The 72,089-nt window shown below is 37.4% G+C and overlaps 1 protein-coding gene and 1 non-coding gene across 6 annotated transcripts; one reads left to right on the forward strand and one right to left on the reverse strand.

Moving 5' to 3' along the window:
• Positions 1 to 3,253: 3,253 nt before the first annotated feature.
• LOC149012320 (signal recognition particle RNA) lies at positions 3,254 to 3,555 on the reverse strand. The gene has a single exon (XR_016174255.1).
• A 14,100-nt stretch (positions 3,556 to 17,655) lies between these two features.
• SEF (HIT-type Zinc finger family protein) lies at positions 17,656 to 32,395 on the forward strand. 5 transcript variants are annotated; one of them, XM_089159714.1, is made up of 6 exons: positions 17,656 to 17,886; positions 29,827 to 29,904; positions 30,032 to 30,138; positions 30,950 to 31,052; positions 31,499 to 31,608; positions 31,864 to 32,394. In XM_089159714.1, the coding sequence occupies exons 3-6, from the start codon at positions 30,034 to 30,036 to the stop codon at positions 32,065 to 32,067; spliced, it is 522 nt and encodes a 173-aa protein (XP_089015840.1). In that variant the 5' UTR covers positions 17,656 to 17,886; positions 29,827 to 29,904; positions 30,032 to 30,033; the 3' UTR covers positions 32,068 to 32,394. The 5 variants fall into 5 exon arrangements, with proteins under 5 accessions (XP_089015840.1, XP_089015844.1, XP_089015843.1 ...); XM_089159718.1 differs by having other exon boundaries at positions 31,754 to 31,991; XM_089159715.1 differs by lacking the exon at positions 17,656 to 17,886 and adding an exon at positions 25,002 to 27,026.
• The last annotated feature ends 39,694 nt before the right edge of the window (positions 32,396 to 72,089 follow it).

The following is a 72,089-nucleotide window of genomic DNA, read 5'->3' on the forward strand; positions in this document are numbered from 1 at the left end:
TGGGTTAGACTAAACTAGAAAAAAATAATTTACGTTATAAATAATATTTATTTATGGATGTCCATTACCCCCAAAGAGATTGTACTTCCAATTGAAGATCTCAACTACCTCAGGATGCAATATTGGTGAAGATCACAACCATCTCATTACACAATGTTGGCAGTCAATATTTTCATTCTATGCACCTTCTATCTTAGGTGGCAATCTGTCTTTCCATATCAAGATTATCTTATTGTGTGTGAGAATCATATATTGTATTTCTTTGTAGATTCTAATATTACCATATTAGAAGAGATGCTAGTTCCATTATAAATATGTAATGACTAACACAATAAAAGTGCTAAACTGATCTTGTCTTTCTTCTTTGTATTCTATATTTTCTCTTTATTTTATAACATGTTATCAGCACGATTCCGCTCAAAGTAATTGTGAATGACTCCGCTCAAAGTATTGCGTTTTGAGAAGAAAGACGAGAAGTTATAGATCATTATGCTTTCTATTCCAAAGTGAAAAGATGATAAACCTCCTCGCACATTTTTTTAAACAATGGAGTTTACCTTGTCCATCTTATAATGTAAGTGCATCGTGATAAAAATGTATATATTTTATTAAATATAATAATCAATTAAAATATTAGGTTACCTTAACAGTTGAGGTTTGTCATTAACCAATAATGATTTTATTTATTGTATATAGTGGTTGTTAGGCTTGCACCACAAATATTATTAAATGCACATGAAGTTGTAAGATTTGAAACTGTAAATAAGTACAGTTCTACAAATGCACATGAAGTTGCAAGATTTAAAAATGTAAATGATACAGTTTTGCAGATGCACATGAAGTTGCAAGATTTGAAATTGTAAATAAATAGATTTCTGCAGATGCATATGAAGTTGCAATATTTGAAATTGTAAATAAATATAGTTTTGTAGTTTTTTAAATTAATTCTCTATTGAAATTCTATAGAGAAAATATTATTGACGAATATTTGCCAACAAATTTTCAAGCTTCAAATCTGTTGTTACAATAGCAATATTGTAAAAGAAGTTTTAAGAAATTCTCTGAATGATATCATGTCTATTTGTGGCTGAGTAAAATAATGGACTATTAATAAAAAGTCATGAAGCTCGTCTTATTAGTTATGTTCCATTCCCTGAAGTGAATACAGCAATTCATGATATGCCTAAAAGAAGGCAAAATTATAATTATGGTCATGACTGTAGAAGACAACAAGGCAAAAACCAAAATAATTATCGTTATTATGATGAAAATAAATAAAATAATAATAAGGATTCTCAATATAACTTTTCAAGGAGTGAAGACAATATTTGTTATCGATGTGGTATAAAAGCCATTAGACTGTATCTGCCGTACTCTACAATATTTAATTAAATTTTGTCAAGCCTTAATTAAAGAAATAAAAATAATGTGGAGATAAATTGGATTTTCCAAAATCATGATACTTGAACAATTTTTGCCTATAAAAGGGATGATTTTGATGGCCTCACAGGTACTACACATCTAAATGTTGTAAACTCCTTTGAAGATAATAGTTGAAGATTTGATTATGTGAGTCGAGTTCAAATAAAATAAAATTAATAATATATTAGTTTGTAATTTTTTTCTCTTCAAATCTCATCTCATATGTTAGTTTATCTTAAATTTAATTTTTTTTTCTAATTTTTTTTATTGATTTCTATATATCTTTTGATGTATTTTGTTTCATTTTGATGAATAATGTGAATTTTCTCTTATATGCTACAACGCATGTTATACTGGAAAAAATTCATATATGTCTATAATTATTTTATTTGATGATGCGGAAGCCAATGTTCACATAATAATCGGTATTACAACATTGATTAAAAGCTCCGGAAGAGTTAATCTATTATATCTAAGAAATAAAATTGGTTATAAATAATCCATTATTTTGTAATAAGTCTCAAAGAAACTTATTAAGTTTCAAAGCTATTTGCCAAAATGATTATCAGATTCAAACTACAAATAATGATAAAAGTGAGTATTTATACATTACTACAAAAGTCATAGATATTTCTCCCAATTTGTGCTACATGAATAATTCGCATGGTTGAAACACATGCTTGGGTAAATCAAGTGAACATTGATTCCGATAGTTTTATTATTTGGCATGACCGGTTGGACCATCCCGGATCAAGTATGATGCAAAAAATTTTTATTGAAAATTCATTTGTCATCTATTGAAGAACCAGAAGATTCTTCAATTAAGTGAATTTTCTTGTATTGTTTGTTCTCAAGGAAAACCTATTATTAGATATTCACCAGCTAAAGTTGAGATTGAACATTCTACGTTTTTTAAACGTGTACAGTGTGAAATATATGGGTCCATTCACCCATCATGTGGACTATTCAGATAATATATGATTTTAATAAATGCATCTATAAAATGGTCACATGTATGTTCATTATGAACTCACATTGGGTATTTGCCAAATTGTTTGCTCAAATAATTAGATTATGAGTACAATTTATGGATTATGAAATAAAGACAATTTGTCTTGAAAATGCTGATGAATTTACATCTTAGGCTTAATGATTATTGTATAACAACTGAGATCACAGTTGAATAGCCTGTTGTTTATATTTATATCCAAAATGTTTTGGTAAAATCATTTATTAAATGTCTCCATTGTTTATGAGAACAAATTATTATTTGTATGCATCAGGCCAAAAGTTGTTGTAAATTTATTTAAAAATTCAAAAATCTCGTTTTGATTAATCAATTGTATCTTTTCTCAAGCCTTCAGGGAAGAGATGTATTTCTTGGAGACAACCCTTAATGGTGTCTTTTATTTTCTTATATAAATGTGAAAGGGGTTGTTTATTCTATAGTAGACATTCCTTTGAAGTTATTTTTTTAAAATTTTGTCAATAACAGATTTGTGAATATAGCTTTCGGATCCATTAGTTCATCGTTACAGAGTGCACCGTATACGATAGAGGGGTTGATTGATCTTAGGGGTGAAAATGCGCTTAGAACCCGTGTGCACTATTTGGCGCATTTAAATACCTTAAAGAAAGGGTTGGATACCACCGACACGTCTCAACTCCGCCAACTTTGTTCGCGATCACTTGATGGATGTGCGCTAGTGTTTTTGACAAGAAGACTATTCATGCCATTCGAAATAAGATAAGTTTTCATTCTTATGATTATATTTCATTTTGTCTTATACGATTGCCCATGTGGTAATGTATTTTCCAATAGTTTTTTTTAAAAGGTGATTGTCTGATTGGGACCATCTCTTGGGGCACCTGGGCTGAAGGTACGTCGATTTGTTATCCTTCCACCATCAAGAGCGAGAGGTTCTCGCTGCTCTGTGAAGCCAGCCTGGCACATTACCCTCCACTTTAGGAACCATGAAGCCTAAGCCTTCGCCCAAGCTACAAAGTTCAACTCCCAACTTGGAGCGGGCAAACCGGTTGTTGCACCTATCAACCCAACCCAACAAGAGTTGAACCAACATTCAATCACCTAAACGCCCCACTTGGTTACAAGCTCACGCTACTGAGCTCGGCTACCTGTTGTAGACGATTGAGGGATCTGCGCGCACACCAGAACTATTGTTGTAATCACAATACTCCTTTAGAGTTGAAACGTACACGAAGTACTTTCTTTAAGGTATTTAGACACCCCGAATTGTGCAATACGGGTTCTAAAAGTGTCTTCACCCCAAGATCAGTCAGCCCAAACCTTTAAGGTTGCACCTCAGAAAGGGTTACTCAAGGTATAATCAGGTTATGTTCATAACAGGGAGAGAGAGAGAGAGAGAGAGAGAGAGAGAGAGAGAGAGAGAGAGAGAGAGAGAGAGAGAGAGAGAAAGAGGAGGAGGAATTCTGTGTGTCAAGAATGAGCACGAAATTGAGTTTATATAGAGCCCCAAAGGTTGTGGGTGAAAGGGTAAGGCTGTGAGGGTACCTTTCAGCTCAACTCTCTTCAGCAAGGTACCTCCAGCTGACCTCCCTACAGGAGAGTGCCACTCAAATGGATATATTAATATTAATATATATATCTATCTATATAATCATGGCAGGGTCACTATAGGGTTCAGGCAAATTAATAATACTTTGACTCTTACTATATAAAAACCATATAATCAGATCCTCTCAACCCGATGTGGGACTAAATAAAACCATGGACAAAAGACAATAAATAAAATATTTATATAAAGTTTTAAACATATTTACAACAATCCCCCACAATGGTTAAAACTTCAAACACAAAGGCTGAAGACTCAAGCAGCAGTGAACACATTAGACACAATAGGACACTTCGTTGTAGATGTCTTTCGGACTTGAATCTACACTAGATCTAATAAAGCACGCTATAGAGTACCGGTGAAGTCTGACTTCTAGAACCTATCCTCTTTAGTGTAGCTGGCTACTTCACCATTCATATCCAATTGGTCGATCTTCTTAACAACCCCTTTATAAAGAAAAATAGATATTTTTATCGGCCTTGTCTCGAATCTTGGTCTCACAGATATTTAAGGAACTTTACCTGTGTAATATTTCCAACATTACATTTAGGTGATTGAGGGATTGAGGGATACCTTTAAATTGTTGGAAATACATTAGCACATGGGCAATCGTATAAAACAAATGAAACATAATTATAGAAATGAAAACTTATCTTATTTTGAATAGTATAAATGATCTCCTTGTTGAAAGCATTGTTGTATACATCCATCTAATGATGCACGAAAAGTGGTAGAGTTGAAACATGCCGATCGTGGTCGGCACTTTCTTTAAGGTATTTAAACGCTCTGAATAGTGCACACGGGTCTAAATGCGTTTTCACCCCCAGATCAGTCAACCCCTCCATCATAGACGGTGCACCCCGTAAGTGATGGACTAAAGGATCCGTAAAGCTACATTCACCAATTGACACAATTTAAAGGAAACTAACGCTTCTCAAAAAACAGGTTTTGCGCGATGAAAAACAAAACATCTCCCACCTTTATATAGAAGAGTAAGAGACACCACCAAAGGTTGTCTCTCAAAGCACAAACCTCTTCTCTTAAGGCATGTTTGTTAGCAACAACACCTATTGGCCATTTAGGTGTCTTTAGAAAAATAAATTGTTTGAATTTTTCAAAAAAGTTATTATAAATTCTCCATATTATAATTGGCTTATGGTCAGAAGCCAAATATTTTCTCATCTTAAAAATTTTGGATGTGTGGCTTATGTTCCAATTGCTCCACCACAGGTACAAAGATGAATCCCCACATAAAGTTGGGAATATATGTTGGATATGAATCTCCTTATATAATTCAATATCTTGCCAAGGATAAGAGATTTATTTAAAGTAATACTTGTTGAGTATTATTTTGATGAATTAGTTTTTCTAACATGAGAAGGAGAGAATAAACAGTTAGAAAAAGAGATTGATTGTAATGCGATATTATTATCCCATTAAATCCTTGCACTGAGCAATGTGAACTTGAAGTTCAAAAGATAATGCATTTACAAAATATTATGAATCAACTTCCAGATTTGCTTATCTTCTAAGAATTACTAAATCTCATATTCCAACTACAAGTGCTCCAATCAGGATTGATGTCCCAGCAAGACAATTTATTAGTGCAAATGAAATTAAACCACGGTTAAAACGTGGAAGATCAATTGGTTTCAAGAATAAAATTCTAGAAAATGAAAGGAGCAAATGATCAAGATGGTCATAATATGGAGACAATTGATTATAAAGATCTTGAAGGCATAACTTTCTATAAAACCCCAGAAGAGGTTCAGGTACATGAATTTAATGAACCTCTCGATTAGTTATGTCATTGCAGGAAAAAGATGGAACCGAAAATATAAAGTTGTCGACAACAATTTTTGCATATAATGTTTTTGTTGAAATAATGCAACAAGATGAGGATCTTGAATATAAATTTGTTGATGAATATAATGAATAAATGATTGGCCAAAATGTACAGACACAATTCAAGTAGAATTGAATTCGCTTGAAAAAGTGGATCTGTAATCCGACATTTGAAGATATAAAGCCAGTGGGGTACAAATGAGTTTTCGTGCGAAAAATGAAATGAGAAAAATAATGAAATTGCGATATATAAAGCATAAATTATGGCACAAGAATTTTTGCAGAGGCCTAGCATTGATTACATGGAAACATGTTCTTTTGTGATGGATGCAATCACCTTCAGATATCTTATTAATCTGGCAATATGTCTATTGGATATTATTACAGCCTATTTATATGGCTCACTCGAGTGTGAAATATATATATATGAAAATCCCTGAATGATTCAAAATGCCTGAACGTAGGAAGTTTGTTCAATAAGGCTTCAGAGATGATCATGACATATATAGTTTAACTTCTTTAGTGGATATTTACTAAATGAAGAGTATAAAAATGATCCAATTTATTATTATGCTTTTATTAAAGGATATGGTTCTGATTTTAATAAATGTATATGAAGATGACTTAAATATCATTAGAATTCCTAAAGAATTTCCAAAACCAGTAGATTATTTGAAGAAAGTTGAAATGAAAATCTTGAAAAGACAATGTTTGGTCTTGACTTGTAAATTGAGCATTTGACAAATGAAATATTCGTTCATCAATCAACTTATACAGAGAATATTTTGAAGCGATTTTATCAAAATAAAATACATCCATTGAGTACCCCAATGGTTGTGAGATCGCTCAATATAAAGAAAGATTCATTTCGACCCCAAGAAAATAGTGGGGAATTTCTTGGTCCTGAAGTATCATATCTTAGTACAATTGGGGCATTAATGTATCTTGCTGATAATACACAATCAAATGTAGCATTTTCTATAAGTGTATTAACAAGATTTATTTCTTCTCTAATACGAAGACACTGAAATGTTACAAAATATATATTTCAGTACATTCGAGGAATTATTGACATTATGTTATTTTATGAATGTAGACATCAACTTACTTGTTATGCAGATGCATGATTTTATCTAATCTATATAAAACTAGATCTCAAACATTCTATTTATTCACAAGTGATTAATTATTTTATGACATTAAAAAACTATAGCTGTCACTTCTTCAAATCATGCAGAGATAATAGTGATTCATGAAGTAAGTTGACAATATATTTTGTTAAGATCAATGATACAACACATTCATGAAGCATGCAATCTTCTACTAAAATAAGGAATTTCAACAATATTATATGAAAATTATGCTACATGTAAAGCTCAATTGAAGGGATGATACATCAAAGAAGATAGAACGAAGCATATTTCACCGAAATTCTTCTTCACTCATGATCTTCAATGAAATGGTGAAATCTATGTTCATTGAATTCTTTCAAGTGATAACTTGACAGGTTTATTTACTGAGGCGTTGCCTACTTCAAATTTTGAGAAGCTGGTATATGATATTGGAGTGTGCGTCTTCAAAGATACTCAATGGTGTTTTCATCAGTGGGAGTAAAATACGTCCTGCACTCTTTTTCCCTTCACCATGGTTTTGTCCCACTGGGTTTTCCTGATAAGGGTTTTAATGAGGCAGCTACCAATACGTATTATTTAGATATGTATACTCTTTTTCCTTCACTAAGATTTTTTCCCACAGGGTTTTTTTTTAGTAAGGTTTTAACGAGGTACATTATCCATTGATGGACATCCAAGGGGGAGTGTTATAAATAATATTTATTTATGGATGTCCAATACCCCCAAAGAGATTGTACTTCCAATTGAAGATCTTAACTACCTCAGGATGCAATATTGGTGAAGGTCACAACCATCTCATTACACAATGTTGGCAGTTAATATTTTCATTTTATGCACCTTCTACCTTAGGTGGCAATCTATCCTTCCATATTAAGATTATCTTATTGTGTGTGAGAATCATATATTGTATTTCTTTGTAGACTCTGATATTACCATATCAAAGGAGATGCTAGTTCCATTATAAATATGTAATGACTAACTCAATAGAAGTGCTGAACTGGTCTTGTCTTTCTTCTTTGTATTCTATATTTTCTCTTTATTTTATAACAATTTCAATATATATTTTCCATATCTCATTTTTTATTTGAGGGTAAAATAGTAATCTCACTTAAACAGTTAATAGAAAAAGCATGGGATTAAGTTTTGTGAAGTTTTTTAATAAGGATCGGCAGGTTTGCATGAGGTCAAGGGTTTGAATCCCCTTGGCCAAGGAGGAAACCCCGCCCTATATATATAAAAGCTATCCCTGAGAATGTAGTCAATGCATGCTAAGCTCGCTCGGGTGAACCTCAGTTCCAAAGGAATTAAACATGAGTTAAAGGCTTATTAAACATTTGTAGAACTTTTTTCATAGCGCCCACTAGGCTTTTTCAAAAATTACAAGTTTCCCATAGTTACTTTTCTATTAAGTTTGAAATTGAAATGACTATTTTGCCCATGGGGTGAAGGAAAATATAAGTTTGTTTTTATTTTACCAAACCTCACTTAACTTTTTAAAATTTACCAAAAAACTCACTGGCCATAAAAATCTCTCTTTTTTATAGTAGGCTTATAAAATGAAAACATGAAAGTACCATTAAAAATTTGGTCAAGAATTGGATAACACAAAAACTAGGGTTGCAATTGAGCTGGGTTGGGTAGGGCTTTTAAATCCCAAGCTTAGCTCTATTTATTCAAATCTAAGCTCATTCCCACCCTGATCCTAATTTTGGGTCAAGGATGATTTTCCCTAACCCTAAGCCCTACAGAAGCAAGCCAAGTCCATTCACACCCTAATTATCCCTGATTGGGCGGAGTTGGCCCTATCCTTGACGACCATATCACTGGCTCTGATTTGCCTTGATTCGCCCTATCCCTATCCCTAGCCCTGACCCTCATTGGCCCTATCCTTGTCTATATTTCTAATTCATCGAGATCAAGTATCTGGCCTCAATTCACTTCATATAAAAGACTCTCTTTCTAAGCTTCCTTTCTAAGGTGTTAGAATAGACATAATAAATAACTTTAAAAGGTAAGCAACAACACCCAACATTATGAAAATTTTGAAAGTTGTAACACACAATTTATAATAACAAAAAACTATTGTTTATGTTTTCATGAAACACTTATTAGACAGAGATGACAAACCTAAAGAATTAGAAGGAAGAAAACTACCCACCTATTCAAAACCTTGTTAACAAGTAAATCAATGGTAATTGAGTCTTCTACAAAAAAAAAAAAAAAAGTATTTTTTAATATAAAAAAGAATATTTTAGTTACAAACATAACTATCTATCCTTGATAAGTTTTATTGAAATGCCACATTGGAGACAAATGAAAGATGCCAATATTTCTTTGAACTAAACATGACTTAGGTTGAATCTCAAGGGGTCCAAATAAAAATTAAAAATAGTATAAAAAGTGAATTCATAATCTAATATGATCAAAATGACTCAAGGTCATAATTGAGGCTTATATCATGGTTAATATGAAGATTGGGGTAAAAATAAAGGACAAGATTAGGGCCAATATTAAGGATAAAAATAGCATCAAGATTAGGACCAAAATCAAGGTTAGGATCAGGGTCAAAATTAGCCAAAATCAATGTCAGAATCGGGGCAAATTTTAGGGCCAAAATCAAGGCAAAAAATTAGGGACGGATCAGGATAGGCCGGCCCTTGGCCCTAGTTTGGGCTAGAATATTTTGGTCTTGACCCCCCCCCCCAAGGCTATAATTTTGAGCCCAAACCCTATTCAAGCTCAGGGCGAGTCAGGGCTACCAGGGCCAAACTTGCAACCCTAATATAAACCATCAATTATCTCTACAACAAACAGGCTTCCTTTCACCTTTGTGTTGCTGTTCTCTCTCGATGTTTTAGCCAACAAAAAAATTTCTTGATGTGTTCATGCACAAGTTCTCTCTTGCATTCTATGTCTCAAAAGTGCTTAGAGAAAGAAAACCAGTATTTTTATAGGAATTAACACCTAGTAAGTGTCAAAATCTTTCGTAGACTTTGTTATTTTTACTCAATCTGTGCTAGATACGTTTGGTGACCTGTCTCCGTGTAACCCCGAAAATATCCAACTTGTCCAACAATAAACTAGGTTTGGGGAATCTCAATCAGATGATACTCATTCCTAGCTGGATCAGTCGATCACCAACGGATAATGAACTTTGAGAGCAAGAATTGAAATTTATTTCCCTAATCTGCAAACCCTTCTCTTCTATTTCGCTCACAAATTGTTGGCTTTGTGAAATAGATTAGAATAAAAGATATCTAGACACAAAATGGAAATGATGTCACGACCCCAATTTTCACAAGCTTGGTGGGGCCCACATTACGGACACTCAACTAGGGCACGTGACAGTTCCTCTTATTATCAACTTGTTTATAACCATTAAAACAAAATGCTAAACTAAACATTTTCAATGACAAAAATAGACAACCTGTTTGACAGTTTGACTCATAAACATATGTGTACAGTCCAAAGTTCTATTATGTTTACATTTTGAGTTTTCAACAACATTTATTTAAGTACATACAGTCTCAAGGGAAATATGTATGTTTTTTTAAATTAAAAGTAACTGCAAGCGCACGGTATCGTGTAGCTAACAGGTCGATCTCAAGGAGATATGCCAATTTAGAATTAACTTCTTAATGATAATGTGAGAGTGCAATGATTAAAATTTGTTAATTACTTAATTAAACTAAACAACGATCAAATTGAAATGAAAATTAAAGCAAACATAATCAATGCATAATTAATAAAGGTAGAAAAAATGCAAATAATAAATAAATAAAAATAAAAGGGAAGTGATCCGAGTGTCAGCTCTGGATCTAGGGAAGGGGGTATAATTATAATGACTTTGACCGTGGACCCTTGCCGTAGCTTACAGTCCACCGATCGGGGGAAAGGATATTAGAAAAAATAAATTGCAGAAAAGAAATAATTAAAGCAATAAAAGGAAAGGGAAAACTTAACCAAAGAGAGGCATGACTGTAGGCATCTCTGTTCAAGGTCCCAGGGGAAGGGAGAACAATAATAAATGTAGAAAGTAAATAATAGAGTAATAAAAGGAAGGAAAAACCTTAACCAAAGATAGGCAGCTGGGAGGGAGAACAATAAATAAATGATGAAAGTAAATCTTAAATTAAGAATATGGAGGGGTAGATAGAAGCGGGAATGGAGGGAGGAGAGAAGATTATTGAAGAAGATTACTTACTTGCGAATTGAACAAACGATTCGAATCTCAACCAACCCTAACAACCAGATCATTCTAGATCTGCAATTGCTAGACCTAGAGAAAAACGAATCTTAAAACTTGAAACTTGAACTTGAATTGCATTACATAGAAAAATTAAATCTAAACATTCAATCTAGAAATTTAAATCTCACAAATGCAAGCAAAGAAAACTAGAGAAAGCCTAAATAAACTAAAGAGAGAAGAAAGAGTGCTTCTACTAAGCTCTAAAAAATGTCCTCCCTTGATGGAGTATGCTCTCCTTTTATAGAGTTTACATGGGATATGAATCTTGACAGAATTTGAATCAAACTCAAGGTTTCTATCAGACTCAACCAATTAGAATTTTGACATACTAATCGGACTGACTTAGAGAGATCAAATGCACAATTCTACCGTTGGATTTGAGGATCAAGAAGTCGTAAAGCTCTCCTCCAAAAATTAGCTCAATCGAACACCGCTTGATCGAATTGAACAAAGACATTCAAAAACGGGATTTTTCATTCTTCCTCATCTGAATATAATTCTTTTTTCCTCTTTTTCTTTCTTTAATCAAATCACAAATAGGAAATAAGATATTGAGGTATGCAAGGACTCTTTTCTCCATTTGGACTCTCTCAATAATATCTCTGTAGATTTGATTGATAATTTATTATCTTAGTCGTAGATCAAATTTGCCTTCTTTATCTCTTAAATATTTCAGAGTTGGCCCATAATCACATCTCTAGCCTATCATGCTCCAAATCAGGCTCATTTTTGCATTTGAGAATTTGAATGGACCTCTTGACGTATAAATTTTGCATGATTCATACCCAAAACTCCAAGTATTTGCTTAAATATTGAAAAGTCCTAAATTCTGCAAAAACAACATAAAACCCAATGTAGCTCCACTCTAAGTGTGTAAAATGCATGCTTTATGCCTTAAGATGTCACACATAAATGTGCTCATCAATGTACATCCACAGTTCAGTTAGGCAAACATCAATTGCAACAAAAGAAAGTGAATTTCCATCTTCAACTTTAAAGGCATTGTCAGGTGGTAGCAGCCTTGCCCTTTTCATGTATCTAAGGACCTATCAACATTTACAACAATGAGCTTTGTAGCCCAGTAAGCAATATAGACAACCATGTAAGTAAATCAAGCAATTCATCATGTATCAATTATCACATCAAAATCATATAACATCATGCATATCAAATTTTTTTTTTTTTTTTCATTATTAAACCAGACCTAAGCACTACTTGTAGAGAGAGCACCATCAATTTAAACCACATAAGTGGCATTAGTCTCAGTCTCAATCTTAGAGGTTCTCATTATGAGATTCTCTTTTCAGTCTTTTGATACATGGCAAGGTGTTCTCTACAGGAGGCCATCATCAATCTAGTCTATCTTTCTACTTTTCAATCTTGCTTCATGCCCTCCCATTTGGGTACACTAAGTACCAGAACTTTCAAACGCTATTAACATTTTATTTCTTTTCACTTTTCAGTATCGCTTCATTCCCTCCCATTTGGGTATATTAAGTACCAAGACTTACAAAAACTGTTTCATGCCCTCCCATTTGGGTACATTAAGTACCAGGACTTATAGAAGCCATTACATTTTATTTCTTCCTTTATTCTTATTATTTTCTCTCTTTTCTTTCCACTTTTCAGTCTTGCTTCATGCCCTTCCATTTGGGTACACTAAGTAGCAAGACTTACATGAGCCGCTTCATGCCCTCCCATTTGGGTACGTTAAGTACCAGGACTTACAGAAGCCATTAACGAGACAAGAGGAGAGATAGAGCAAGAGGAGAATAAGAGAGGAGAGAGAAAAGGGAGAACGTGGAGAAGAGGAGAGAGAAAAGAAAGAGAAAAAGAAGTACATAATCTACAAAACACTTAAGGAGGAGAAAGAAGAGGAAGAGAAGAGAGGAGATAGGTCGAAGTGGAGAGGAGGAGAGAATAAGTGGAGTGGAGTGGAGAGAGAAGAGAAAGACAAGAGAGGAGAGAGAGGAAGAACGTGGAGAGAGAGAGGGAGAGAAAAAGAGAGAGAGAGAGGAGAGAGAAAGGAGGAGAGAAAAAATAAAAGGGAAATCCCTTGTTGGCCCCAGCGATACTCGAAAATAGCCAATAATTGCTCGAAATACAGGAGAGAGGATAACTTTTTAAACTGAGGCAAGATCGAGAAATGAACATGGAACATGAACAGGTAAGTGATAACCACCAACCCATGTATGTTATAAATGGATGATTCCACTTAGTATACAGGTAGCATTCACATGTTAATATAAAATTTATTTTATTTATTCACTTATACAAATTATGGAAATGCATGATATATTGCTTTGTGAATGGAATAGAAATGCATGGGATCAAATGACAGCTTAATGACTTGATTGAATTGCTTGAATTGAAATGCTAATAATATTCTTGAGATTTTGAATTATGAAATTGCTTGCTAAAATTTGGTTTGAAATATATATAATTGTTTCAAACATAATGATAAATGATGAAGAACTTTATAAATGCAAGATTGAAATGGATTAAAAGATATCGTGCTGACGAGCACAACCCTTGTAGTCAGACTATAAAGTGGAAAGACTGGGTCTAAGTCAATGATTACAATATATGAAATGTACATGGCCTTATGCCTTGAGACTAAAGCCACTTCGGTGGTATAGACAGATGTACATTCTCTATGATTCGCTTAGGCTTATGACTAAAACTAAAAAAGGAAATGAAATTGAAAGGATTTGAAAATAAATATTTTTGATAGTATACATTTTCAATATGATTGAATAATGTATTTTAATGAAGATACTTGAATTCATAATTTTGAAGCAAGGCCTTAAGTCAGTTATCAATTATAAAAGGAAATTTGAGGAATTCTATAAATATACACTTTATATGATAAGCTTTGAAGAAATGAAGGCTCGACAGTTTGAGCAAGGGCTTAGGTCTAATATATAGAGATCTGTGGGTGTTTTTCAATTGAGGACATATATTGATGTGGTGCATTGATCTCAAATATATGACAGCATTGAGAAGGTAGATGGACAAAAGAAAGAGGAAAAGAAGATGTGGTATCAGAGCAATAGATTTTGTAGACTAGAATTATCGTTGATATAGGAAATTGAGAAGAAGACTTAGACTAGGGTCGTGACAAATGATCTGTTAACAAATTCTTAGTTCAGAGAAATGGTAGGAGTTTCATCTTGCAATCCTTTTTTTTTTTTTTTTTTTTTTTTTTTTTCGAACCTCACGAAGGGTCATCTAGGTTTTAGGAAGAAAACTTTGATGTCCCCTATTACAATTCATTTTGTGGTGAAGCCGTTAGCAAAGGGTGTGGAAGTTGCAGGATTGAGAATGTGGATCAGCAAGACCAATCGTGAAATAAGACTGATTCTAAGACTTTAGGTGGCAGCGAACAACGATGAGTGGGGACCTGACAACAAAGAATGGCCTAGTGAAGCAATTGGAAAGACGTTGGGAGAGGAAAAGAAGCCCAATGAACCCAATGAGGTGGATAAACTGAAGAAGGCTTTGATAGATTCACTCTATGGATCTGAAAGAGGCTTGACAACCTCTAGTGAGACAAGATCTGAGATCGTCGAGCTCATCATATAACTTGAAGCTCCAAATCCAACCTTGCTCCAAGGAGATTTTTTTTTATAAATTTTAAAAAGTTAAATGAAGTTTGATAAAAAAAAAAATATTTATATTTTTCTTCAACCCCATGGGTAAAATGGTCATTTTAATTCAAAGTTAATAGAAACATGATATGAAGTTTTGGAGAATTTTTGCTAAAAATTTGGCAAAATTCACTTGGTTCAACAGGCTTCAAACTTTTAATGCCACCAAAACCAAAACATGCAAAAGATTGACAAGATATTGCTGATAACTCCGCGAGAAATCACTGAATGATCAATTTCTAGTTATATATTGGCGATGTTTTCAAGAGTTTTTGGCAATTTCTCTCACGATTCTATGGCTGAATCTTCAAGATCAACGAACAATCTTACCAATTATGTCTCAATGATTCAAGCCTAAAAAGACAATGTGCCAAATGTGATTAGGGAAGAGAAATCTACATAGAATAATTTATGAAAATAATTCAAATTAGAAAGACATTTTGTAGCAGAATCCTCAAAATCAATTCACAGTCTTATCAATTATATCCCAATGTTTTAGGCCCCAAAAGGCAATGTGCCAAAGTGGTTAAAGAGGAGAATATAAATGGAAAAATTTATGGAAACAACTTAAATTATAAAGGAATTTTGTAGTAGAATTTTCAAGGTCAACGGACAATCTTTCCAATTATGTCATAGTAATTTAAATATGGGTAATTTTCATCTCCGGACCCCCCGAGGTTTGGTCCATGTCATTTTTGTCCAAATAAATTGACACTTTGCATCTGCCACCCCCGAAGTATCCAATAAGATCAATTAAGGACAAATTATAAATTTTATGACCAAAATACCCTCACATAAATTTTTACTGAAAATGAAAGGAGTGGGTATTGTGCAAATTCTTCCTGACATGATACAGTTTTATTAAAAAGAAGAGCCAGATTTCGATAAGTCCGTCCATCATTAATTTGTATTGTACAAATTCTTCCTCTTCAACGGTCACGATGAGAAAGAAACAACCTGAAAAAAAATATAATAATAATAACCCCTTTTTTTTTTTTTTCTTCCTTTTTTTTTTGTCTTCAATCTTCTTCCTCTTCTCCTCTGTGTTGGGAGGGGGGGATTTGGGAAATGGATTACTTGATGGATCTTGAGAACCAGGGAAAGAAATAGGAGTAGGGGGGGGGGGGGGGGTGGAGGGTCTCCAGGAGGTCGGGCGCCGGGGCGCCCCCCCCCGGCCCGGGGGGCCGCCAGGGGGCCCCCGGCAAAACCTAAACCAAGACCCCCGCGGGAGCGGGCGGGGGGGGGGGGGGGGGGGGGGGGGGCCCCCCCCCCCCCCCCCCCCCCCCCATTTATATTTTTTTAAAATTTTTTTTTAAATTTTTTTTTTTTTTTTTTTTTTTTTTTTAATTTTTTTTTTTTTTTTTTTTTTTTATTAAGTTTTTTGAAATAAAAAAAAAAAAAAAAAGGACAACCCACTTTCTCCCCCACTGGGTCGGGTGTTTTGTTTATTGTTGGGGGTTTTTTTTTTTTTTTAACGTGTGGGGGGGGGTGGTTTTTTTCCCCCCCCCTTTTTGGGGTGTCCTTCCCTTTTCTTCTACTAATAATCAATCTTCTTCCTCTTCTCCTCTGTCTCTTATTTTTCTTCCATTTATGTCTGTGTTTTTGTTTGACTTTCTAATGTTTTATTCCTTCCATTTATTCATTGAATCTATTATCTCTTGCTTCTCTGAATTTCTTCTACAGCTTCTTCATCATCGTTGTTCTCCAGAGGATGGAATTGAAGACGATGAGTTTACTGAGACGGAAGGCTAAAGACATTGCAAGAGCAACTATAATAACAGTGGAGCGCTACGAGAATGCTTGAAGAGGGTGGAGATGGAGAACCAAACACGGCAGAAAATGAATAGAGAGAATGGAATCATGGTTATGGCCCTCAACACCGCCTTAGAACAGGTGAAATAATAACTTTTGTTCATTTCCATCTGCAGAAGTAAAAGTGGAATCTTGTTGTGACATCTCTCTGGAGCATTACAGAGAAGAAGAAGATAAAGAGGAGGAAGAACATGGCTTGCAAGGCCTATAGTTCTGAAACATCGAGCTTTCTTTTCCTTCCCTGCAGGCATCACTGTTCGTGCAGGTCTAGTGAAATGTTTCTCATTCTTGCCCTGTCTGTAATTCTCCAAAAAAGGCTCTGAACTGTGGGTTTTCTGTATGGTTTCGGTTTGAGTTTACTTTTATTTTACTTTTGAATGTCATGATTTCATCTAAATGAAACACCTTATTCTGCATTAGTCAATCGTGCTTGTTTCAAATCGGAGGGAGTGAAGAATGTAAAAGAATCAAAGCGGCCATAGCTGAGGATTTGGAGGTTTGTTGTTTAATGGAGTAAAGACCACTCTTTTGATTTTCACGGTTAGATTTAATTGTGAAGACATGATACAAATCTAACGGTAAAATAGATGTGAGGGTACTTTGGTCATAAAAATCATAATTTGTCCTTAATTGATGTTATTGGATATCTTGATGGAGGTAGATGCAAAGTGTCCATTTATTTGGACTAAAAATGGCATGAATCAAACCACAGGGTCAGATGAAAATTACCCTTTAAGATATAAAAAAAATATGTCAAATGTAGTTAGGGTGGAGAATTTATATGGAAGAATGTGTAGAAAATAATTCAAATTTGTCAAGTTCCAATGTATTTATTAGTATCAAATTATGTCATCATTCAAATTTGGGTTTCAAATGACTTTGAAATAACCCCGAAATAGGGGCCAAATGTGCTCAACCTGTTAATAAGGGCATTTTTGTAAATAGAGAAAAACCTCTAAACGAAATGGAAATTGGAATAACGAAGGTAATTCCGCTGCTTCGGGCACTCGTCGCGGTCTCCGGTGACTCAGGCCGTCAGGCCGTCTTCTCCGACTCGGTTGCAGCGGTTAATATCTTCTCTATATTCGCCGTTTCAGATCTTCTGGTGGTGTTATTGCGAGACGCAGAGCAGTTAACTCAAGGTCATTTGAATAAATCTCAGAATCGATTGATTATCTAAGGTTAGTCATTGTTCGCAGCTTCACACTGAAGAAAACATGAAAGTTAAGGGTTCTAGTGAAACTTGTACGTTGTTTTCTTCTTCTTAGCTTACTATTTGGTTTGATACGTGAGTACCTACTCTGCCAGAGTTTGTAGTCTTGCTGATTGATGAGCATTTTCATTTTGTTGGGGGAGCCAATGATTCAGGGAAACTGGAACAAGAATCTTGAGTTTTGATTGATTTTTGAGTAGAATTTCATTAGTATATTACCTACTACATGTGCAGCAATATGTGATATCTTTCCGATGTTAGTTAGTGGAGGAAAGATGATGCCTTTCTCGATATTTTTCTAGGTCACCTGTGCAGCCAATAGAAAACACCCAAATGCTCCCAATAGTCAGCATTTAATCCTACGCAATGAGACTGTTGTCTGCACTACTCATAGATTATTGCATTTGATTCATATAATTACAGGACTTGTAAAACAAACCATACGGTCTAGCCATTGGCATTCTCCCAAGTTGACAACAGTCTTTTGGTTTACTTACTGGCTGCCAAAAGCATCTCATCCTGCACATGGGTTTACCTGAAATTAGCAAATCCGATCCAAATCCAGGGAACATGTATCCATTGTTTGACTGAGAACAACCAACATGAAGAAAAAAATGTTAGGAGCTGGCCAGGTAAATAAACTTTCCCTCATATTCAACAGAGCCAAATGGAATCCCACTAGAAAAACTTACACTGCCCTGTGAATTGAAGAGTGATTTCAGAATTTTTTTTTTAAATTGTTTGCCATGAGTAAATCGTCACATGCACATCTGGTAGGATACGCCATGTATTTCTTAGAGAGAGGTAGATGTTGTGGCTTTATGATGGAGATAAGAAAAAATTGTCTCTATGCTATTATTTTGTTTATTAGGTTGAGAATGTTTTTTGTATAGGTTCTTATTATTGCTTGTAGAGCAGCTGTATTAAACTCATTTGCATCATTGGCATATGTATTTTATGGTGCTGGATTTTTTTGAGAATTATTTTTGTCATTCTAAGTTTAATTACTGTATGTATACACACCTGTTGCCAATCCATTGCACTAAGAGATGCTGAAAAGGATGAGATGCCCAGGCTGTTATAGCCACCTATTCCCCTCCCTTTTCTTCTACTTGAGCTCCTCACTCTCCTTATTTTTTTATGTTATTTCCTTGCAACTATTCCAGGAGATCCATATGTGAATTTGTTGAACACCTTTGAAGACCTTATTTAGACTTGCAAGGCTACTACCATTGGGGTTTGGCTCCTGGTTTGTGAGACAACTTTTTTTCTAGTCCTGTATCGCTGATTCAACCTGCTTCACTACAGTTAGAGCTCCTGTTGAGCTCCAACTTTGAGGTTCCATTCCTTTATTCTGGATCTCCACTCGATCTACAAGAGGACCATATCTGAGACCTGCACATTGGAAAATCAGAATTCCTAAGACCAGCACCTTTTGCTCTTTGCTTCTTCCAAGCTATTGCTACAACTTGGATCAACCTATTGGGGCACCTGAACAGGCATTGTAGACAATGTTTGGATCCTGTAGTCCAACACTTGTATCTCCCACCTCTATCATTTCAGCAGAAATCAATTGGCTTTTTTGTCTGAATGCCTATTACCTTCTGATAAGACCCCGATCTCAACAGAAGAACAATGGTGGAATTGACACACACAGATAATAATAATACTGAACTTTAATCAAATAATCTTTAGAACAGAACACACTACAGCAGTAGAACAGCAGTAGGTGATCCTATTCTACCTGAGAGAAATTGCCCTCTCCCTTATTTCCCTAACAACTCAAAATGCATCCCTCTCCTAATCTCCCTTCTCCTACTAATAGTAATTATTTTTCTATCATATCTCTTAACCAAATCACTCCAAATCCATTCCTAAAAGGCAGGCTGTATCTCAACAGAATTACCCCAAATTTATTCTTATAAAGCAGTCTATATTTCTCAATTATTTCCTTCCATCCTTGGCTGCTGTGCAGCAGATCTTGAATCTTGCTTGCCTTGCCTGCGAGTATAGACTCATGAGATAAGAAGTCTATCAATACTCCTCTCCAACAGTCTCACCTTGTCTTCAAGGTGAAAGTCTGGAAAGTTGGATTGCAAGGCAGTAAAGTCTTCCCACGTATTCTCACAAGAGGGAAGCCCTTTCCATTGAATCAGAACTTCCAACACCCTCTGAGTAGAGAAGCGAACATTGACCAAATGTTTTGGTGTGAGGTGCAACTTGCCGTTTTCTCGCAAACATGAGGGAAGAGGCTGGGGAACCATGTGCTGTCCAACAGCGGGCTTCAACTGCGAAACATGAAACACAGGGTGGATGCGGGTCCCAGCCGGTAACTGCAACCGATAGGCAGCTGGTCCCACTTGCTCTAGAACTTGGTATGGCCCAAAGAACCGATGGCTCAGCTTTTCATTTGGGCGTTTGGCAAGTTTCTAGAAACGATAAGGCTGAAGCTTAAGGAAGATCTCATCCCCAACTTGATAGCACACTTCCCGGCGATTAGGATTTGCGGAAGCTCGCATCTGATCTTGGGCCCCCCGGAGGTTAGATTTGAGATCATCCAGTACCCGATTTCGCTCACGAAGGAATACATCAACATTATCTACCTTGGAGTGGCCATCCTCCCAACGCAAGAGAGAAGGCGGATCACGGCCATACACAATCTGGAACGGCGTCATTTTAGTGGCCGAATGAAATGTCGTGTTATACCAGTACTCAGCCCAAGGTAACCAATTAATCAAATCCTTTGGTTGGCGAGCGCAGAAACAACGTATGTAAATCTCAAGGCTGCGATTTACCACTTCCATTTGGCCATCTGTTTGTGGATGGTAGGCACTACTATACTTCAGGTAGGTGCTAGCTAATTTGAATAACTCCATCCAAAAGTGACTAAGGAAGACATGATCTCGATCAGAATCAATGGAGTGCGTGAATCCATGCAGGCGGATAACTTCCTTAGTGAATGAGACAGCCACATCCTTCGCGGAATATGGGTGCGAAAGAGTAAGGAAATGGGCGTATTTTGAGAGATGATCAACTACCACCAGCACTGTATCCCCGCCTCTAGTCTTGGGTAACCCTCCAATAAAATCCATACTAATATCCTCCAAAATGCGTTTTGGTATTGGCAATGGTTGAAGGAGACCAGCTGGCTTCATAGCAAGATATTTACTTCCCTGATAAGCATCACAACTAGCCACAAAGTCACAAACGGCAGCCTTCATTCCCACCCAGTAGACCACAGCCGCCAATCGCTTGTAGATCCGTAGAAACCCTGAATACCCACCGAATGGGGTGGAATGATACTTTGACTTGGGAATAAGTGTGGACCCCTCAGGGATGACTAACCTGTTTTTATAGAGTAATGTTCCTTGGTTTAGCTTGTAGCTAGGGTAGTCTGGGGATCCCTTCATTAAGGCATGAATAATCTTCTGGTAATGTTCTGAGGCGTAAACTTTTGCGTTTAAACTCTCACTTTCTTGCGAGGTTTACTGCTGCCATAGATAAAAGCTGCATATCACCCTCTGACCGTCGTGAGAGAGTGTTGGCGGCTTTATTCTCACTGCCCGGATGATACAATATCTCAAAATCAAATCCTAAAAGCTTCAAGACCCACTTCTGTTGATTAGTAGCCACAATACGCTGTTCCAACAAATATTTCAGACTTTTTTGATCAGTTCGTACTTTGAAATGTCTCCCCATCAAGTAGTGACACCATTTCTGGATAGCAAGCACAATTGCCATTAATTCTTTCTCATATGCAGACTTGGTTTGTGCGCGAGGTGACAACACCTGGCTCTAGTAAGCAATTGGATGGCCATCTTGCATTAAAACCGCACCTAGCCCAAAACCTGAAGCATCAATCTCCACCCAAAACTCCTTTGTGAAATCGGGCATAACCAACACAGGGATCGGTTGTCATGGCCGTCTTTAGGGCGTTAAACGCCGTTGTTGCCTTGTTATCCCACTGAAATGCGTCTTTCTTCAATAAGTTAGTGAGCAGAGCGGCAATCTTACCATAATCTTTGACAAATCTGCAGTAATACGTGGTTAACCTTAAAAACCCTCGTAGGGCTTTAAGATTTTTGGGTTGGAGCCACTTCACCATGCACTTGATCTTCCGTGGATCTGCCGCTACTCCGTCTTTAGATATGATGTGACCTAAATACTTCAGTGTAGCAACCCCAAACATGCATTTTTTTTGGTTGACGACGAGGTTGTGTTGTGTGAAGAGTGTAAAGGTGGTTCGTAAATGACCCGCATGTTCCTCCATGGTCCTGCTGCTATACACCAAAATATCGTCAAAGAACACCAAATAAATTTTCGCAAATGTGCTCGAAATATCTCATTCTTGAGTGATTGAAATGTGGCCGGAGCATTTGAGAGCCCAAATGGCATCACTAGGAACTCGTAATGCCCATTATGGGTACGAAAAGCCGTCTTTTCCTCATCACCGTCCGCCATTCTGATTTGGTGGTAGCCTGCTTTCAAATCAAGTTTGGTGAATACCGTGGCTCCTCCTAACTCATCCAATTGTTTGTCAATTGCGGGAGTAGGGAACTTGTCAGGAACCGTTAGTTTATTTAGGGCACGATAATCCACGCAGAAACGCCACCCGCCATCCTTCTTTCGGACCAACAATACCGGACTGGAGTAAGGACTCATATTAGGCCGTATCAATCCTGTAGTTAACATTTCCTAAACTAACCTTTCGACCTTGTTCTTTTGAGAGTGTGGGTAACGACAGGGTTGAATTTTAGGTGGTGTACTTCTCTCGGCTAGCCGTATCATGTGGTCTTGTTTCCTCCTTGGCGGCAATTCAGTGGGTTCCGCAAATAGTTGAGCAAAATCGATTAATAAATTGGATACAGCTGCACTCTCGTGTCCCTCTATAGCTTCACATTCGGGATGCTGAGGCTGTAGCCCATATCCATCACCGCCTGCCTGAACGGGCTGTAGCACGCTTTTCAATGTCATTTCCAATTGCAGCAAAGTCGGATCCCCATTTAGTTTCACGGGTTGTCCCTGCCACTCAAAACTCATGGTTCTCAAATGCCAATTACTTCTGACCTCCCCTAGTGTTTGCAACCATTCTAGGCCCAAGATTGTGTCAATGCTACCCAAATTGAAAGGGTAAAAATTTTGTACAAAGATCTCACCGCCCAAGTGAATCGGAACCTGTCGACAAACTCCAGTACCTTTGCTAATCGTTCCATCCCCCAAAGTGACTTGAAATTTTGTGTTATGGACCTCCAATCCCAACGGCTCCACCTACTCTTGAGTGACGAAATTGTGCGTTGCGCCACAATCAATCAAAACGATGATCTTGTAGCCATGTATCTGCCCCGTCAATTTCAGGGTATGTGGGGAATCGATTCCCACCAAAGAGGTATGCGAGAGTTCCGTCTCAAGCACAGGTTCAATTTCGACTGTAGCACTGTCGTCATCGAGCACTCCTACCGACGTTGCAACTTCTGGATTATCGTCGTCATGTAGGAGCTGCAACCTTAGTTGCTTCAGGGGGCATCGATGGCCTTTGGTGTATGGAGCGTCGCACCGGAAGCATACTCCTTTGTCCATTTTTTCTTTAATTTCTTCCTGGATAGCCACCGCGATCGTCCTGAGTTTCCTGTTGCCGCTGTAGTTGCAGATCGAAGCTGTGAGGAAGAAGACGATGGTTCGACTTTCTGGTTTGGGCAAACTGGAGTGTTGAATCCCTAGTTTATTCTGGTTCCTTGAGCTGTACCGGTTCCTTTATAATTGGTGTTGGATGGGCTGAAATTAATGTAGCGTGGGTTTGAAGTTTGGGCTGTTTGAGTGGGCTGGGCCCAAGAGGATTTCTTAAATTTCCCAACTCCATTCTTTGCCTCCACTGCTTGGGCCAGATCCATTATTTGGCTCAGATTAGTGGGTCCAAATAATCGAACCTCAGCTCTCATATCTTCGTTCAACCCAGCCAGAAATACCCCTTTCAACCGTTCCTCTTCTACAGCTCCAGCAGCCGCTGCAAGTTTCTCAAACCCCTCTCTATATGCTGCAAACGTCCCAATCTGCTTATGGTTAATCATCGCCTCTTGGGGAGTCTTTATCTGTGCCGAACTAAATCGCTGGATCACTGGCTCTTTCAAACCTCTCCATGATAACAATGGCTGCTGTAATTCTCAGAAGCGTATCCACCCCAATGCTGCCCCTTCAAAACAAAGAGTTGCAGTTCGGAGTTTCTCTCCATCGCTCAGTTTATACAGATCAAAATACCTCTCAGCCCTTGCGATCCACCCCATCGGATCTTCCCCCATGAAAATCGGCATTTCAAGTTGCCTAGGAAGGAAATCTCTCGACTTCTCTGTTTTGCCCGTTCTCTTGCCGTATTCTGGAGTCCCATCGATCTCAGACATCTCCGGCGTTAAGGTATGCACATCGGCTGATTTTCCTTTCAAAAACACAAACCTTAGTTTCTCTCTGAAGTCTTCATTAGCCTTTTCTCCTTTTTCTATTTGTTATGCTAAGACCCCTACTTGTCCTTGAATCGCTTTCATGATACTCTCCAATTCCTCTACCCTCTGCTCCATTCGGCTCTTTACCATTCTCCTGGAATCGATGGCTCTGATACCAGATTGATAAGACCCAAATCTCAATAGAAGAACAATGGTGGAATTGACACACAGAGATAATAATAATACTGAACTTTAATCAAATAATCTTTAGAACAGAACACACTACAGCAGTAGTAATTACTTTCCTATCATATCTCTTAACCAAATCACTCCAAATCCATTCCTAAAAGGCAGGCTGTATCGCAACAGAATTACCCAAATTTATTCTTATAAAGCAGTCTATATTTCTCAATTATTTCCTTCCATCCTTGGCTGCTGTGCAGCAGATCTTGAATCTTGCTTGCTCTGCCTGTGAGTATAGACTCGCGAGATAAGGGGTCTATCACCTTCTAATTGTTGACCTGTCTATATACTCACATCATGCTACCATAATTAGGTCTACCTAAGTTTCAGGTCCATCCGAAGGTTGGACATTGGGATTCTGCTATTCCCTCAATTTCTGGGTAGCCAAACCTCAAACTGACCTATGGCTAACGGGTTCAATTTCTGCTTGGGTTGTATTATATTGTGGGTAATATTGGGCTTAAATTACTTTTAATCTAGCCTTAATTAAGTTCTGGTATCATACTATCATAGACCCAAAGGTTGTGCTTGGCACCTTGGTAAGTGCTCACTTGGCGAATGCTTGGTTATGGGTTCAAGTCATGGAAAAAGCCTCTCTGGAAACAGGGATATGGCTGTGTAGATCTGACTTTCCCAGACCCTGCTAAATGTGGGAGCCTTGTGCATTCGGTACTATAGGCTCTAACTGTAGAACAATTGTTCCCTCCTGTTGCTGTCATGGCAGTTCTGGTATCATTGACTGCATTTGATTATTTGGTTTGAACGGTGGAATATATTATTTTTATTTGGTCTGAACTAATGAAACAGAATTGTCCAAGGAACAGCCACCTCAGTTTTGGTTGAGTTTTACAAATATTATCTTACATTTGGTTAGAAAAGTTGGCATATAAGGTCAATTACAGCTTTACCCCTGGATTGACTGTGATATACACTTCTGGGTATGTCTCGTGAAAGAAACCTAGTAATTTTTTCATGAAGTTCGGTTATAGTGCCAAACATGATGGTGGGAAACGTACCACAACAACTAATGCAGTGTTGATTAGGTGTCCGAGCAGGGCAGCTATCTAAGATTCTGTAAAACAGAACCAGCTTCAAGCAATTTTCAGTTGGGTTGTTAGTGGTGTTGCAGGGTGCTATAGAAGTCTGCTGGGGCTGCCACTCAAAGAAATGTCTGATAAAGTAAGTTCTAGATTTGAATGCAATTTGGTTTGATTTAGAGTACTCACAGTTAGAGTTGGTTGAGAGGATTTGGGGATTCGAAGTAGAGGGCCTAGAAGGGGAATTAAGGACTGCAACTAGGATCATCAAATGGTGATCTATTAGGGTTGATGATTCCCTTTGAAAGAGGAGATCTAATGGTGTAAAATGGGGTTTCTAATAGGACAACACTTGGGAAGATAGGTTGCAGGTCTACTAGCTGTCAACAGGGGGAGAAATCTGAATTCAAGAAGGGGAAGAAGAAGTTGCAGAGCTGGGGACTGTTTCCGGCCTGAGTAATCCCTTGTGGAGCATTTGCTTGGCCAAGGAGAGGGCTGCCCACCAGCATCAAAGGTCCCACACCTGGTAACTAGTGAATTTCATCTCCAGATGTTGATTCTCCCAGACAGGAAACTTATCAGCCTTCATGGCATTCAAAAACCAAATCAGTTTATAAAATCCAGAACTTCCTTTTGTTCATCCACAAGGGGCTTTAAGCAAAGGCTAATAGCTGTACAATAAAAAGTCCTGTTGGACTGAACTTAAAAAAATAAAAGAGTCCTAACCTATAAGATAATATCCTACCTAATCCTAACTATCAGCCTACCTTTTTCAAAGGAATTCTAAACAACTACATAATCACCAGACTACCTTTTTTAAAAGAATTCTAAAACAACTGAAAAACATCTATACAATCTAATACAGATTAGGCCACAGAAAGAGTGAGAAACTATTATCTTACCTAATCCTAACTACCAGCCTACCTTTTTCAAAGGAATTCTAAACAACTAAATAATCTCCAGCCTACCTTTTTTAAAAGAATTCTAAAACAACTGAAAAACATCTATCCAATCTAATATGGATTAGGCCACAGAAAGAGAGAGAGAAACTAATTTTTAGGATTTTCATACTCATGTACCCATGTTTTAGATCTCCATAAAGTTGGCAGATTACAACTTACAAGGGAAAGGCCCAACCTATATACCTATCAACCCTAGGTTGTTTTCCTTATGAAAAGAAAGGTCTTTGGTGCTGGATCCTGAATCTGCATCTACAACTCAACCTTACATAAATCCTTTTCAAACAAAGTAAGGAATCTCAGGTCAGAGAAAGGAAAGTGAAAGTAAGAGAAGTGGTTTCGTTAAAGGCCTGTCAAATGTCGTTTCTCTTCTTCTTCTGTTCATGGAACACTTTTGGATATGAACGATATAAGGGAAAAATTTATCCGGAATTCCATGTGAGTATATACGAACATCAGAGGAGGAATTTTCGGTTAAGTGAGGCAACTGGGAAAAGGGCAGATGTGAGATCGTTCCCTTTATGTTGCAGAAATGTATCCCCCCACTCCTCTTTTTAGCAATTTTCTTGCAGTCTCTTTTTGTTTCTCAAAACAGGAATATTCAGCTTCCTGACATCCTTCCTAGATATCCATGTCCCTTTGTTTCCAGTTTACTGCTTTGCTGGGATTCTTAAAAAAATCCTATTCAGCTTCCTGTTGAAAAGTGAGGGATACAGGGAGAATATTTTGGGTAGGTCTATGTCACTTGTGATGTTAATGATTTCTGAGTGCCTCCATTGTAATCAGATTCTTTTAATTATTATATACCTGTGATCTCATTTAATCCTCTTAACTGCTTGTTTTTCTATTAACCTGTTCATTTGGCAGTGTTACTAACTGTTTCTCTGGAGTTCCCAGACTGAGTTCTAGAAACCTCTATTCTGTTAGGAATTGATGTCAGTTTGTGATCTGTTCTCTGTCGATGGGCTTTTTGTTTGCTTTTATTCCTGCAAGAGTGTATTAACTTAACCCTGTAGTTACCAACTGTAGTTTTTGGGTTTTTCACTTGCTTGTCCTCTGTGGAAAATGGGTTTTAAAAGTTTTGTTCTTTAGTTTTCCAGTTGATTCATGCATCAGTAAATTGTTGCAAGGCTCATTTTAAAATGGACTATCCCATCAAGAGATAACGAGGAGGCAGCCTGATTTAGGCCTCTTTTTGGTAGAATCAAGAACTGCTATATAGAGAGGAACCTTCCCATCAGCTTCCTGCCTCCTTTTGGGGATATTAGATGGTGTACTGAAGAGGTTACCTTGACCTGGGTTTGAAGGTCTGATTGGGCACTTAATCTTCTGTTGTAATAAATCACAGAAATTGGATACAGGTTTCAGGTTTTTACTGTTTTGACTGTTGACTCAAATCCAGCCATTATTGTGTTGCTGTATTCTAGGTTCTGTTATTCTAACAGTTTATGATCATGCAATTAAGTTTGACTTTGATGTAGACTCTGTTTTAGGGTTTTATTAGATCCTGTGAAAAGAGTAGCATAACATAAACCTATGGTTCATTGCACCTAACCCCTACCAGTAGCCCATAGTTAAGCATGGATAACTTGGCGCATATGAGTTAGATTTTTCATTAATTTGCAAGCATGGAGGTGATCAAAGTAGAATAGAAACATTTAAAACTTTAACTTCTATCTCCTCATATATATCAAATATGGTCAGCTAATGTAGGATAAACATATGAATGTAAAGGTAACAGGTTTATATGAGTATTTGTGATGGATAACAGTCATCTTCAAAATCTACAGCAGAAATCATGTCAAGTTTTAATTTGTAAGTATATGTGGTTAGACATAACCTCATCATATACCTTCTGGTTACGTGATAACATATGTATACTTCCTACCTTCTGAACCTTTTACTTCCATTAATATTTTAGGATCTTTTATAGCATCTATGCATTTAAATATTGTGGCTTTTTTGGTACCTAACTGATGACTTAGAGCTCCTCTTTTAGAATTGGTTTTTGTGCTGTCAGCAGTCATCCCCCTGTCTTCTCTGAATCTCTCTTATGGACCATTCCTAATGCATTTCCTTGCAGTATTTGAGTGATTTGGCTTTCACATTTATATTTGTAGTATGCCCCAAGTTGATCTTAGTTAGAGTGCAAGTAGTTTAAACTTAAATCCTTGAAATGGTTCAGATTTTATTGTTAACACCAACCAACATTTTGCAAGTTGTCCCTAAGCTCAAGTTTTGCATTTGTTCAAACTTCAAAACTACAGCAGAGTCACTTAACTCGTATTCTCCCTCCAAAAAAGACCCTAAGGCTGCGTTTGTTTGCTGGAATAAAGGTGGGGTGGGAAAATTCTTGAAAAAAGTGTAGATTTCTTACTTTTTCCATAAATCCCAAAATGGTAGATTGTTTGGTTGCTTGGGGTGGGAAAGTAAGAGATTCAAGGAAACTTGTCTGGTGATGTGGCAGCCCAACTTTCCCACCCCAAACCATTTTAAAACCCCACATATTTGGTGGGAATTTGTGGGAAAGTTGGGAAAAGTAAAAAGTGGGACCCACCACTATCACTTTTCCACAAAACCCTTTCCTTTCCTTTCCTTTCCTTCTCCCTCACCCCACTACACATGGGGCCCACATGTTTTTTTTTTCCACTCCTTTTTTCCCACCCCACCTTTGCAAACAAATGCAGCCTAAGTCACCGTTTGTTTGTAGAGGTGGGGTGGGAAAAATAAACATGTGGGACCCATAGATAGTGGGGTGGAGAATAGGAAAGGAAAGGAAAAGATTTTGTGAAAAAGTTTCAAATGGGGTCCCACTTTTGTTATTCCCCACACTTTTTCACAAAATCCCACCTATAGAGTGGGACTTTGAAAAGGGATGGAGTGAGAAAGTTAGCATGCCACATCAGCAGACAAACTTCCTTAAATTAAGGAAGTTTGTTTGTCAACTTTTTAGCCCCATTAAACCAAACAAACCATATTCACTTTGAGATTTCATGGAAAAGTTTAATTTTTCAAACTTTTTCCCACCTCACTTCAGATTCAGCAAACAAACGGTGCCTAATGTTTACTCTCCAATCCTACCTGAAACTTTTAGTGCTTTCAATCCCTTTTTTGTTCGGTAATATATGCTAGAGTTTAGACCTCTTTAATCAAGATAGATTCCAACTTGTATTTGATCTGTTATGGTCCATTTTTTATCTTGCATTTGATTGCTTTCATTCTATCTCTTTCTTGGCAGAGATAGTATCTCCTTCAATTTCCTATCAAGAGTTTGACCAATCCACTGTTGATAAATTGATACCTCAGGTCTTAAAAGGTGGTTCTCAATTATGGCTTTTCATTCACGATTGTGTTGTCTGCAATTTCTTTCATTCCTTAGATGTTGATGAAACTTTGAGGTTTATCTTTGACCAATACAAACTCTTGTGTCTTATTCTTATCAGCCATGGATGATGAAATATCTGGTTCATTTCGACGCACATCAGGCCGGACCCGAAAGGTTGCTGCAAAAATGGTTGCTGCCCTTGCAAGCAGTGATAATAGAACACAAGTATGTGATCTTCATTTGTGAAACATGCCAAGTTTTAGTTTCAGCGCGTTTATAGATCAACTCTCTTTTGATAGAAAGCATACAACTTTTGACTCTGTACAAGTATATTTTACGGTGCTCCCATGTAAAATAGGGTTCAAAAAACCCTCCTCTTTTTTAAAATTTTTTTCTTTTTTTCCATTACTTTGTGGGTTTTTTTTTCTTTCTATGGAAGACATGCCAGTAACTACTTAAATTGAAAAATAAAATTGATTCTAAGTTCTGAAAATCAAGCGTTACCCAACATACTTGTCATTGTGTTCACAAGCACAGCCTGGCCCAACCATAGGTCAGCATCTTAGAGGTTGGTCCTGCCCTGTGCAAGATCAGACAAGCCTAGGGTTTGGAGGGAGGATATGCTTTTTGTTCATTTTTTTTTGGGGAAAATCCCCTTGATCTACGTTATTTAAAAAAGATTTACCTGATACAATGTTTTAAAAAATTTCTCTAACGGATTTTGTTTTTAGAAAAATTTACCTAATCCCTAGTTTAATGCCAATTGTTCCCGCCCAACAATTATTTTAATCCACACTGTTGAAATTATCCTTTTAATAAAGTCTTTTTTACATATATACTTCAAGGTATCATTTCCCACGTTTTTCAAATTTTTTTTTTCTTCTTCTAATTTACTTCTGAATTAGTTACCAATCCGCAGGTCGAAAATTTGTTCCTAAAAGTTTTTGAACATAACCGGAATGGGCTATGTTTTCTAGGATCTTTGCCATCTCATAACCAAAGGTATTGATTGATTTCCTGGGAATGTTCTATTTAGGCAGCCATTGCTCGTCTGGAAGCTTTGGAAAGTGACAATGTAGGACCAGAGGTGATAGAGCTTAATGATGATGATGATGCTTCTCTTGACGATGATGATCCAGGTATATCTCCTTCTTCTTGTTATAAATGTATAATCGATGCTACCAAAGCTGAGTCTTGAGGCAGAATTGTTTGCACTCATGGCTCACTGTCTGAATTTCAGTTTTGAACAGTCATTGTCTGTACAAGATCTAATTTTAGGTGTGTTATTATGCTCTTGATCAAGTTCAACTGTCTCGCCCATCCATAGCTGTATTTGGCAATCTGTATATTTGACGTGAGTTGACTGTCATTTTCGTTTGGACTAGGGGTAGTGACTCAGACTTCTGCTTCTTTTCTTCTCAAATCTGCTAGTGTTAAGATATACTTTGGTCAAGAGAATTTTCACTTGGATATGCTGTTGCTTGCATTGCTTCATGAAGAGGCCATTATAAATTTGGGTTATTTGCTTGTCTGATGTTTTTACTTGTATTCATGTTTACAATTTTTCATTTATTTATGGGTGCAGTACACGTACAAAAAAGGCAGTCAAAGAACACAAAACGTAAAACCCGGCAGGCAAAAGCACTTGAGAATGCGAAGAAGGCCCCAAGAACATTCCTAGAACTCTTACAGGAGGTGAGGAGCGAGTGTGTGTGTGTGTGTGTGTGTGCATATACATTCTGCAGCTTATGCATGTGTTTCAGTCTATTATTCTAAAGAACATAGGCAGCGAACCTTGGTGTAATGCTAAAGTTATGCCATGAAAAACTGTTGATTGCAGGTTCAGAACTTGGAAACAGCCTCTCCTGCAAAGCAGGGGACAAGGCAACTTATGAAAACTTACGCAAGGAACTTTTATTCTGATGAATCTTTTCATTTCTTTAAAAACAGGCAAATTTGGAATGCTTGCCTCCACATGTTCCTTCTTATTTAAGAGCAGCAGTGGGACCCCCAAGCTCAACTTCCCGTCGACATTTCTGCACAGTATGTGGATTCACAGGAAATTATACATGCATAAGGTGTGGTGTGCGCTTCTGTTCAGCTCGTTGCCAGAATGTACACAATGATACTCGTTGTTTGAAATTTGTTGCCTGATTGCTTGGTCACCAGCAAGGCAAAATGCTCAAAACACCTTCAATGCTCAACTCTGTACATGTTTCATGTGAATGGCAAAAATTACTTGGGCTGTTTTCGAAACGGTAGAAATGAAAACCGTACATAATTTGATTGCTTGGTCACCAGCAAGGCAAAATGCTCAAAACACCTTCAATGCTCAACTCTGTACATGTTTCATGTGAATGGCAAAAATTACTTGGGCTGTTTTCGAAACGGTAGAAATGAAAACCGTACATAATTTTTGTACTTCTTTCTTGTCTCCTAGCGGAAGATTCTTCAAAAAGCCCATACTAAAGTTGGAAAAAAAAAATAATAATAATACACAGGAAAAATTGAACGGATGTGGGTGTAAGTCAGAGGGAGATGAGCTTTAAAGTTGAAGCATTTGACTTCGCATTGGCAATACCAAAGCCTTGAGAGATGAGCTGCAAAGTCTTTATCAAGATTATTCGAGGATTTTACATTTATTTGATTGATCATCGGATTGTAAACATGGTGAAGGTATCTAAGTCCTTCGGCAGCTCCAATAACTATTGTCAGCTCTGTATCCAAAACCACGCTTTACTTTCTTCCTGGTCCTGCTTTTCTATAATTACCAATAAAATAGTGGCTGATGCATCACAGCCGACTATGTACTTTTCACTCCTTAGTAATATCCTCATAGAGGCTCTGTCTGTGGATCAAGACTCTAGTGTTTACCAGAGTTGGGGGTGTTGTACACAGCCTTCATCCCTGTTTTCAAAGAAACCATTCATTAGTTCCTCACAATGCCTTCTAAGCCATTTCCTTTCTTCTTCTTCTTTTTTTTTTTTTTTGGGGGGGGGGGGGGGGTCATTTGTAAGTAGAGGCAAGGCCAGTGTTTAAATAGGGTTGAGACGGGTTTTGTGTTTCTTGGCCCCATGATAGCCAGACTAGGCTTGGGTTGAGGTCTCAGACTTTGGCAGGACTAGCCTAACCTTGTGTTATATAATATGCTTTTAATCTTTTTTCATTGTGACCAATTGATAATCAGTCCAAGTCTCCAAATAGACTCTGGAAAATACCTTTTCTTTTAATAAAAAAGAGGTAAATATCACTTACCTCCCCTCTTAGCTAAACAAATAGCACTTAGACCCCCTTTTAGTTGGATAATGTCACTTACCTCTCCTCTTACCTAGTAAATATATCAAACACCTCCTTTCTGTTAACTTTCTAGGTTAAATTTAACTTTTATCATTAAATGTTTTTTTAAAACTCCAAACTACCCCTGGTTGAAAACACTTTTTTAGTTTAAACCCTAAATTACCGTAATCACCTTAATAGTTAAAATACTAAAACCCAAATTATCTTTAATTATTAAAACCTCGTACCATTTTTTTTTAATTTGTCAAACAACTAAAAGAACACGTGCGTCGCATCTTTAACCCTCTAGTAATATTACACAGGTCCTTACTATATATGTTTATGCTTTGTTTGCGTCGTTCGTTAAATGTTTTTTGAAAACCCCAAACTACCCTTGGTTGAAAACACTTTTTTAGTTTAAACCCTAAAGTAATATTACACAGGTCCTTACTATATATGTTTATGCTTTGTTTGCGTCGCTCGTTAAATGTTTTTTTAAAACCCCAAACTACCCTTGGTTGAAAACACTTTTTTAGTTTAAACCCTAAATTACCTAATCACCTTAATAGTTAAAATACTAAAACCCAAATTATCTTTAATTATTAAAACCTTAACCTTGTATCATTTTTTTTAATTTGTCAAACAACTAAAAGAACACGTGTGTCGTCCTTATACTATATATGTTTATGCTTTGTTTGCGTCGCATAGGGATCAATCGATCTTTAACCCTGGGATCAATCGATCTTTAACCCTAAAGTAATATTACACGGTTCCTTACTATATATGTTTATGCTTTGTTTGTGTCGTATAGGGATCAATCTTTAACCCTAAAGTAATATTACACAGGTCCTTACTATATATATACGAGATAATCAACTCCTCTCAGCCCAATGTGGGACTAAAGTTTCCGTTATAAAAACCATAATATAAAAGACACAAATATTTATATAAGAATATAAAATAATATTAATTAAGTTTTAAACATATATACAACACACTCATTGAGAGATTTCCTCCATGGACAAAGCCAAAGACCATCTTCGGTGGATTATGTTCCAACAAAATTGTAGTCATTTAAAATTTTTTGAAAAAAAAAAGTCGGGGATTGGGATAATAATATGCCTAAAAAAAGTCGTACCCACGACCTCTTTAATAAGAGGTGTTGGTTTCACCACTAGAACAACTCTGCGTTGGCTGAATGTTTTATTTTAGTACGATATTTTGAAAGCATAAAATATCCCCACTCCTAATACTAATCGAACAACATTACTTGTATAAATTCAAAGAAGCCTCGCTCCTTACTGCACTTCTTCCATCTAGCACACAAGAAGTTACAAAGTTGGCGAGAGAGAGATGAATCCACCAGCACCACCCGCATACATTTGTGTTGGAATTTATTAATATGATTAATAAATTAAATGCCCAAGGGCAATATTGGAAACTCATTATTAGGGCGGTTACAAAATAGGGTTATATATTTTGGTAACCACCGCATTAGTGAGTAAGTGTGTGATTCATTCGCACGAGATTTATCTCTGAGAAACGGCGGCTCCATCTCTCTCTCCCTCTCTCTTAGAATCGCAGGCTTGGAAATTTTTCCTTTCCTCGTTTTTGATCTTCATTCCATTAATCCACGGCATTTGGGTTGTGGATATTATTCCCTTTCCCAGTGATTGTGGAATCTCCCCGGTAAAGTTTTGGAGGTGGAACGAGAACGTGGATCTAGACTTCCGCTGCGAATACTTCACAAAAAAGGGAAAGCGAATCTAGGTAAGGAATCTTTCCCCCATCAATTAATTGAATTGAACTATTTTTTAAGTATTACCAACATTGGCATCAGAGCCATTGGTTCCCACGTTTTTTTGTTCCTCCCCATTGTTTAATTTTATTGTATGGATCTAATGGGAGGATCAAGGGTTTAATACGAAACCCATGGGAGAATTGATAGGGTTTTTGGAAACCCTTAATTTTGATTCGGATCCTAGTGGGAGATCCTTGTGAATTTCCCTAATGAAGATTTGCATGAATTGATAATCTATGATGATAATTTTTTGTTTAAAATTTATTGTTGGATTTTTTTCATGTGTTTTTGGATGATTTTTTGAGTGAAAAAAGTGTTTTACCCCTTTTGGAAAAATTCGTCAGAAAAACCGAAAACGCCCCCCCGCGGCCGCGGAGCCGGTCCAAAGCCGGCGCGGCGGGGGGCTAAGGCAACGGACGCGGGGGTTGGATTGGTCCCGGGCCTCTTGCCCTGGCCCGAGGGTGTTGGGCTGGCCTGGGGCCGTGGGGCAGGGGGGCGGCCCCGCTTCTGTGTGTTTTGTTGGGTCCTTGTTTCCGCTGTGTTGTCTGGGGGCGTTTGTTGGTTTGGTCTCTTTGGTTTTGCTTTCTCGGTTGCTTGTGTGTGTTTGTGTGTTGTTGTGTTTGCGATGTTGCCTCCTGTTGTGTCTCTGTAATGGTGCCCGGCTTGTTGCTCCCGGGTCCGTGGGTATTTGACCTTTGGCCCGGGTGCGTCTCCTGAACCTCTGGCCGCTGCCGTCCCCACCTGAGGAAGGTACCACTGCACGGTATTGCAGGAACCTTGAGCTTTACAATGCCTGGAAGAGGAAATACCGGGTAGCTAGGATCAGTATCCTAAGCACCATGAGAAATGACCTGATGCTTCGGTTTGAGAAGCATAGGACTGCAAAGTCTTTGTGGGAGGCTGTGAAGTTTCTGTATGGAGGGACTTCCACCACAAGAGGCCGCCAGCTCAGACTCACATTTGACTGTTATAAGATGCGCTAGGGTCACACCATGAGGCAGCATATAACCATCATGTCTAACATGATTAGTGAGTTGAGCGCATGTGGGCGCCAGAAGACTGATGAAGAGCAAGTCTCTGCGTCATCAGGTCATTGCCTAAGTCTTGGGAGCAAATGAAAATCTTCTTGACTCATGTTGATGAGGTCAAGACATTTGATCAAGCGGCCAAGCACCTTGAGCTAGAGGAGGATCGGATGTTGGCCGATGTCCCTCACACTGAAGTAGTTGCTGCTGAAGCAAGCACTAGTAAGGGTGCAGGCTTCAAGCGCAAGAAGGAGAGAGCTCAACCTCAGTGGTCTAGGAAAAGTAACAGAGGTGGGAACAGAAACAATAGTGGTTTATGAGACATGGTTTTTAGAGTTGTATTTGAAAACAATTCTTTGGTTTTGTATCTGGGTGATACAGTTTATGGTTATGGTTTTCTTCTGAATGGTTTCATAGTGCTTTTGTTTGCCAAGAAACTGTGTGTATTGTTTCTAATTTGTGGCATGCTAGACTAAGACATATTGGCTTAGATAGGATGAACAGGTTGGCAAGAGAAGGTCTCTTAGGCCAAGGTTCATTATCTGATTTGCCAACCTGCGAGTCATGTCTAGTAGGAAAAGCAACTAGAAAACCATTTGAAAAGGCTTTGAGAGCCTCTCTTCCTTTAGAACTTATCCATTCAGATGTGTGTGGACCCATGAATGTGCATACTAGAAAAGACGGTCTTATTTCATCACATTCATAGATGACTATACAAGGTATGGTCACTTTTATCTAATTTCTCATAAGTTAGAAGCTCTGGAATGTTGTAAGAAATTCATGAGCTTAGTTGAGAATCAGTTATATAAAAGGATTAAAACTCTTAGAACGGATAGAGGTAGAGAGTATCTCTCCGATATGTTCAAAGGGTTATGTGATGAAAAGGGGATATCTAGACAACTTACTATTCCAGGGACTCCATAGCAAAATGGGGTTGCTGAGAGGAGGAATAGAACCTTGCTAGACATGGTGAGATCCATGATGGCGCAGGCAAATCTACCCATCTCTTATTGGGGAGATGCTTTGCTGACTGCGGCCTATATCCTCAACAGAGTTCCAACCAAATCGGTTCCTTCCACACCATATGAGTTGTGGACCGGAAGGAAGCCAGATTTGAGTTACTTGTGCGCATGGGGATGTGTAGCATATGTTCACTCTACTTCTCACCAATATGGAAAGCTTGGACCCAGAGGAAAAAAGTGTATCTTTGTGAGATATTCTAAACCCTCAAAGGGCCATGTCTTCATTGGACTAGATGAGAATGAGAGGAGAACGAAACTTGAGTCTAGGGATGCAACATTCTTGGAGAATGATTTTCCATCTCTTTCAGGAGTTAACAAAGAATCATCGGAATTCTTTAAGATACAAGATAGTGGTCTTGTCACTCCAGGGATTCAGATTCTGGATAATGAACCTGGGGTTCATCCAAAAGATCCTAGTGGGAGTGGGAATGCAGATGTAATAGCTACCTTAGACGGTGAGCAATCTGACATGCACTTGCGCTGTAGTGGGCGCGGGCTAGTTCCTCGTCGACGTTTCGACATAGAGGATGAAGCCTACATGGTAACTCCTGAAGAGATCGACTGTGAGATGACTTCAGTCGATGAGCATGAACCAAAGAGCGTGCAGGAAGCTCTTGCAGGGTCAAGCTCAAAGGAATGGTTGAAAGCAATAAAGGAAGAGTTGGAGTCGATGAAAGTTAATCATGTCTGGGACTTGGTTGACTTGCCGCCGGGCCGAAAGGCAATTGGGAACAAGTGGGTTCTCAAGATCAAGAGAAAGGCGGATGGATCTATTGAGAGATTCAAGGCTCGTTTAGTGGCTAAGGGCTACACCCCAACGAGAGGGCGTTAATTATGAGGAAACTTTTTCCCATGTGGTTAGGTTTGCCTCAATTCGCCTCATACTAGCTATTGTTGCTCAGTTGGACTTGGAGCTTTATCAGATGGATGTAAAAACTGCTTTTCTCAATGGAGAACTTAAGGAAGAGATCTATATGGATCAACCTCAAGGCTTTGAAGCTAATGGACTTGAGCGCAAAGTGTGCAAGCTTAATAAGTCCATATATGGCTTAAAGCAAGCATCTAGACAGTGGAATGTGCGCTTCCACCAAGCTATGATGGAAAATGGTTTTTCCATGCCTGAGGAAGACCACTGTGTTTACACCAAGAGATCTAATAATAATTATGTCATTCTGACACTGTACGTAGATGACATACTTATGGCTAGCAATAGCAAGGAGCTATTGGAAACCATTAAGAAATGGTTGTCCTCCGTATTTGATATGAAGGACATGGGTGAAGCAAGCTATGTGCTTGGTGTCAAGATTGTCAGAAATAGGCAAAAGAGATTACTGGGTTTATCTCAAGAGACCTATATTGACAATGTTTTGACGAGATACCAGATGCACAACTACAAACCATATTATACTCCAGTGGAGAAGGGTTTTCATTTGAGCCTTGATATGGGTCCTAAGACTCCAGAGGAGAAAACTAAGATGGAAAGAGTTCCATTTTCCAGTGCAGTGGGTAGCCTTATGTACGCTATGATGTGTACTAGGCCGGATATTTGTTATGCAGTGGGTTTGGTTAGTCGATACCAATCAAACCCGGCATAGAGCACTGGAAAGCAGTCAAGAGGATATTGAGATATCTCAGAGGAACAAGTAACTACATGTTGTGTTACCAAGGATTGGATTTGCGCTTAGTTGGCTATAGTGATACCAACTGGGCTGGAGACATCGATGAGCACAAATCAACCTCTGGATATGCTTTCTTGTTGAATGGCTGGGCCATTTCGTGGTGTAGCAAGAAGCAGGCTTGTATATCCCTCTCGACCATGGAAGCAGAGTATGTGGCATGCTCAGCTGCGGTTCAAGAGGTTGTTTGGTTAAGGAGATTCCTTCGACATACTGGGATTGTGATGACATCCAAAGAGGCTGCCCTTGTCTATTGTGATGGTACGGCAGCTCTTAGCTATGGCAAGGACCCCAAGTATCATGGGAAGACCAAACATATACAGTTGAGATATCACTTTGTTAGAGACATTACATCAAGGAAGAAAGTTGTACTTAAGCACATATCTACTAATCAGATGGTAGCTGACCCTCTTACAAAACCTATAGCCAAGGATGTTTTTATTTCTCAAGTAAAATCCTTGGGCTTGTGTAGATTGTGACTTAATTTTGTACTAAGACTTTCTTATTATTGAGTAATATGAGTTCATTCCAGCATTTATTTTATTCACTTTCTGTGTGATTGTGTTTTTCTAGCATAAAACAAGATATGTCAATAGGCAAGAGAATGGCTCACTCACACGAGCATTCCCCTCTGGCACCTTGGAGGCGAGCAGAGATGAGACGGATTGTGAATGACTTTGTGTAGGTCAATTCGTAATCATAATGTCACCTTGATTTGGAATCAAGATGAGTTTCTCTATTGTGAAGAAAATCAACATGAATGTTCCCACTATTCATGTTGCCTATAGGAGCAAGGTGTGAGTACTTTATGTGGCGCTAGGGTGGCGACAATAAAGAAACTCGGGTTAGGCGCAAGGGGTTGCGACTGGGCTAAGACCTGTATGGTGTTGAGATGGACATACGTTCTATTGTATATAGAATGCTCCACCATAGCACGTATATCATACTATATGTGCTTAGCGATCATTGGAAATGAGAGGATGGATCCCTGCTCCTCTCATTGTGTGAGTCCTGGACCTTATGGTCCATTAGTGTTCTTAGTGACTTTCGACGACATCATGAAACGAAGGGTTGATGTGGCTACTTTGGGGTGTTACCTATGGTCATGATTGATTCGACCTAAAGGGGCACTACCGGGAAAGGAGTCAATCCTAAGTGTAGTGATGGTCTGGGACGAAAGGAAATGTTTGATTCAACTGCACCCTAAAAAGTGTTTGCTGGTGCCAACTGTATGTGTTACAGTAGTGAACATTTTAAGGACAAGAAGGTGATCTCTCAGAGGGATCGAGATACCTTTAGTCTAGTGAGTTTGAATAAACCTAGGACACTGTGTTATACTAATGCTTATTTGATTTGTTTCTATGAGTGATGTGCCATTCTGGCCTTCTGGGAAGGTTTCTAGTTTGGGGCTCATGCGTGCAGGTATATCACCAGTCGCACAACCCATTTTGCCAGTATGACTTGTGGATGTTAGTGTCTGGGACACAGGTGGTCTATGTATCTCGGATACATAGTGAAGAGATCAATATATATGTAATATATGTATATCTAGGATATACATGTGTGTCTGGGACACAAGAGGTCTATGTATCTGGGATACATAACAGAGAGATTGAATATGTATATCTAGGATATACATGTGTGTCTGGGACACAAGAGGTCTATGTATCCCAGATACATAACAGAGAGATTGAATGTGTATATCTGGGATATACAAGTGTGTCTGGGACACATTGAAAGATTAACACTTGCCCTTGTGCAAGTGGGAGCTATTGGAATTTATTAATATGATTAATAAATTAAATGCCCAATGGCAATATTGGAAACTCACTATTAGGGCGGTTACAAAATAGGGTTATATATTTTGGTAACCACCGCATTAGTGAGTAAGTGTGTGATTCATTCGCACGAGATTTATCTCGTAGAAACGGCGGCTCCATCTCTCTCTCCCTCTCTCTTAGAATCGCAGGCTTGGAAATTTTTCCTTTCCTTGTTTTTGATCTTCATTCCATTAATCCACGGCATTTGGGTTGTGGATATTATTCCCTTTCCCAGTGATTGTGGAATCTCCCCGGCAAAGCTTTGGAGGTGGAACGAGAACGTGGATCTAGACTTCCGTTGCGAATACTTCACAAAAAAGGGAAAGCGAATCCAGGTAAGGAATCTTTCCCCCATCAATTAATTGAATTGAACTATTTTTGAAGTATTACCAACAATTTGGTTCTTTCTTGTGTGGGGCGTCGGAATTGTAGTCATCTTCTGCTGGCTTTGTAAAGCTGATAACTCTATGAAATAGAGTTAAGATTTATAACTTTTATACTTGAGATGGCTTGATTTAGGAGTATTTTGTCTTTGTTTTAGTGATAGTATTCATTAGGTGTTGTCTTATTTAGTCTCAACATGTTGCATTTTGTTTAGTTCATTTTTGTCACATTGCATGAATTTCCCTTCTTTTTATGGATGAATTTGACTGTTTCTCTTTCTCTTGAACATGTAGGTGAAGATTCATAATAGAAGAACATGTCCTCTAACTTTGTTGTAGAGTTGTTGCTGCATTGCTACAACAACGGAGCAGAATATTCTCAAATCCAATTCAAATGGAATTGACTAAAAAGGGCTAACTTAAGTGGACTAAATTCTTGTAAATACATGATGGTTTTTAGCCCTTGATCTCAGGAGGAAAGTTCTAATCCTATGGCCAGAATCTAACCTAATGATTGAAGACATTTATGGAAGAAAGAGAAGAGAGGCAAGGAGGAAAAATGAGAGATTGGACCAAGGTTGGGAATAGAGACTCAGCTGAGAGGAGGGAAGAGAGAACAAAAGCTGGAGCTCTTGTGGAAGCAAGGAGCTGTTGGAGTTGCTGATTTGCTGGAGAAGAAAGCTGGAGCTCATGTGGAAGCATTGAAGCCTTAGTTTCTTCTTGTTTTTATAACTCTATCTTCTTACTTTCTAGTCTCATGTCAACTATACTTGGTTTTATGCATTTGAATTTTGTTATGTGCTAAATCTTAGCTGTGTTGGGATGATAGTAGTACCTAAACCTGAATTTTGATATGTAACTAATCATGTGTTCTTTAGCTTTATTGCAATCCACTTTATTGTTAATGAATTCAGCATGTTATATTGACTAATTTCAGTTCTTGAATGATCTTTCTTGAATGAATGTTATGATTTCATTAATTGAAAAATTAATGAAGTCTAGGTGTTTGTTGAATTGTGTGAGTTAGCATCATCTTTAATTAGGTTTGATAAGTTGATTTCATACATATTATTTTATATGATTAATTTATTATATTTCCATGTATTTACAATTGTTTTATATCAATTTACCCTAATATGATATGAAAATGAATATGTTGCACCCTTTCCTTTAATTTCTATAATTTTGGTGATTTTATATATTTCCTAACAAATTCTAATAAAGATTTATTACTTTTACATGTAGGAAATTATCAATCAAATCTGGGTATTATTGCAAGAGTCCTACCTCAAGTCAAAAACATAAAGAGAATGAGTCCTTGCATGCTTCTACGTTTTATTTCCTATTTAGGATTTGATCAAAGAAGGGAAAAGAGGAAGAAGAATCCAATTCAAATAAGAAGGATAGAAGAATCCCGATTTTGAGTGTCTATGTCCAGTTTTGATCAAGATCTTCATCGGATGGTCATATGGTGTTCGATCGAGCTGATTTTTGGAGGAGAGCTTCACGACGTCTTGGTCTTCAAATCCAACGGTGGGATTATGCATTGGAGATCTCTAAGTTAGTCCGATTTATACATCAAAACACTCCTTGGTTAAGTCAGATAAGAACTCTGAGTTTGATTCAAACTCTGAGTTTAATTAATCTATAAAAGGATAGCAAAGCCAAGGAAGAGGGAGAGGACGTTTTTGGGAGCTTTGGAGGAGCGGAGAGATCAAACCAGGAGACGTTGGTTGGCTTTGGAGATTTGAAGCTTGGGAATAAGTTTTTCTTGATCTTCTTTCAATGTTCTTGAACTCCTCTGTAATGTTTTTAGTTTCTAGTATGAACTAATTTAGTTTTTCTAGGGATCAGATGTAGCCTATCTTTGAATTCCCACTCTTGACTTCATCAATATAATTTTGAATATTGTTTCCCTTGATTGAGTTTTTACTTCTATTCTTCATGCTTTTGATTAATTGGCCACTAATCAACTGATTTGTTAATCATAATGAATTGAGAGGGGATTTATGTGTTTAGTTCATTGGAGTAAAAGCCATGAATTACATGTAGGATAGAGATATACTTACATGGTTTGTGTAGTTGTTACATGGGAATCCACATAATTTAATGATTTCTCAGTTGTTGTAACCCACATAGAAATATAGTGGGTTAGCAATTGAGGGAATTTCTATTAGTACTCGAGAGAGACTAATAGATATGAAAGGGAATCTCGACTATCAATCAGGAAAATATTTCTCAAATTATAAAGAGGAATAAAAGGGTGAGAATGCTTAGTTATGGTGAAATCTGACCCCTAGGTCTTTAGCAATTAATAATCTCAATTTGACTTTCAATTTGCAATATAGTCTAGAATAATTATCTTCTTTATTATTTGTTCAAATAAAATTGGTTTAATTAATTTGGTATTTAATCTATAGTCTTCGAGGGATCGATCTTTTATCATTATATTACTTGTTACGACAGCGTACACTTGCGTTGTACTTTTTCACAACAGTTGTGTTAATTAGTAGGTTGGGTAGGAATACCCAATTACCTCACATTACCATTGATTGGATTGGGTTTAAATTGCATTCTTAATTCAATTCTTCATAGGAATATGCAGATGTTGATTTAGGATGCTAGCTTATGTGTATTGGAAAATACCATATTGCCATTCATTCCAAGTACTTGATTTATCTTGGGGCTGTAGTATTACTTTAGTATTTGTGTTATAAAATTTAGGGGAAGGGAAACTTGATTCCTAGCACACTTGTCACTCATTAAGTTTCTTCCATTGCTTAATCTACATTTTAGTTCCTTAGTTTTCTTTACTTATCATTTGAGTATTTAGTTAATCAATCACCAATCAACCTTGTTAATTTCATTTAAATCAATTTTACTTTTACATTGAAAGTTAAGGATATAATTCTCCGTGGGATCGATACTTTACTTATCATTTATTACTTGATTGCGATACGTATACTTGCGTAATATCTTGAGATACAAGCAACAAAAGCATCAGCCTGCTCTGGCGGCTATGGCTTCCCTGCTCATGGTGACACCGAATTGGAAGAAATTACAGAGCCCACAAGTGAGGTGGTTGACACCACCAAGGAGCCAAACCTGCAGGTGGTTATCATGGCCGGAGAAAACTATCCCAAATACTTGGCGAAGCCCGTCCCTGTAACTGAAGTTGCCCAACAAGTCTAAATTCTGTTCATGAGAACCGGTGAATTTCTTCCAATAGCCTCGTTCTGTATTGGTGTTTCTGGGTATTGGTAAGCCTGTTTTTCTTTTTCATGTTATAGTAGGAAATAGTTTCTAGGAGAAAAATTAAAAATTTTGCGCTTTTAAAGTTGAAGTTTTAACGTCTCTGTGTAACACGGATCTAGATCACATTGCATCGGATATCTTTGTTGTGAAAATCAAATATCTAAAATGCATTCCTAATTTGTGCATATCTCAGGTAAGAATTGATATTGCGTTAGGAATTGGATTTTAAGCTGCATTGAGTCTCAAAATAAGCATATGCCTAACTTCATAAATGAAAAAATATCATCAAGAGGAGAAATTTGGGCAAACACTCTCCCTGACCCTTGCAACGGTACAATTTTCTTAGTCCTTTAAACCTACAAAAACTAAGAAGAAAACATTTTCTATTAGGGATAATTATTGTTGTCTCCTACTATAGTTTAACTAATAATCAAATGTTGTTCCTAATGAAATTACAAGGGGTGTCAACGGTGCAGTTTGGAGCAATTTCGGGCTGGGTTTAAAAATTTTAGGATGAGAAACACTCAGCCCAAACACAGTCCGTTGAGAAAATAATAGTTTTAGGCCGGTTTTGGTTTGGTGCAATTTAGATTTGGGTTGACTACCAATTTGGACTCGGTTTAGGCTAACGATTTGGACTAAATTAGAAAACTTTGGTTATAAAAGAAAAAATAAAATCATATATCTAACTAAGAAGCAGAAAAAGACAACACATATGTATAGCTGGATAATTTTGCTAGCAAGAGTGCTTGGAAGAATAATAACCACAAACACTTTAAATTGCATTTGAAGGGCAACTGCGATCAAACATTTTTAGTTCTAATACTCTGTTGGGATCCCGGTAAACTGGTTAAGTCCTCATCAGTCGTCCATGGCTAGGGTTTAAGTCAACACTCTCTTACTACGACCATTGGCATGAGTATTGGCGCATGTCGAGGTTTATAATGCAATGCAAGGTCAAACTGGTAACATACTACATGAAGTCCAGATACTTCCCCTATGGCACCAACCAACTCGGTTTCGTATCCTTCACAACCTAGGAATGAGAACCCTCACGAACTAGCTACCACTGTTGGATTCCACTCCCTAACTCTATGGTCATCTATATATTATTGGGGAGAATGCTCTCATGACCCCTCACAACTCCCTGGCCACTCCTTGGATGACCATGAGCCCAACCCTAATATATGCAACCCTACCATTGCATGATCAACAATGGACCATTGAATCTCCGCACGGACTGATTACTGTTGTAGAATGAAACAAAATCACATCACCATTATCACGGATCATTCAGCTTCAATTCTCCTACCGAAAGGGTAGTAGCACGTAGGGTACCTAGCCGTGCAATCTAGACTCCCTAGGTATGTCATCCAACAGTCATAATAGTGTTGGGGGTATCAATGAGCATGTGTTCCATACCACAACCTTGTGATATCCCAAGCAATGGATACCCAATTGGAGACCCTTCCATCACAACTACATCACATCATTCACTATCATAACATAATCATTTGTTCAATATCATAAAGTGATAAAGTATATTGAAATATCACATATAACAGGTATTCAATAGTATAACAATGACTTATACAATTACAGCAAGTTACATGATTAACGAACAATATAAGAAACAATTGATTCATCATATAGCATGTCATTGCATATAAATAAGAAAGTGTGTCCTTACCTGTAATTATGTAAAAGCTTACTAAAATGTAAATAAACATCAATCACAAGACTTCCAGTAAACTCAAAGAACACCTAAACATAAGGTTACAAGAATACATTAGGGACATGAGTCAAATCAAAGCAAAAAAAAAAATCTCACATAGCCACTGTGACCCAGCCGGTTGCTTGCGCGGGTCGGTTGGGTTAAGCGACCGCCCTTATTATAGATAATCTGTAAGATCCGAAATTCTGACTTCCAACCATCCAATTTCAATCCGATTTTGGGATGATTTTAGTTCAAATTTCAATCTTAATAAGTCTATAACAAATGCGCAAATCGGTAGCCTAAAATTAATATAGCACCATAACTCAATTCATCTCCCTTGATTAGATCCATCCTTTATTCTAATACAGGGATTCGTTTTCGGATAGGATTTTCTCACAATCATAGATAAAGAATAGAAACAATCACAATTAGGTCACCACCAACATAAAGAAGATGGGTCTAATCCATTCCAAAAACTGAGGGAAGAGAATGGAGTGAATGGGGATCACTTACATCTTCTAGATTCACAAAACAGACGCAAGAATGGATCCAATTCGCAATCCACGCTTCTCTCACTTTCCAGCATGTGTCTTCTACCTCTTAACCGTCGACAACAACAATCATGAATATAATAATGAGTTAAAAGGTCGGGATTTGCTATTTATAGAGAACAAGGGGCAAATTAGGGCAATTTCCTGCAAGTAGACCATGGCGGTCGCTTGGGGCGGTTGATTGGCCCAATCAACCGCTTTAAGCAACTGGCCCCTAGTACTTTTCAGTAAATGGGTGTTTTACTCAAGGGGTTGATTCTCAACTCCAATCTAACCCTAAACAACACATGGGGGAGGTCTTACCTTCATTCCAGGACATCTTCAAACACCTCTTGATTTCCACTAGGGATCCAATTTCCCAGCAAGGCAGGTTCTTCATTAAGAGAATCCAGATCCATGGATTCAAGGTATGGATCATGGACTTCAATCCGAATACTCCACAACTTATTCCGACTTGACCTTCGGGTTATTGGACCTGCAATATGGATTCTGAATTAGAATTATAAGGGTTGTTACAACTTTATTGCTAGTTTCTTTAGGGATGCCGAGAAAGTACGACAGAGCAGCTAGTCCTCCTGACCCAAGATAGTCATAACAGACTTGAAATAACTGATATGTTCCTTTGGATTGGTCTTCCTTCGAAGGGGGTGAAGGTCGGCATGATGAAGTTGACCGAGAGGGGCATGTTCATTATTTCGTTTGAGAAGGGTTCTTGATCCACGACATCGAAGTCCTCATCATGTTCCAATCCTTTAGCTTTCTCTCCACTTTTGCTACCTTCCTTCACAGTTGATTATGTCTTGATTGATTCCTCCCAGATGACATGGTGCTTGCACGGGCTGCTCGTGATCAAGAGGCCAATATTCTTGATCGGGATTCTTGGGGATGGCTTTCTCCTTCTTGGTCATTTTCGGCCAGTCGACTTCTATGGGGGAGATCTCAGGTCGGTCTAGGTCCCGAGAGTCAATTGAAGGCGCTTACCCTCGTTCTGTCCTCGGGTCTTTTGTCTGCCTGGGCTCTGTGCTGGGCCTCCTATCGATTGTCTGCCTGGTTACTATCCTAGTTGGTAGGTCAAGTGCCTCTGGCTGCTCCGGCAGCCTATTGCAACCTCCCCGCCTAAGTGTTGGGTGGAGGTTCCTATTGGATTCCTACCTGGTGCGCCAACCCACGCAGCACTCCCTGTAGTTCGAACATTCCTTTCTGGATCTCATCCAGATCTGCAGCAGTGGTAGGCCCTTGGAGTCCTGCCGACGTACCTTCCCCGAGGGGGTTGTTGGCAACTCTAGTTTCTTTGTCTCGATCATCCTCCAGGTTAGAATGATCAAGTCCATCTTCCCGGAGGTTCTAATTGGTTGCATTTTGGTCCCCAGTTGTAGTATTTTGCAGGGTAGTTTGCCCAATATTGTTTGTTCGTCTCGTCATGACTCATTTTTCGTTTCCCATAGATGACGCCAAAGACTGTTGCGTCTCAGATCTGATCCTGGTCCCGACTAAGGTAGTGTTACTCCCGAGTGAGGTCTCGAGTAAAAGGATGAAACCTGCAAAAGAAGTTAGACGCGGGCCGGCTTGGATGCTGGGCAACTATCTTTGATGGCTAAGTCAGTCAGAGATCAGATAAGGTCCCGAGCGAGTGCTGCTTAAGGATTAAGAAAATGTTTGTTTCCTTACCCTAGGATCGAGTCTTTGTTAAGTAGTGTGTGGGTTACCTTACTTAGAACCGACAGGATCCCGACCACCGATCCGCCCAGCTATTTCTGGGGTAGACTTTCCGTTTATGTTGACGCAACCTTCTTTGCCTTAGCGTGAATAGAGTCTTCCATATTAGTTAGACATGACCGGGGTATGTCCCAACCATCAAGCCGAATGACTATGTTAGGTTTTTTATAAAATCTATATTGAGTTTCAAAATTAATTTTTGCATTTCTTTAATTATTTTGTTAGTGTGTGGGACCCATGAGGTAAGAGTGGTAATGAGGCACCATGAGTAAAGGATGCCCTTCATGACCTTGGTTATGAGGCTCTGCATTAAAAAAAAAAAACATTGGTCATGGGTCTTAAAGGTCTTGATCATGGTGGTGTGGTGGGCTTACTTGAAGGGTGAAATTTACTTAAATTCTAACTCTTGACCATCAATTCTCATTTCAACTTCATGACCATTCATGGCCATTACCATGAGTGGGGTTAAGGTAATTGAATGTATTAAATCCAATTCATTGCCTTAAGAATTCTAAGGGGTGTAAGGTGAGGTTTGGGCCTATATAAACCCAACCCTTCCTTGCATGTGGTGGGCAATTGAGACAATCCTCACACTTGCATAATTTGTGGTACAAAGTTAATTTCTTTCTTTGAGTTGGTCTAAGTGTTGTGTTGTACCTTTTGGCTTCTTGAAGGGACTAGAAGAACTACCTCATCTTCTAGTTGGAGGTTGCTTTATCTTGGAGGTGGTGGTGCGAAACACCCTTGGTAGTAGGGTGCATCAATTACCTTACAGACAACACTCAAGGTGTGACTCAACCTCATTGATTGGTGGTTCATTTAGTTGCAACATCAAGCTCTCCGGATTGGCTAAGGATCTTCATCTTTCAATTGTGTTGTAATTTTATTTTTTGTATTTTGTAGAATTTGTAATACAATTACCCCAACAGACTACCCGAATAATGATGACCTGATCCAGTTAGCCAAGTGTGTATCTTGTGTGTAACATTAATATTTCACCAACAATAGAAATATTTTTTTGTTTATTTCTTTTCTAGTCGAGTAGAAATAAGCATCAATTTGTGTTTATACCTTATATCTATAACAATAAAAGGTGCCATAAATTCTCAAAAAAATATAAATAACCGTTAGGAACTCCAAAACCAAATAAGTTTATGCAAAATCTTCACTTCATTAATGAATGATGACATTGGTTAGCACTTTTCAAGGAATTTATCTCTGGAGTCTTTTTTTAAGAATGCATATTAATGTCTACAAGTATTTTTAGTTTTAATTTTTATAAAATTCTCTACGCAGAAAGCTTTTTTTTCTTTTTTCCTTTTTTCATGAAATGTAAAGCCTACGGGATATGAGCTAGGTTTTGATGATTTAAATTCACCTTGAGCTTGAACAAGGTTCAGGTTCAAAATGCTAATCTTGAGATCGAGCAGGTCAAGGTTAACTTGGTTCTAGGTCAAGCTTAAGTGTTTAACCTGACTTGGCTCGGCAGCCTAACATCCTTAATGATACTTTCTTGTAAATATACACAGGACATTGATATGAAATTATGAATTATTTTATTGTTTTGTAGGTAAGGTTTTGATTAGTATCAAGTTAATGTAGCTTAATGTAGGGCATTAATATAGTTAGGGTCGGTCCTATTCGATCCAAGATGAGTTGGGTCGTAGTTTGGTTTAGGTTGAAGTGTCCATGGTCAGGGCATCAAAATGGGATTTTGCTTGGGAGCAATGCCTACGTGGCACTGCTCCAAGTAGTGAACGGCTAGATTGATAGGAGTCATGAAATCTTAAATCTTGACCACACAATATCAGCATGTGCAATTTAAAACAACTTTAGTGAATGGTTCCGGTTTTCCACCTAACCCAAGTGGTTCAGGCCACTAAAACCAATTCATTTTGAACCAAGACTAAGCATAACGACTTTCATTTGTGTTTTGGGCGAGTCGAAGAGACTCTGGTTCCTCCTTGCTTCCAAAACGAGAGGCGCTTCTAAGAATAGAGAACTCAGAGGTGCATTGCATTTCCTAAATGTGTTCTTCTTCCCCCCTTAGGTACTGGCGAGTCTTCTTCGACTGTCTTCGCCCGAGGTTTGGTCTCACTTTGTCTAAGTTTTCTTTCATGGCATAAAGATTAATACTTTCAATACCCTGATTTTATTTTTTTTAAGATGAGTTTATGAACGTTGGATAGGGTTTGGTTGTGAAGTTTCTTAGCTTGCTACCCCAAACCCAAAAAAATAAAGGAGCTGGGACAAATTTCATCGGCGAATGAATTTCTTGGGTCTCGGACTTAATAGAAAAATAAAGAGGCCGAGAGGGGCCATGCCCCGGATTTTTAAATTTTCTATATAAATTCCCTTAATTCCCTTGTTTTTTCCACTTTTTTCTCTTCCTATATGTGAAATGTCGCTATTTGCCCCCCCCCAATATTGAGAACAATTTATTAAAAGGATAAAACAATGGGCACAGAATGTCATTCCTAATTTAATTAAACTAAGTTTTTTTCTTGCCTTTTTTTATTTATGAAACGGGGGGGGGCCCGAGCGAAAAAAAAAAAATGGGGGGGGAAAGGGGCGGCCCCCCCCCCCCGGGGGGCCCGGATGAAAGTTCTCAATCCCTATTTATTCTCACCACTATTCTCTCTTATCTTTTCTTCCTATTTATTCTCTTCTATAATGTCATTCATAATTAGAAAGTAACTCTTCAATCTTTATTTATTCTCTTCTATATTCTCCACCCCCCTTTTTTTTTTTTTTTTTTTTTTTCTTTTTTTTTTTTTTTTTTTATTTTTTTCATTTTCAAAAACGTGGGTTAAGAAAATTAGGAAAAAAAATCTACTCCACTTAGGTATTCTTTTCTCAATTTATTTATTGTTTCTCTTTTCTCCTTTTTTTTTTATTCTTTTTATTTGATTTTATATTCTATGTTTCTTTATTTCTTTTGCAATTTTTGTTATTTGATTTTGAATTGTGAATGAAATATCTATTGTTAGTAGGTAACTAATTGCCTTGGTTTGCATCTCTTACCTAAAAAAAAATTGGTTTACATCTCCTACCAAAGAAAATATTGCTTGCATCTAACTTTTTAGGGTTGAAGTCATGTGTATATATTTTTTTTTATATTGTTGCTTTAATTTTACCTATATTTTGTTGAAAAAAATATTATTTTTTTATCAATAATTTACTCTCTTTTTTCAAATATGTGTGGGCCCCACAAAATTTATGTGGGTCTATTTTTTAATATAATAAAATAATTTAGAGGTAGGACCTCAAATGAATCTTATAAGGACCCACATATTATGTGTGACAAAAAAACATTAATGCTTCCCTAACGGGAAGATTATCTGGCTTTCGTTCTTCGGCCCCCCAATATTTCATCCTAGATTCGCCCCTGTTTGGCGATTAGTGTTTGTGATCTTGATGGTCGTGAGGACCAGCTTGTATGCTTCAACTTCATTTAGTACACCAAATTATGTACTTACTCTGCGGATGGAGGATTGAAACACTCGATGGCAAATGAAGTAAATCATTGACACCATCATATAAATTTCTGGTTTTCCATTTTCCAAACCGACTAAAGCACTTAATAGAGAGTATCAACGGATAGAGAATCCAAGGTGAGAGAGGACTGAGCAGTGTATTGAGTCTTTGTTTTCCCACGAACAAAGCTTCAACAAGAACTTGGTCGTCGCCCTCTTTCAGGTATGAAGAAGCTCTTATTTCTTTTTTTTTTATTATTATTTTTTTTTAAATAGTCGAGTGCCAAAAGAAAATGCCGCATTAAATTCAAAACGCCTAAACCAACCTCACCTGCAAATGATAAAGTTAACGCTGACCTGAGGTGCTCTAAAAAATGAGATACCTGGATCCCATTATCTATCGATTTTGCCTAGTTGAGATAATTCTAGTGGATCCTGTAAGTCTATTTTACTTGCCATTTAAGTTCTGCTGGAGCTTATTTTCTCGCTTCCAATCTCTTCTAATTCAATCACTTGTGTTTCTTACTCTCTCTCAAAATGAATTGGTCTGAATAGTCTGAACCGCTTGGGTTAGGTGGAAAAACCGAAACCGTTCACTTAAGTTGTTTTATATTGCATATGCTGATATTGTGTGGTCAAGATTTAAGATTTCATGACTCCTATCAATCTAACCGTTCACTGCTTGCAAGCAAAATCCATCAAAATGCGCCATTTATTTTCAAATTCTGAATTTGTATCTTTAGATAAAATTATAACCAGTTCAAATCTTCCAGTTAGATTATGCCTGAATTCTCACTAATGAGTATGTTGAAAGTCTGGTCATCTTTTTCTCTTTCATTTGGCTTCCTTGCTTGCGGCTATTATCCACTAAAGACCAAAGTTCTTAGGGTTGGGTGGGGCTGGGGTCGGGATTGCTTTTTTAATGTTCATTCTCTCATGTAAAGGTAATGTATCAAGAGCAACCATATAATTAGACAAATAGAATAACAAATATGAAAATTTATCCAGTTTTCATCCATTAAATGATACATGAATAAAATTGATGGAGTTGAGACGTACCGGTGGTGGACGGCACATTTTTTAAGATATTTAAATGTCTCAAATAGTGCACATGCGTTCTGAGTGCATTTTCACCCTAAGATCAAATCCCTCCATTGCAAACGGTACACTCTGGAATCTATTTTTATGATACAGTTAAAAGAAGTCATCAAATAGTCCAAATAGTCATGTCCTCAAGTGACTGGGTCTTTTGGGCTAAGAAATCGGCAACAAAGTTGACATTCCTAAGAATAAAAGAAAAAATACAATGTGAATAGGATGCTTGAAGATACATAATATTCGGAATGATGAGCACAATTTCCATGGGTCTGGGGTAGTTTGGGTAAAGAAGTAATTGTAAGAGCTCCTTGCAATCTAGCTCCACAAGGACGTTTTGTAGATCTTCCCCCAATCTGAGAAGCATGCCTAACCGTACAGCTAGAGCCTCCCCTACCAATGCAACATGTTCCAAGGTCTTCTAAGAGGCTGCAATGACAATGCTTCCCCCATTGTCTCTAATAATTAGGCCCAAGCCCACTGTGAGTTCCCCTTTGGTAAAAGCAACATTAGTGTTAATCTTAAAACCAGTCTGGAGGTGGTTTTTTTCAATCAATTTCTTCCATGGACCTGATTGAGAGCTATGTATATTTTATCTTCACCTGCCTCAAACCTTGGTTCTCAATTTAGATACATGGTGCCTCAACCATTAAGAAGCCAAGAAGCTAGTGAGAGCTATGTATACTTGTGAATATGGAAATTTGATTGTGAAGACATATCTGAGGAAGAAAATTTATTAAATTTTTTCATAACTTGCAGAGATCAAGACATGTATTTTATATGTACTAGTATAAAATTTCTTAAATGTTTTTTTGATATTTTTCTATTCAAGTATAAATTTTGATTTTGCAGAGATCAAGACATACCTTTTGTTTTTTCTTCTTGTGGAACTTTGAAAAGGGGAAGAATTTATTTTAAACCTAAATAATGGTTTTTTTAAAAAGGTTTTTGCAACGGTAATAAATGTTAGTAGCTAAGGCCAATAGGTGTAAGTCGATTTTATGCAAAGAAAAACAACGGTAGGAAAAGTGGTATCTTTTTTGCCATAGAATTGACTTTTTTTTTTTGGTAAACAACAATCTTATTCAAAGCGAGCAAGTGGTGAGGAACATAATTCCACCAACCACACAGTGGAAGACGACCATTCTTTCGTGCCCGAAACCGAAAGGGCCTTCCTGACTAAGAGATCTGCTATAACATTAGAATTGACTACCGTATCTAAAGATTGTTTAACCCACAATTGCTTATCTCTGTTGCAAAAACCTGTGATGACTCTCGTTCCATCCGACGGATAGCTACCGTCAATTATATATTATTTACTGCAATTAGGAGCCCTTTTGCCAGATAAAATTTCCATAGCAAAGGCCCTTATTTCTTGTAGAGTTATATAGCTCCTCACAAGTCACAATACATTAGCCATAGATATTGCATGGCTCCAAACTTTATAAGTGCAACAACCGTTTTTGGCTGCTGCCTTTCACTGCTGTATTTTATTGTAATAGCTGCAATGGCCTATTTGTTGTTAAAATATCTTATGTTTTCCTCCTTATAACGGTGATTTATGGTCGACCATCAGGGACAAACCTCTTGATTTATAAGAGTTTGAGTCATCAATCAGAAGTAAGGTCTGAGAAGTTGAGACGATCACAATTTCCAATAATCTCTTGCATGTTGCTGGTATTATTTTCCAGCGTAGGAGTTAGTGAAATTAAGAAGGTCTTATGGCTTCTTCACAGTTCACACACTCAATTTCATGTGACAAGAGACCTTCTTCTTCCCATCTCTCCGGTAATTAAGTTGTAAGAGGGTGCGTACGTAGGTGGATTAATTGTTTTTATATTAACACATCCCATCCTAATCATACAGTCGTGTCACCGTTACGTGTCATAAGGAATTTCATTTATTTCAAAAATTTTACATCAATGTGATTGTTTAGTTGCATAAATAATTATTTCTTCTAGGAGTCTTTTGCATTCTAATTCTGAACTTGCTGTTCGAGATTCTCATATGGTGCATGTTGATCTAGATGTCTATAAAGCCTTTTTGGATGGAACATGGAGTGCTGAAAGAAAAAAATGGGGTCATGGTTGTATTCTCTGGACCCAACTAATAGGTTTATTGCAGCCCAAGCAGTGAATTGCAAGGGTTTCTCAGCCCTTGCAATAAAGTTAGAAGGGATCCGAAATGTGATGGTTCTTGCCAAATCCTTGCATATCAGTCGACTACATCCTAAGACTACAAAACTGCTGTTGATGCCTTCAATGGCTCCCCTTGCTCACTTGATTGGGTGGCTTTTAGTTTATTTTCTGAAATTCAAAAACTTAGTTTTGAATTTGTGACTCTGATATTTAAGTTTGTAAATAGGTCTGATAACCTATTTGCTGATTACATTGCAAAGGGTGCAAAAAACTTTAATTTGCATTGAGTTGGTGGCGGTCCCACCTTTGTTCATGTCTGAAAAATTTTTTTTTAACCCCAGCAGGTTATGCTTGGAGGCTTTTCAATGAAATTTGTCATTTATCTTTTGGGAAAAAAAAATACTTACCACTACTTCTATGATTAATTTTACATGATTTCTTTGCTTCTTTTGGCCACGCACCTACTAGCATATACATGCATACATTTATGCGTTGGTAGTTTGAGTTGCTCATGGTGTTTATGTTTTCAGAACCGAGTTTTACTAGCATATATCCTCCTTTAGATTTGGTTGATTCCCACTAGGGTAGCAACAGGGCTGAGTTGGGCTGTGTGGGCTGGACTTTTGCAATCCCAATCTCAACCACATATATTATAATCTAAGCTCATTTCCGTCCTGACCCTAATTTAGGGTCAATGATTATTATCCCTAACCTTAAGTCTTACAGGGCCAAGCCAAACCCATTCCCACCTTGATTGGCCCTGTCCCCTGCCCGATGGAACTTTGATGTGGGTATCAAAATATGAAAATAATTTTATGAAAAATTGATAAAGTAATTGATGCATGACGCACTTAGTTTGTTTCACATGATTGTCTGTATCTCTTATTGGGCTTGCGAAACTCATCTTGTATATGTTAACAAGTACCCAAATTGATGATAAAAGTAATGTGTTGCCACCCAATACCATAGTCAAAAGATGAAGATGTAAACCTTTTTTTTTCCCCTTTTGTAGTTGATGTTCTAGTCAAATGAATTGTGTAATGTGTATATTTTTTTGAAGTCGTATGTATTTAATTAGGTATTGTGTGAAAAACTTGTACGCGTGTAAATCTTTTATTCTTTTGTTCTATAATGTCCTATGAGCTAGATTACGGCTCCCATCAGATTGCTCACTTAAGAGCCATATCAGTCTCCCACTCCAAGTCTAGTCTTGTAATAGGAAGTGTCCAAGACCGAGAACCATCAAGATAGGCGTAGTCAGACCATTCCGATAGAGCCATGTGAACCTAGGGAGCCAAGGGGCAGGTTTGACTTGCATGACATAGCGAGGCTGGGCAGCACCTTGACCAGGTCATCCACCAGACACAGTTAAGGAAATTACTACCTATCCAAGCGTGACATGATACCCAGGCAAGATTCCTGGGGCTAATGCGGCTTGAATGGAGTCGATTTAGCTACTTGCCTACCCAGGAGTGGCATGCCAGAGGAGCCACATCTAATGGCTAAAGATGACAAGGTCAGTGAGATGGACCGGCAACTCACAACCCGAAATTGAAATGTTAAGTCTATATAAACCTAACACTCAAAGCCCAACAGGTATGAGCAATTTACCTCACTACTCACCTACGCTCTGAGTTCTCACGCTCAGGGCATTCACCGTTGTGTTCTTGATTGATTTGATCACCTGAGGCGGCTCCTTGACTTACCATAGGTCAGCCCGCACTCACTCTTTTGTGAGTGCAGGTCAGGACATCATATCGGGACATGCAATCGGCTTTCGTACGCGGCAAGTCTCAGCCCTAGGATTGTAGTTGTCTCTAAGAGTCTTGGCGTAAACTATTAGGTTTTCCAGGATTACATTGAACTACCTAAGCTCTTCAAGCATCATTACTTCTTTTATAATTAAATAATACTCCAAAATAAGACTACATATTTAGTTGATCTCAATCACTTCATTTTCATTAATAGCAACGAAACACAAGTATATGGAAAATAAAAATGGAAGTTTGAAACCATTTTTCAATATATCTGACATTGGGCTAGGCTGAGCTTTAGCCTACTTGAAATTTATGAATTTATATTCAAGGAACACTGAATTGGGCTATGCTGTATTAGAATTAAAATGGTTTACGGGGCTGACTGATGTTGGGCTTTTTTGGCATCGATAAAGGGTTTGGTTCTTGTGGCTTCTCCATTTGTGGGGAGCTCACTGAACCTTGCATTTTATCTCTTCTGTCAATGCAACTAGGACCAAGAGCCTATATATGGGGTGGTTTTTCAATTCCCAGCTGAACTGTAGCCACCCCAACGCTGGCCCATTAGAACAGACGGTGGCCGCTCGATCTCGAAGCCTCTCCCCTGCACTAAGTCCGTACATCAAAAAGAGCCCAACCCTATGAAAGTAAATTGGACCCATGCCCGGCCCAGCCTTGTCTTGTTGACCCTGATTGGTCCAGTCCCTAATTTCGTATTGACTATTTTAATATCTTATTAATCAACATTGGACTTTTCTGGTTAACAGTCTACTAAGTGTGAAGGTTAGAAGGAGTATCGATCTAGAAGGGTAGCTATAAAGAATTTTATAGAATAATTAAACTAAGAATTTGACAAAATAAATAAATAAATTACTAAAAGGAAAATCTCAAGTTACATGTTACAAATTCTATAGAATAATTAAACCAGAATTCGATAGAATAAATTAAATCCACTACGAATCATCTCTATTACAGAAAAGGACAAATCCAAATAGGTGTACATATATAAGTAACGATGTCGGGGCCAACATAGAGATCTGCATCAACTATATCATCACTCTCCATGCTATAGGCTCCTATGTCTGTACCCACTCCATCCATTACTCTAAGATCAGGACACATCACTACAAGAAAACGGACTTACGGCGGCACTTCGGGTAAGACTACAGTATGTTAACTTATAGCCGCGTTTACCAAAAAACGTCGTTGTATGTAAATTTATAACGGCGTTTATCAAAAACGCCGTTGTATGTGTCTTTATAACGGCAAACGCCGTCGTATGTCCACTCCACTTTTGGCGACGGTCGCCGAAAACAGAAAATTCCCAACTGTGGCCTTATCCTAGTATTTGGCGATGGTTTTACAAACCGTCGGAGAAAATACATATTTGGTATCAGAGCAATGGTTTTTCTTAATTTACTGTACTCTATAATAAAATTAAGAAAAATAATTTTTTCACATGGTATCAGAGCAATAGGAACAATAGAGAAAACATCACCAAGAAACATGTATAAGCCACCAGTCTTAGTCTCCAATTGAAAATGGAACGCAACAAAATCTTTTATTTAGTCTTCCACGAAGAATGAATCTGAAGTTGATTCGATGATTTCTTTGATAGTAGATCTTCACCTCTAGACTCCTCCCTATTTAAAGATTTACAGAGATGTTTTTTTATAATATTTATTTTCTAATTAAATGATGTTTATGATTCTAATTGATCCGCATGTTTTATTGCAGTTGGATGGGAAAAGGGAAAGTGAATAAAATAAAGGAGAAAGAGACCCATGGGCATTTCTTTTGCCCATATTTATGTTCTAAGATTAAACTTAAAATCCAAGATACCTTGTATTACCATATCCGAGCCAAGCATGGAAATGAATGACTTGCCTGTTGAGGCAAATCACAGTTGCTTGTTTAGGCAAATCATCAATTGCCTGATAGATGATGATAATTTTGATCCAAATCAGGAGGGAGGGTAATGTACAATAGTTAGCTTTATATTATGTTAATCTCATCAGGAAAGGGTAATTAGTGTACAACCATAGCTAGCTTTAATTATATTATACTAATTTCTACAAAGTATTTGCTACAGGTTGGCTATCTAAGTAGATTTGGATGATTCCAATCATTTTCTACGTTGCTTTTATTAGAGTTTAACTATAATATATAATAGTTTTAATAAGAACAAGCACGTGATTTTGGACGTTTATGATTTATCCAATAACCGTCAGTCACCATGTTCAATTCTTTACAGGGAGTGTGCTTATTGTCATTTTAATGTGGAACGTGAAACAAAAGAGAAACCTAAGATTTGCAGTTACTAGCTTCTAATAATCTTGACTTTGGCCTTGGTGCACTCATTGGAAACCTTTTCACCAACATGAGTCTTGGAAAAGTTGTTGTTGTTATCTTTCACACACACGTGCACAAACAAAGTTGAAGTAGCAACTTTTTTCTCAGTTTTAGATGTCTGTCTATGTTGTTTCTTGGTGAGAGGCCCATTGTCTATGTCTGAGTTGCATCTTCTCTGTTATCGTATATTAGTCTTTCAATACAACATAAAGACTAACAATTTTAAGCATTGTAAAGTTCTCATTCTTTGTAGAACTCCACTCATTGTAAAATACCACATCACGTATACTACCATATCTATTTTGAAGATAACGAAAGGTCTCCTCAAAACATAGTTGAACGGAGATTTCACCGTGGACGTAGACTTCACATTGAAGATCGAACTATGTTAAAATTGTGTTTATTTTGAACATGGTATCAGAGATTATATAGATTTGTTAGTTGTATACTTGTTTTTCAGCTTCATTCTTGAAGCGCATTTGCTGAGACAGAGTCAATTTTGTCTTCAAGCTATTTACCAACGAAGCATAACCATCTTGCTGGAAAGTCCCTTTTTTTTTTTTTTTTTTTGTTGTCTTCAAACGGCATTCCAACGACATTAAACCTTTATTGATTCTGTCATCAAGTTGCCGAAAACCACGAAAGAAACCTGCAGAGAAGACCTAGCAAAACCTGTGGAGAAGAAATTGGTCTTCAAGAGATAAGTTCCAAACACCTTTTTCTGATCTTAAAAGTTTACCCAAAAAAAAAAACTGCCAAACAAAACCCACCTTTTGGATCTCACGTTTATCTTTTGGGTTTAGGGTCTCACGCATTGAAGTCTTTTTTATTTTATTTTATTTGGCTGGTTATTTAAAAAAAAAAGGGGGGGGGGGACGAAGAAACTGGCCTCTTTGGCCTTTCGGGGTCGACATTCTGTCCTTTCTTTAGCTTCTTATTCTTCATCTGGTTCTCTTTTGTTTTCTTGATTATTGTTCCACAAAAGAAAAAAAAAAAAAGGAGGAAGAAGAAAGGGTGGAAGTATTTATCATGACTGACTCAAATGTTTTATACGAATCTACTAGTCGCCTTATCTCTACCTTACTCAATGAAAGAGATTTGTTGACTTGGTTCGTGCAATAACCGTTGCCTTAGGTGGGCGTTCTAAGATCGGCCACATTAATGGACAGACCAAATCTCCTATTGTTGTTGACCCCAAATATGGTGAATGATTTGCCAATGATAACCAAATTATGATTTGGCTTTTTAATTCCATGGAACCTCAGATATATAAGATTTTTGCTTATTCTGAAATGGCCAAATCTCTAAGGGATACCTTGAGCCTCATATATGGACAAGCTGATAATTCCTCTAGAATCTATGAACTACAACAAGAGAATACCCATGTTGAACACGACCCTTCTTAGTCTTTTCCTGATCATCTTGGAAACCTTAAAAAGAAATGGGATGAACTTCATCAGTATCACCCTCCAGCCCAAACTATTGATGAATATGAAAAGAGATGAGCATGATTGTGTATTTCAACTGTTAGCCAATATTCTTCCTGAATATGAAGACTTGAAAAGACATATACTTATGAATTTAGAAATTCTCACATTCACTACTGTTTGTGCTATTATTCGGAGAGAAGAAACTAGAAGACGTGTTATGCAATTTGAATCCAAAACATGGATTGCTCAAAGTGAGACTACTGCCCATATTGCAAAAACAAACATTGTTCCTAATTCCGGCTCTGGAATCAAATCTTTTATGGTCATCATCGTGGGAATGGTCGTGGAACTCGATCTACTTATCTTTGTGATCATTGCAATCGTGATGGTCATTCTAAAGAATGATGTTAGCAGTTGCACCCTCACTTACGTCCTTCTAAAGATCAAACCACCACTAAAACATCAGATCCAAAAATTGTTGCACAAGCAGGCTCTTTAGATATCCAGGGTTTTCTTGAACATATTGCATCTCAACTACAACAACTCCTTCAGTCAAATAGTTATGTTCATTCAACAGCTGAATCGAGCAATATTGCTTACACCACTGGTACTCCCCTTGCACTTTCAACTTCATCTCAGAATTACTTTATAGTGGATTCAGGTGCAACTGACAATATGTGTCATTCTTCATATTATTTATCTGATTTGAGTATTGATAAAGTGGACTCCTTCCCCCTATTACGGTTGCTAATGACACCACTATTCTTATTCAAGGATATCAAAAGTTGAATTTATTTTCAACTAAAGTAGATGCTTTGTTTGTGCCATATTTGTCTCTGAATTTACTATCAGTTAGCAAGATCACTAAAAGTTTGAATTGCCCTATGATCTTTTCCAAGGACAAAGAACTATTTCAGGACAGCAGAACCATATTGATGATTGGTGAAGGTCGCCTACAACATGGTTTCAATGTGTTGGACTCCAAATAGTGCTTTGGTTTCTTTAAGAAACCCTGAGAAATCCCAATTTTGGCAATGGCGTATAGGCCATTATTTCGATAGGATTCTAAATTTTTTGAATTCATCTTTCTTTATTTAATTCCAGTTGTTGTGATGCTTGTCATTTTTCTAAGCAACATAGGTTGCCATTTCCGAACAACACTCATGTTTCTAGTATGTTTTTTGAGATTGTGCATTCTGATGTTTGGCATTTTCCTCGTGGATTCTAGAGATGGTTTTAAATTATTCATTAGTTTTATTAATGATAAATCATGAGCCACATGGTTATATTTATTGAGATCCAAGAATAAAATTTTGTAGATATTTCAAGACTTTTGCAATATGGTTCATACTCAATTTCAAACTAGTATTAAAATCTTGCGAACAGATAATGGCACAGAGTATACAAATATTCATTTACAATCCTATCTCAGAAATATTGGAATCTTGCATCAAACATCATGTGTTGGCACACCTCAACAAAATGGAGTTGCTGCATGTAAGAATAGGCATTTGCTTGAGGTGACCCGTTCTCTACTTTTTCATGGAAATGTTTACAAAATTTATTGGTCTGATGTTGTTCTTACAAGTTGTTATTTGATTAATCGTCTTCCAAGTAGTGTGTTACAATTCAAAAATCCACTGGAAGTTCTCTATAATCGTCTAATTACAATGACTCATCTTAGAGTCTTTGGTTATGTTGCTTATGTTCACTCGCAACATGATAGCAAACTTGATCCTCACTCTCAGAAGTGTGTTTTTTGGGTTTTCGACATCACAAAAATACTATAAGTGCTAATCATTCCACCAAGAAAGTTCTTATTTCTCGTGATGTTTCCTTTAATGAAACTCACATGTTTTATCTTGGTAGAAGTCAAATTCAAGGAGAAAATATAGATCATTATAATGAACTTGTTGTGCAGGAATTTGCTCCTACCTCGTTACCAAGTATGTCAGATAGCTCATCAATTGACATTGAGCAACAAAACAATCTTGATACTCAAGAATAACCACCACAAATATTGGTTCCACCTGAAAAACCACAAATATTGGCTCTACCTGAGAATGGGCAGACATCATCTATACAAGTTCGAAGGTCAACTTGAGTGTCTAAATCTTCCATCAGATTGCATGACTTCTCAACATATCATATAGCAAAATATCTCATTCAATCTCATATTTGTTATGATCATATTTCTCCTCAATTCATTGCCTTTTTAATTGCTATTGAGGATCATAAGGAACTAATTAATTATTTTGAAGCCAAGAATTCATCAGTGTGGATGAAGGCTATGGAAGATGAACTAAAGGCTCTTGATAAGAATCATACATGGAATATTGTTCTACTCCCAAATGGTGTACACCTAGTTGGTTGTCGATGGGTTTATAAGACCAAATACAACAATGATGGCACAATTGAAAGATAAAATTAGGCTTGTTGCTAAAGGATATAACCAAACATATGAAAACTTTTGCAATAGTAATGAAGATGAACATTATAAGAGTGTTAATGTCAATAGCCGTCAATTGTGAATGGCCTTTCTTTCAAATGGACATTAAGAATGCATTCTTACAAAGAGATTTGTTAGAAGAAGTATACATGGAAATTCCTCTAGGTTATCCATTAAAAAATCAAGATGGTATTGCTTGTAGATTGAAGAAGGCAATGTACGGTCTTAAGCAGTCACCACGAATGAGAAGTTAAGTACAACCCTTATAGTTTTTGGATTCAAAAGAAGTGGATCAAACTCGTTAATGTTTGTTAAGAAAACTACTGACGGTACAGTTGTCGTCTTAGTCTATGTTGATGACATAGTTATCACTGGAGATAACCATCAAGAAATTACCAATCTTAAGCAATATTTGGATAAAACTTTTGACATCAAGGATCTGGGAAAACTTCGATATTTTCTTAGTATTGAAGTTACAAGCTCTAGCAAGGGATTGTTCATTTGTCAAAGGAAATATACTCTTGACCTTCTAAAAGAAACTGAAAAAATGGATGTAAAACCAGCTAATTCTCCCATGGACTATAATAGCAGAGTGATCAGTGATTCTACTCCTCTGCAAGATATTAGTTGTTTCCAATGATTAGTAGGACGACTAATTTATTTTACTATTAGTAGACCTGATATTGCATATGCAGTGAGCTATGTGAGCCAATTCATGCATGCTCCTACCAAATGACATATAGGGTTGGTAAACCGTATTCTATGTTACTTGAATTCATCTCCAGGACAAAGTATATGGATGAAGAAAAATGAAAACACTATTATTGAAGGATTCTCTGATGTTGACTAGATTGGTAATCCTATTGATAAAAATCAACTACTAGTTTTTGCTTATTTGTTGGAGGAAATCTAGTCACTTGGAAAAGTAAAAAACAAAGTGTGATTGCAGGTTTTAGTGCTGAAGCTGAGTATAGAACAATGGCATTTGCAACTAGTGAATTGGTATGGATCAGATCTCTTCTTCAAGAATTAGGATTTGATAGTTTTAGTCATTCTATGAAGCTCTTCTGTGATAATCAAGCAGCTATTTACATTGCTTCCAACCCAATATTTCATGAAAGAACAAAACACATCGAGATTGATTATCATTTTATTCATGAGAAAGTCCAAAATGGAACTATTGTAACTCCATTCATAAGAAGTGAAGAGCAGCTTGCAGTTTCACAAAAGCTTTATCCAAGGGAACATTCAAAACATTATTGTCCAAGTTGACCTCAGATGTTATCTTCGATCCAACTTGAGGGGGAGTGTTATTGAATATTAGTCTTTCAGTATTAACATAAAGACTAATAGTCCCAAGCATTGTAAAGTTCACATTCTTTGTAGAACTCTACTCATTGTAAAATACCACATCATATACACTACCATTTCTATTTAAAGATAATGAAAGCTCTCCCGAGAATATAGTTGAACAAGGATTTTACCATGGACGTAGACTTCAAATTGAAGATCGAACCATGTTAAAATTGTGTTTTTATTTTGAACATTCCCTTTGTACCAATTGTTGATGGTGTAGCAATGGCTTCCAACCTAACTCTAATCTCGTAATTTTCTCAGCAAAATGGTCATGGTAATTCATAAAGAGAAGTCCATGGATGCATGCACGACATAACTCTTTTCTCAATCATAACGATCATGTTCGTTAATTTGTATTGTGTTTCCCACTGGCTCGTCTCTCAAAATATACCCATATTTTAATGGGAGGAAATTAAGGTTCTCCATGTGGAGATGTACCTTCGTTATTTGAAATTGAAACTTTTATCTACTTAGGGATTTTCGAATGATCATACATTACATGTCAAACTAATACCGTTTATTCTTACCCATAAAATAATAATATTATTATATGTTAACATGTGGCAAAATTGACCAATCGAAAGAATATAAACAAATGTTGGGGATTCAGATCTACATATTTTCTTTTGTTTCTTCAACTAGTAGCCATTTGGATTGATGACATACCGCCCATATTAATTCTAATAGATTTTAGTGTTCATTCAGTTTAATTAATTACTTCAATTCATTCTTACCAAAAAAGGGGAAAAATTATTTCAATTCATCAACAATCAAGAAATCCTAATCGACTTCTAATTTTTATATCAAAATTTTCACTTTTTTTAATTTTTTATTTTCAAAAAGTTTTTAGATTTTAATGCCACTTCATGAGTTACCCTAAAATTTATGCAATCCCTTAAATTATCTAATTGATGAGTGCAATTTCTTGAGTTATCTAATTTATCAGTCACACCCTCTTATAGGGGAAAAGTCTATATCAACAATACCCAATATCATAAGGAAATCATATCAATGAGACATAAATATCCTGAAAACCCACAAGAGCCGCCTTTGTCTTCTTCCTCTACTGCCTACAACTACTCTTCTTCTTCAATTCCTACGTCTTTCTATATTAATTATGATTTCTCATGAATATTTTTATGTTTCTCTACATTTTCTTCTTTTAGGATGCGGGGTTAAGGTTGAAAATAAATAAATAAGGCCAATAGTATTTATATGAACGTCTAATCAAAGAGTCTAGATCCTCCCCACTTAGGCGGGCTATTCACCCATCCTCTGACACTCAATTAGATTGACACAAGCTTACCCGTGGTACACAGGCAAACCCAACAATGAGGGTTGGGGGATGAGAAGACAGGCGGGCGGTTGGGTGGTGAGGACTTGCATGTGGAGCAAGGGATTTTTATCCGCTCCAGTACTGACACCCTCCTATTCCCTCCAGTTTCCCATTAGATTTTAGACACGTGGATCATTCCAATCGGATGGATAAAGATTCATTTGAAAAACACACTTTTTCCCCAATTCTCTTTCCTCTCCTTCACCGTCTCCATCTTCCGCCGGCCAACGGCGTCTTACCAGTAAATCAGTGCAGCTAACGGTGGAAATAAGAACGGCAAAGATCACCTTCAACATCTTTCTCTGCCAGCTCCGGCGACATCCGTGGCTTGCTCACATGTATCTGGGATAGTGCTCCGAGTTGGTCAAAAACCCCATCGTTGCTTCCTAAAATGAAATCCCTACAGCCAAAACTGAACACAATTCCAAAATTCAGATCTGAACTTGTTCACGAAAAAATGAAGTTCCTCATCTCCCATAGATCCGTGCTTATGTGGAGTCCGCTGCATGTGAATCTGCAGAAGGCAATGGAACCTGGTCTGGTGTATGACATCTCAACATACGACTGCGTGGATTTCCTCTGCAAATTCAACTACTTGGAGAAGAACATCCAAGCTGTCACCAGGAAGAAGGCAAATCTTCAAGAAATTTTTGGCTTTGACCTTCAACACAAAGCCAACGACAACGATGAGAGAGAAGCATTTTCTGTCAATAGATAAGCCAAGCACTCATCCGGGAGATCAGAGACGTAGCTAGACATTAGAGACATAATGGATTTTCCTTGAGAGAAAATTAACCATATTATTTTTGAAGGGGAAAAAGGTAAGCTATTTTGTATAAGGTTAGAAGAGATTGCCGCATCTTTCTCTGATCTTTCTCTTCTCTAATCTTTCTCCTGAATTTAATTTTCCTTGCTAATGATAGCGCCTCCATCAACACACTCTTCTCTGAAAATCCCCCAAAATCGAACCAAGGAAATGAAGAAACAAAGCCTGGAACTCTGACGTCGTAGCTGAACATCAAACCTCCGGCTTCGGAAGGATCCATTGAAATCAATTCCGAATATGACCAGCAAAGCTATTGCCAATCGGACTCTTGAGAATAACAACCTATTACAAAACCACTTTCTTTAGATTTGGGTTTTGTTTTTCCGAATTTTCAAGATTTGAAGTGTTCATGTTCTTCCGGTGGGTTCGAGCCCGTCCTATCAAGAAAACCACTTGTTCAATGGGATTTTCATCCGTTATTTCGTCGCTTCATTCTTCACTGCATCTCTTCAGAGTCTCAGCGAATTCATTGCTATCTCAGTGTACCACCAAACCTTCCCCATTGAAGACGCCATTGGCCGGCGGAAGATGGAGACGGTGAAGGAGAGGAAAGAGAATTGGGGGAAAAAGTGTGTTTTTCAAATGAATTTGTATCCATCTGATTGGAATAATCCACGTGTCTAAAATCTAACCGAAAATTAGAGGGAATGGGAGGGTGTCCGTACTGGAGCGGATAAAAATCCTGGAGCAAGCCAATGAATTCCAAAGTTAACAAGCCCATTGGACATAGCCCACCATTATGACATTCAAGTGGCCTCCTATCCCCAATTTAACTAGGTCCAACATTTATTAATAAATTCATTGGAAGGCCCAATATCAACTGGATCGGATCTATCAATGGTCCCATCAGCACTAGCAAGAGTCCGGATTACCTCCACCGGGATGGGAAGGGGGCATGTGGAACCCACCGAAATTCTCCCTTTAATTTTATTTTTATTCATATGTAGGTTCCTTCCCAATTTGTGGTGAAGAAGAATCTGGGCAACAAGATGAACCGACTTCACTAGTAATATCATTGGATTTTATCGTGTCCATTTTTGACACGGTCCATTTTCATCAATTTCCTTTATGAATGGAGGGCATGTGTCCCAAGTTAGATTAAATCGAATAAATTTTTTTTTATTGTATTCTGCAAATCCATATAATTAGAGTTTTTTTTACTTGTGACCAACTTAAGTGGGAGTAAAACAATTACTAAAAAAAAGTGTGAGAAAAACTCTTATTAAGTGTGTTGGAATTTTAAATTTATTTTTAAATTATAAGATTCAAAATATTTTTTGTGTTCTACTATGAAGGATTAGAGGTAATGTTATTCCTTATTTAGATACCTAAATAGCCAATGGGTAGTCTATGGAAAGTCTTGTTTGAATGGCTAACAAACAAGACTTAAGGGAAAAGACATGATCTGGGAGGTACGTTTTAGAGATACCCTTTATAGGTGTCTCTTCCTCTTCTATATAAAGAGAGGAGTTGATCCCTAGTAACTCTAACGTTTTAACACGAATATTAGTATCTTGGTTTTCTATTAAGGTGTGAGTGTTTTTTGATGAGTTTGTGAGTAGTACCTTCGGATGTTCTTTGCAAGTAGATTCCATTGGAGTGCATGCTATTGGAACTAAGGAGTTGTTGTATCTTGGAGGTGAGGACGCCATGGTCAAACCCAGTCTGCACTATAGGGGTGTTCAAATACCTTAAGGAAAAGTACTGATATGTATGCCTCAACTCACCGTGATCGAGTTCTCTTTGATGTTATCGATTTCTTCTTCAACTTCAACAAAGACTTGGATATCTCTCCGAATCAGATAAGTTCTATTTCATCAATTCTATAGTCTTATACTTGCTGCCCATTTGATGATTTCCAACAGCTTAAGGTATTTGAACGAGTAAGGACCGTAGAATTGTTATCTAATCACATACCTTCCCGAATCTATGAAATTTCGTGGTGGAAGATATGTTCTGATGGGGTACTTTAACCGAATCATTTAAGAGAGATTTTTAAGTCTAAAAAAGGTTCGTGTTTGAGGAGGATGATACTACCCCGTATCAGATTTCTAACAATTTTAAGATAGGGCTGGTTCTGCCGTGTCATATGTATATTCCAACACCCAATTGGACCTCTGGTTAAATTATTTTTCCTTTTGGTAGATCTCTGTTCAAGTTATTTAGTAGTGAACATCGTGGCATCTTGAATTAAGGAAGGATTTAACTGTTAGATAAGCATTGTCTGTCAGATTTAGTGGCGATCCAACCTCAAGAAATGGTCATAGAAACAGAGAAAAAAATAAGGTAATCTACATCCAAGAAGAATGCCTCGGCTCTCACCAAATTCTTTATCGATGAATGGGCCATCTCTTGTGCCGGTTTTGTCAAGGGTTGGATAGCTCTGTTGGTTTTAAGTCCACCTCTGCTGTTGTTGCCGGTAGAGTGTTGCAGCCCAAGAAACAACACAAAGAGAAAAAGGGCTTTTTGAGGAAGAGGCGCCAATGTTTCCCAAAAAAGGAGGAAGAGGTGCCACTTCTATTGAGACATTCTCTGGGGATTCGGATGTTTTACTGGGTAGTATCAGTGGATACTTTGAATTTGTTCTATGAATTAACATGTGTTGCGGTAATGCAACACTAAACTAGTTCCTTAAGGATTCCTTCCCCGGGTCTCTTCTAGAAACAGTGGTTTGTTGGTTGGTCCTTGTTGAGTAGCATCGTTTCAAAGATGTAAAAACTCTTAGTCATAATCATTTTTTCATTCAAGGTTTTCTTTTATTAATGTGTATAACTGAGCAAACAACATTAGAAACTTAGAACGTGAACCAGGACATGGCTCGGTCCTTTTGTGCATGATTGCATGATGGTAAGGGTCGGACCGTGTGGCTCTTGCCAACGAGCTTTCTTTAATGCTGGCCACTAAGATTGCAAAAGTACTCTTGCTTCTATTGTTCTAGAAAAAGGGAGTCTCCAAGGATCTATGGTACTAATCCTCATTTCTTTTGTCATAAATATTTGATCAATGTGAATGTTGTCATTAGTAATGAAGTCGAATTTCTTGGTTTATTTTTCTGTATGCGTTCTGAAGAGGAGCATGTGGCTTACATTTTCATATGTATATTAATACCTGTTACATTTAGGTATATTGTCCTTGATTTCATAGTTTGATGTTCCAATATGTCAGATGAAGCCAATGACCTAGCAGCAAGAGTTCTTGAAGTCTGTATTTTGTGTTGGTCCGGAGACTCTAGACTAAGTGCCTCTTTTATTTTGGGCAAGAGATTACTGCCTGGTCATATGGCCCATGCAAGCATACAAAAGAAGCATCATCATGCCTGGACAGTTTAGTCTAATTCAATGGAAGGGGAGAGCATTAGCATTGTTTCTTGTTTTGCTTCATGGGTCTATAGGTTACATTGTTCAAGTTGTTGGTCCTGAATTGAAAATTCTAGTAAATATCCACTGCCTGTAGCAACAATGTTGGGCTTGTTCTTCCATAGCTGCTAGTACTACAGGATGGTAATCATGGTTGAAAAATCGGGTAATATAACACAGATTCATATAATCCGGATGGGATCTATGATGTTGTCAATAGATCATTGAGAGTAAAATTAAAATCATCTTTCTCAAGAAATCTTTTATATGGATTTTTCTTTCTCTTCGCTTGGAAAGTGTGCAAATCAGATAGTTGTTACTTGGTTTATCAATCTGAATTTGTTTATAAGAGTTTCTTCTTTCCATGTGATGCATGCTACATGATGGATGTCAATGTTGTATAAGATGATATGGATAAATTAGTATGAAAATGTTGGATTGTAATTTCCCAGAAATACATACTGCTAATATATTTATGTGATAAACCTAAATTCCAAGGGTTTATATTCCTCTTGAAAACACATATATTTTCATGTTGATCCCTTCTTGAAAGAGACAATTCTAGTAAAATGATTGATTTTTGCATGGAAGAAAACACTATATGGCCTATTAGAAAGAAGATACTAGATGTTTCATATGCTTTTGAGGCACCACCACTCAAAGGTAGTGGGGGTTGATTTTGAATCAATATTTTAAGTTCCACCAAGTGTTACTAACTAGGTTATGGCTTTCTATGCTATATGTGAGGTGATGCCCATGTCTGAATTAGAAAAACTGTTTACATGGAAGTAAATGACATGTTTATTATGTCTTAGATACATATAAACTTCAATTAAGTGATATTATATTTAAATACATATGTCTAGAGAGGCTTACAAAGTATCGCTATAAATGTTTAGTCAAAGAAATAGTTTGACTAAAAGTTATGTAAAGCCTTGGATCACTAACGTGATATCATCTAAAGGAATGAGCTTATAAGGCTGTGTCATAGGTCTTGTGATGGACACCCTACTTATGTGAAGAGGTTTTATTCCTGAATTAGGTTCAAAGAGTAAAAACGAAATTATGAGGGGACCTGTTTAGTACTACTATTATTTTGCTCATTCTAGTTTGATGGTAAAGTAGTACCACCACAATGTACGAGGTTGAGCAAGGTGTAGATCCCCCACCTAGGCAAGAAAACAAGAAGAATGACAAGGGAAAGGCCTCGGAAAGCGAAGATCAAGGTGTAGATCCCCCACCTAGGCAGGAAAACAAGAAGGATGACAAGGGAAAGGCCTCGGCAAGCGAAGATGACGAGACCTCCCAAGGATAGTGTAGAAGGATGACAAGACCTCCCAAGGATTTAACGCTATCCTGGGAAGCCCTACTCCTGAGTTAGTGAGACAAGCGAAGAGATATGCCAAGTTCATTGGAGTAGTAGAGGCATCAAAAGATTCAAGATTCACATGATGCAAGTAAACAATTTGGTGGACTTCGAAATCCCTAGTAAGATTCAATACAATTGAGAAGGATTTCACAAGAGTAGGTCCACTTATCCTCTTAGCAATAAACAACTTCCCCACTAGAACAGTACGCCAGTAAATCACTTTTAGCCCCAAGCTCTCTTAAACCTGTTTTATGTCATTCACTGAATAGGTAATATTAGGTGATAAAGAAAAGCAGTCATCGCTTTCCTTCTCCTCAGTCAGCAAACTAAAAATAAAACAAGCATAGTAGGAACATAACAAAGAAGTGAGTTAAACAGATCTCGAGAGAGAGACTTATGGCCTACAACATTAGTGAGACAAGAGTAATAAATAAACAAAATATAAAAGGAAACCAGGAAATAAAGAAGAAGGAAGCCGTGGAGACTTGGATAAACCCCTCACGTAAGGGACCAGACCTCGCTGCCCACGGAATCTTTGCAGAAGGGAGCATTGAAGACCGATTATCGGTAGTAGTGATGGATTAAAGGTCATGTGTAAAGCCCTAAATCACAAGGGAGCTTGAAAACCCTTCCAAAGAGGAGCGATGAGAGAGAGAGAGACACACATTATTTTGTCTTCGAGACAAAACCACATATTCACAAAATGGCTCTTTTGAATTCTCTATATTAAAAATAAAAGAAAAGTATTTCCATCAAATATCTTTATTTCCATAGTGTTATTTTTTATTTTTAACTGTAGCTTCAATATATAAGGGAAGGGAGTAATTTATATATAACAATAAAGATCCAGCCTTAAGGACATTTGAACTCTTGACCTCTTGTATATGAGGGGTTGATTTTTGACATCTGGGCCAACCTGCTGGGTTAAAATGTGAATGGAGTTGATGCATGAGTACTTTATGGAATATTATACATATACAAAGTAAAAGTTATGGAT

This window comes from Hakea prostrata, chromosome 6, assembly GCF_041222555.1.
Source record: "Hakea prostrata isolate BN-2017 chromosome 6, UWA_Hpros_2, whole genome shotgun sequence".
NCBI lineage: Eukaryota > Viridiplantae > Streptophyta > Magnoliopsida > Proteales > Proteaceae > Hakea > Hakea prostrata.

Excerpts from the sequence above, each read along its gene's own strand:
- SEF (XM_089159717.1), top strand. The coding sequence starts at position 30,034 with ATGGATGATGAAATATCTGGTTCATTTCGACGCACATCAGGCCGGACC. Across the intron at positions 30,139-30,949 it reads GCAGTGATAATAGAACACAA|GCAGCCATTGCTCGTCTGGA; the intron begins GTATGTGATCTT and ends TGTTCTATTTAG. Across the intron at positions 31,053-31,498 it reads TCTTGACGATGATGATCCAG|TACACGTACAAAAAAGGCAG; the intron begins GTATATCTCCTT and ends TTATGGGTGCAG.